Here is a 72,089-nt window from a genome sequence, read left to right as displayed (position 1 = left end):
TTTAGTGCGACCTTAGCCTCTGACCTCTTCTTTTTCCGCCTACGGCTTTTCTTTCCTACAGAGGCAGCGTCGAGGTTGCTAGGTCCTGGCAGAGAGACACCGGCCTGCTTCGTTTGTGCTCAGGTCATCACTCATAGGGGGATAGGTGTGGCCTCCCCATCGGGGTTTTCAACACCAAACAGTCCCAGCGGGACGGACGGCAAATTAGCCGTCCCAGAAGGCGGCTCCCGCTTTGGGCAATCTATGAAAAGATGAGTGATTCCGCACTCTGCACACCTTTGGTCGGCTTTGTCCCTATTTTGCTGCTCTCTTTCTGGGCACCGTGATGAAACGTGACCGGGATGTCCACATGTCCAACAAGTGACTGGATCCGGTGGTGGCTACCCTCCCAGGCCTCTACCCCGTCCTCGTCCTAGTGCCATCACCCGTACTGGTCGATAATCCATGAGGATTGCATTGCCCTCGTTGTCATGCGAGACGTACGGGTATATGTAGGTTTCTTCATCACTGGGCTCCTCTACGTAATGCACAGGAGCATCGCTCGGTGGGTGGGGCACATAGGGACTAGGCGGCCTAGGGATACCGGTAGGGTTTATGTCCAGCCTAGGGACCGCTGGCTTCGTATCATTAGGTGCTGGTAGGGCAAGAGGAGCTCCCCTTCCGTAGAATGGCTGTGGCCTGTTAGCCGAATAGAGCTGGCCGTAGGGCTGCGTGTACGGTAGTCTTCGTGGTAGTCTACAGTGTGCGGCATCATGGCCGAACCTTCCGCAGTTGGTGCAGGGTCTTGACCTAGGGTCCTGACATTCTGCTGGCAGGTGGTTTCCTCCGCAGTACACACACTGGGTGTGCTGACGCGTAGGTCGCCTTAACATGTCCTATATTTTGGCCAATTCTGTCTTGACCTCGGCCAAGCCATGGTCTGCCTCGGCGGCCTTCCCCTTATCGTGGGATGACGTGTTGGATCGCTCGCTAGAGGTTGGCGTTCGTTCTAAACTCCGTGGGTTGATTTCTTCCGGGTTTGAGCTCCGCTCCCTCAACTAGTCATCGACCCTAATGGCCTCCTCAAAAACCCTAGCCACCACGTCCCTTTGCAAGCTCGAGTTGCCCGCTAGTGCTTTGTACAATTCTTCATCCCGAATCCCGCTGATGAACATGGTTGACACTGCCCTGTCGGTCAGTCTTTCGCCCAAGGGGATTCTCTTAAGGAGACTTCTAACGTGGGTCACGTAGTCGTGGATGCCCTCCTTCTCCTTCTGCTTGACGTTCATCAGATGCACTAGCAGGTTGTCAGAGTATCCGGGTTCGGCAAATCTCTTGACGAAGAGATCCTTGAGGTTATTGAAGTTGGCTCGTTCTACATTATCTAGACTTGTATACCACATCCTACCCTTATTGCTTAAGCAAAGTCCGAATGCTTGCGAACGCTGGGTTTGGTCGTTGAGGCCATTGGCTTCGCAGACCTGCTCGAACTGCTCGACAAAGCTGTACGGGTCGTCCGGTGGTTGGTACTTGTCGACTTGCTTAGCGACAATAGGTATTTTGGCTTGGCTCTTTGAACCCTGGGTTGCCCCTAGTCCTGCAAGTAGCGAGGTTGCTAGTGCAGCGGCGTTTTGTTCCGTCGCGGTATTATCGAGCAGCCGTTTCATGAGGAGCTCGCCCAGCGTCAGGTCTCCCTCGAGTGCTCTTTCCTGATCTATTCCATTTCGGCCAGCCAAGTTCAGCACTCGCTGCACCTCATGCAGCGCCATGCTTTGCCTTAGGCTCCTGGCTTGTTGGTCCCTATTATAGTCTGCTATGCCCTGCAACGCCTTGCGGGCTAGCCTCCTCTTCTCCTCTAGGTCTGCAATAATTGCCTCCGCTGTCCTGTCATGGTGTTCGTATCGGGCGTGCGCATCGTAACTGCTCACCATTTGCTGTATGGCTTCCGGAAACGTGCTAACATCTAGCTCCCCCGCAAACCGATGATCTGAAACTCCCTCTGTCATGGTGAAATCCTCACGCCTGGTTGTCAGTCAAATCCTTGTCGTTGTTGCTCCTTGCTTGATCCTGCCCTGCGCTCTATGCGTCTGTCACGCTTGGGTTTTCTCCTAGTGATGGGTTTTTTTGGCAATTTATCTGAGTGATTTTTTTTTAATTTTTGAATGCAGTGCTCAACTTAGGGCCACTCGTAATTGTGTTATCCTCGTGCACTCATGCTCAAACAGGCTTTCGACTTTCCTAAGTGTTCTTCAAGTGCGGAAATTCAATCAAAGTACTGTGAGTGCTTTCCTTGTGTCTTGCTCACTCTTGTTCGTTTTGGGCCTAACAGGCTTTGCTACTCTATTCCTGGCCGCCTTATGGGTCACAAGGCCCTATGCTGCTTCCTGTTACGCACGTGGGGAGTGGGCCACTGGGGGAGTGCCCCAGTGTGCTCCTAGATGGGTCAGGTTTTGTTCTGGTTTGACTCTGGGAATCGGACGTCCGATTTACCAGTGGTCCGATTTACCAGTGGTCTGATTGTGGGGATCGGACCAGGTATGTCAGGGCGAAGCGGGGGTCTTAGGGCCCGCGTGTCCGATTCTCAAGAATCGGACGGGCGAGTGTGCGAGGAATCGGTCCGATTCTAGGAGGTCCGATCGGACATGGTCCGACTGGTGATGTGTATTACTCCATCCGATCGGACCGGGTGGGTCCGAGTCAGGGCGTCCGAGTGGTCCGAGTGGTTGAGTCGGGCGAGTTGGTCCGAGCGTCCGATTTTAACAAAAGGGACTGGTCGGTCCGAGTGCCACATGGCACGTCCGATCGGACCAGTTAGTCAGAGTTTAGTGATTGAACGGGTGGTTCCGATCGGACGATTGTCTGAGTGTCCGATTCTGGGAATCGGACACTGGGCCAGCCGTCCAATTCCGCAGGTCCGATGGGTCGCGCACACCGATTTGCTCGATTTTCACTAGGTGTATTATCCTATTGGTCGTGCGATTACCCCGCGACAGAGTTGGAGTGGGGCGGACGAGATCGATTACCTGAAGTCGCCGAATGCGATGTTCTCCTAGCTCCAGTCGATCGGACAGCTACCCAGCTCGCTCACTCTCTCACTCTCTGTCTCTTTTGCTCTCTGTTGGTTGGAAATGGGGTCCTCCTGTCCCCCCCCCCAGAGTTTTATACTCTGCTAGTTCTGCCCTACATCCTCCAGGTTCCTTCCCTGGTGTTTCTTATGTCGTTACCTTGCATCTACTCCATTTTTTCCCTTTGTTCCTGTGATTTCTCCCTTGTTTCACAGGAGCAGCCCTCTGCCTTTTCGTATGTGATTTCCTACTGTAATCTATCCTAAACACATCCTGAATCGAAAACAAAACACTGAACCAATTTCTCCATGTTTTCCAGTCATTAATAACCAGATTGTTCCAAAACACTTACCTGTTCTGAAGATCAAAAACACCAGACTTCCTACCTATCTCAAGCTCCGTTTCAGGGTGAATGCCCTACTTCGATGCTCGATACGGGGCGCACGAGTGCTCGAGTTTGAATCCGTCGGTCCCCGCAACGGAACCAAAATGTGGGATCTTTCGCTCAACCGCCAAGACCCACGGACCGCTTATTGTTCAAGCGTTCCAAGCGAGCTCTCATGGCTATCTCTCACCTAGCCGACGCGCCGTTGATCCTACGAATGCAGTGAACTTACCTTGATGCTTGATCGAGTGCCCTCCTCTCTCTCACACTTCGGTAGCTCCATGATTCTTGATGCTAGCTCAAGCATCCTCAAGCCTCCTCCATCTCCAAGCCTCATCCTCCATAGCCGCGCGCGCAAGAGAAGAGAAGAAAGGAGAAGAGGAGAAGGGGGGAGGAGATGGTGGAGAGCTTCACCCTCTTGATTCCTCACTCTCTCACGTGCTCACTCCCTCACACTCTTCCACTCCCTCTCTCAAGACCACACGCAAGCAAGAAGAAGGAGAGAAGAAGAGAGGAAGAAGAAGACTAGTTTTGCCACACCAAAGAATGAGCTCTTCATTCACTTTTCAACTTTATATACAAAACCCTACTTCCCTTTTGGGCAGTCATTCCCTTTTTCCCTTTTTTACATGGCCGGTCATAGCCCAGGCCCTGTTTTCCATTGTTCTTTTCTCTTCCTTGCTTTCTTTTCACTACCCTTCTATCTTTACAAATAGCACGGGTGAGAGCCCGGCACTCTTTTACAAGATTTTAGGGTGCGCTTTTTATGCGCCTTTCCATTTTTGTGGTTGCCTTGGTCTTTAACAGTTGTCCTTGCGCTTTTGGGCTTTTCTCCTTCTTTTCCTTCCGTCGGGCTACCTTCTTTTCGCCTTTGCCCTACGTCTTTTCTGGTTTCTTTCGCTCTCGTCGTGTTGGGGTTAACAAAAACATTTGAGTGGATGACTTATTCAAAGAGGGAGGCAAAGGAAGAGCTCAACCATAGAATGCAATCATGGTGAGTAATAAGAAGGGTGAGCAGAACAAAGTTGAGCTCCTATAAGAGGTTCTATGAGAGGTGGAAATTTCAGGACGAGTACTTTCAAGAGTCAATGACAACCTAAGGCCTAGACCTCATAGAAAACAATGTCCAATGCATCCATTATGATGGCAATCACTTGCCATTGAAACATACCGACTTTATCCATAGAGTATGTTCCAATTGTGGATGGTATGGTCATGATGCAACCATCTATCACACACCAAGAAGTTTTCGATTCCCTAGTTCTTACCCCAATAGTCCTTACTGAGCTACTAAAGAAATTCTCAATAGAAGAGTAGTGCCTTTTATCCCATTAGCTCCTCTAGAGCCTAGAGCCTAGAGCCATTACTCCTCGAGCCAAGATAAACCCATAAAAATTTTCACTATTACAACAATCTCAATTGTAATCCATCTAGCTAATAATGTGGCAAGAAACTACATCAAACAACCATTGAACAATGACACATATACACACCCTTATGTCACTTATGAAAATGAGGGCAACACATTTCTTATGGAGTGATCAGCGAACTCGAATGATGGTTTGGGAAAGAGATTGAAAATGAGGCATGAAACAATAGAGATAATCAATGTCTTGTCAGCATTGTGCGGCACAACCAAGTTGCTTGGCAATATAATGTCCAGGAAGGCAAAACTGAAATATAGAATACAAGGGAGAGTAAACATGCCTTAAATGCAACATTACTCATCTTTCTATAAATATCCCTAAGCAAAAGGCATCAAATAGCAAGGCAACCATACACTTTGTTCCCTTAAAACTTTTTGGAGTCAAGTGCTACATGGATAAAGATGATATTTTAATCCTAGTTGATGTGGTGACCAAAGCTCAAACAAAGAGTAGTGTGTAGCCTTTCAAGACCATCTACAATAAATGGATCCCAAGTAGAAAAGAAATGCTAAACGGAAGACAAACTATAGATAAACTAAATTGAACTTCAAAGTGAAATATTAAACACTTCAAAGCTTGTATAGATGGACAAGAAGTAGTGGTAATTGAGGAATTAAAAAAATATACAATGCTAGCATCACAATCCAAACCTACCATTGAGTTTCACCCCTGAAGTCTTAACAGTCGCAACCTTTAGGGAAGGAGCCAATAAACATGTTGTGTGCTAGCGATCACCCTACATGACATTCCAAGAAGAGGGATCGTTGGCACAAGCATTTTTAATCTCACAATACTTGGGGCTTGGCAACACAACTTGCACATTTCAATATAAGCCAACAACCAAGTTAAACCCTTGTGAGTCTTAAAGGCTTGGCCAATTAAAATTGTTGGGGTGAGGTTCTAAGTCACTTTTAGTGTCATGAAATGCGACAGAGGAGATATCCGCAGATCAAAAGAGAGTTGTGGGGAGTAGTCACTGCACTGAAGTGTGACAAAGGGTATTTTATTGGAGCTTCAGTTATTGTGGAAACAGATTGTTTGCCTTTGCTTGGCATGATTACTAGTTGCTCGACTCCAGATATAGCGATGCTTCGGTGGATTGCCTATATCAAATCATTGAATCCAGAATTTTGACACATAGCAGGGAAAGATAATCCAGTTGCTGACATGCTATCTAGAGCGAGATATGAGGATGAGGAGTCAATGGTTGCAGAAGATGATGAGACAGAGTTTGCTGCTTCTGTCCTTGTTCATGATTGTCATGTATCTACTGTTGAAGCCTTTATTGAAGAACTTTATGTTGACGAGTGGCTGCAAATTGGACAGTATCTAAGTTCATTGACTCGAAGAGCTGATTGGACAGATGATGAATTCAAGAAAATCAGAAGGAAGGCTTATGGGTATTTCTTGAAAGATGGTTTTCTTTGGAAGCATCCAAAGAAGAGAGGAGGCTTGCCCTCGAGAGTAGTTTGTGATGTAGCGATGCAGATACAGATTATGCGAGAGTTTCATGAGAGCTTATGGGCTGGACATAGAGGTGTGTGGGCTACCTATGAGAAAATCAAAGAAAGATACTGGTGGAAAGGGATGTATAAAGATATTTCTCATTTTGTGGAGACTTGCAGGGACTGCCAGCTTTACTCTTTAGTGCGACATCGTGATGAGTTGCATCCGACTTATCCACTATGTATGCATTATAAGTGGGTGGTAGACTTGGTTACTTTGCCAGTGGGACTTTGGCAGATGAGATATCTTGTCTTAGCTAGGGAGGATCTTACAAACTATGTTGAAGGCAAATCTTTGCGGACAAAGACCACCTCTACAGTATGTAAATTCTTGTTGGAAGAAATATTTTGCAGGTATGGATGTATAGGCAAGATTACAGCTGATCGTGGAGAGCTAGATGCAGATGAAGCTAGAGAATTCTTCTCACGGCTTGGGATTAAATTGGCTCTTACTACTGCCTATAATCCAGAGGGAAATGGCAAGAGTGAAAGAGGACATCCGCCGATAGTTAAAGCATTGGCAAAAGCTTGTAGAGGTCAGCTTGGGGATTGGCCGAGATTACTACCTTTTGCGTTGTGGGCTGATCACTCTACACATAGTGTGACTACTGGATACATGCCTGCAGAGTTGATGTATGGGTAAAAACCTGTCATGCCTACAAAAATTTGTGCTCTCACTTGGAGTGTTCTTCCGTGGCATGACAATTTATCAAGGGAAGAGCTTTTAGCTCTTCGGATTCCTCAACTAGAGAGAAGGACAGAAGATGTACAGCTAGCAGTTGATCGTTTGAAGGCAGCCCATCTCAGAAATAAGGACAGGTTTGATTTGAGGCATCGCTTGAGGCCTAGAGCCATAAAAGAAGGAGATTGGGTTCTAGTCTACGACAGTAGTCTAGAAAATCAGTATAGTAGCATGAGAAAAATGGTTCAAAGATGGTTTGAACCGTATGAGGTGAAACAGGTTTTTGACAATGGTACCTATGAGTTAGCTGAATTAGATGGAACAGTATTGAGGGTGCCCATTGCTGGAAAACGAGTTAAGATTTTCAAGAGAAGAGAAGATGAGGAATATGCACTTGAAGCGTTGACAGAAGAAGAGCAGGTAGAAGAAAGACAAGCAGAAGAAACAGAGAACATAGATGATGAAGCTGATGGAGAAACAGGTCTACTAGAAACAGATGATGGACTCGACCTGTTTGTGGACTTGAATGATCCTGGATAGTTGGCACATCCGGAGGATGCGCAGGTTTAGAGGGGGTGGATGTCGTGCTGCTGCGCATCCGAGTCGTATACACCTCCATTTCTTTTGTTGTGCATTTGTGTTATTTTCTGTGTGTGATGCATTACGATAATCCACATCCAATGTATATATTCCCTTAGTGCATGTGTATGATTTTGTTTGGATGCATGATGTGTGTGCTTTAGAAAAATATGAATAACTGATGCCAAAGGACATTATCAAGTTGATAATTTTAATGATGAACTCCAAGAAAAGTGCAGGCACCGATGGAATACTTTGCCATCCAATCTTCAAGGCCGAAGTTGCAGTTGTGCGTAGATCACCCATCACAAAGCTGTATTTTAATGGGGCAATTGATGATTCCAAAGATACCCTAAAAGAAAGGCTCAAAGGTGGATGGTGCTGTGGAAAAAGTAGTAAAAGGGGTCTTGAAGGTTAGCCTACAAAAAGAAATGAAAGAGATCGTAAAGAAAAGTGGCAATGCAACAGCAAGAAGTTGTTGACTCATGAAACTGGTGCTGGATCTTCAGATCTAAAACCATGCATTGATTCCCATTTGGATTTCTCAACGAGCAAACTGGCAGAATGGAAGATTATTGAAAAAGCTAAAGGTGTAAAAGGTTATTCAAGGAGGAAGAGGGAAAATCTATATTTGGGTTTTAAACTGCTTTTGGAGGGAGAAAAGCAGGTTGTTTTGGGAATGGCCAGAATTAACGGGTTAAGTGTTGAGATATCGAGCTCCACTCGTGATACAGAATCATCCCTGTTGCCTGTTGATACAAAATCGTCACTAGGAAGTGATTGTCTGGTCAAATATCACTTTCGCCAGTTTTGCAGATTTGCCTTTGTGAGGCTAAAGCTGTGTTCTTTGCAATGACAGAATTTTTTGTAGTGTTCTGTAATGGTGTCTGATTCTCTCTCACAGATTGTCACTGAAAAGCTTGACAAGAACAACTTACAAGCATGGAAGTTTAGAATGACAAATTTCCTTATGGGAAAAGGATATTAGGAATTTGTTGCAGGAAATGAAGAAGAACCAGTTCTTCCTGATGTTCCCAATCAACAGCAAATGCAGGCATTTAAAGCATGGCATGAGAGAGCCAGGAAAGTTATGTGCTGGCTATCTATCAGCATTTCAGACTCTATGATTGTGCATATTCAAGATGCAAGTACGCCAAAGGAGGCATGGGATACTTTGTCAAAAATGTATAGCACGAATACACAAGCCAGGAAAATGCAGCTCAAGCAAGAGTTGCACAATGTGCAAAGAGAAAGTATGAGCATCAATGACTACCACATGAAGGTGAAGAAGATTGCAGATGCACTTGCTTCCATTGGGTCGCCAGTGGAAGATGATGATCTAGTCTCAGTGACCTTGAATGGTCTAGGAAAGGACTATGCACAGTTCCGAACATCCATTTCCGTCCGTGAAAGATTTCCTGATTTTGAGGAGTTGATTGCTCTTCTAATTTCTGAGGAGCAGAGAAATGGTGGTGCATCTTCTTCAGGAGGGACTTCAAAAGAAGCTGTCTTCTACTCAAATGCTGGAAAAGGTAGAGGCAGAGGTAGAGGAGGCCGATTTGGAGGCCATGGTAGAAATCAGAATATGCAGCAAACTCAAGAAAACCAGTCCTATGGAGGAGGACGTGGTAACTCTAGAGGCAGGGGGAGCCAAAGAGGTCGTGGTGGATGGCAAAGAGGCCAAAATGCAAACAGTAATGTTGAATGCTACTATTGTGGCAAAATGGGTCATATGGCTAAAGACTGCTATAAAAAGCAGAATGACATCATGAATGGAAAACTGCGACAAGGAAATTATGCATCCTCTAGTAGACAGGGTGATGACAGAAATGAGCATCTGTTTATGGTGCAGCACATGAACAATTCTGTGACAAGTGCAGAAGAAAGCAACAATGTATGGTATGTTGACTCAGGTGCGTCAAACCACATGACAGGTCATGCAGAATGGATGGAGGATGCAAGGAAAATGGAAAAACCAGGATTTGTGGAGACTGGTGATGATACTGCACATCCTATTGTGCAGATTGGAAAATTTCCTTTGTCTATGCAGGATGGGAAAAAGAAATACCTGTCCGATGTATTTCATGTCCCGAATATCACCAAGAATCTGGTTTCTGTTGGTCAAATGGTTGAGCAGGGCTTGCAGGTCAGATTTAATCCTCATGGATGCTTTGTTGAGGATATGAAAAATAAAGGTCGCTTGATAGCAAAAGGAAAGAAGAAGGGCAGAATGTTTACATTGGATGCAGACATGTCTGAATTGAGTGCAGCAATGTTTGCACATGGGACCGGTGTAGTTGCAGATATTGATATCTGGCATAAACGCATTGGTCATGTTAATGTACAGCGACTTAAATCAATGCAGGCCCAAAATATTGTTGCAAGATTGCCCAAATTCAAGGTTGCAAAAATGCATAAGGTATGTGAAGCCTGTCAGTTTGGAAAACAGGCAAGGAAACCATTTCCTAGACATGTTCAAGAGAGTGAGAAGCCATTGGAATTAATCCACTCTGATGTGTGGACTACTAAAGCTGCATCTCTTGGAGGCTGTCACTATTTTGTCACTTTTATTGATGACTATAGCAGAAAAGTTTGGGTGTATTTTATGAAAAAGAAAAGTGAAGTTTTTGGGCATTTCAAAACTCTTAAAGCTATGGTTGAAAAAGAAACAGGCCTGCAGATAAAATGCCTAAGGTCAAATGGAGGGGGAGAGTACCTCTCAAATGAGTTTGCAAGGTTCCTGCAGGAGCATGGCATAAAGTAGCAATATTCATGCAGTTATACCCCACAACAAAATGGAATTGCAGAAAGGAAAAACAGGCATATTGGAGAGGTATCTCGTGCCATGCTCAATGAAAAAGACTTGCCAGATTTTTATTGGGCTGAAGCAGTTGCTACAGCAGTCTACATAATGAATAGGACTCCCACTGCAGCAATACATGGAATGACTCCAGAGGAGAGGTATACTGGTAGGAAACCAGATATTTCTCATTTGAAAATTTTTGGTTGCATTGCCTATGTACATGTGCCAGATGAGTTGAGATCCAAGTTGGATCCAAAAGCTGAGAAGTGCATCTTTATTGGTTACTCTCTACAGCAAAAAGGATATAGATGCTATAACCCTTCTACTCGTAAGTTTACAGTGAGCAGAGATGTTGTTTTTGATGAGATGAGTAGCTGGTATAAACCAGTAAATGTGATTGATGATGTAGATGCACAAAATGGTAATGCTGCACAGAATTCACAGCAGCAGTCACAAAATATTAGTGGACCTGGAGCGTCCTCTAACAGTGGTTCACATTCTTCGCCATGGACAGGCAGATTGAGATCAGGAGAATCTTCTCAAAGCAATGCAGATAGTGGTATGCAGGTATCACGAAAAGGAAAAGAGAAGGTTGATCAGCCCATGTTTGATGTGAATGCAGGTCACTCTTATGTGGATGGTGAATCCAGTGGCTCAGAACAGAGCATTGATGATGAGTTGGGTATTCCTTCTATTGTTACACCTGGAGTAAGGAAGACCAGGGATCTTTTGAGAGCACCTGGGAGTGAACCTACTTTGCACAGGTCTACGAGAGCTAGGTATCCTGTGGATAGGCTGAAATATGATGGATTTATAGCCATTCACTATGCATATATGGTCAAAGTGATACAGGAACCAGAACCCACTTCTTTTGAGCAAGCCATGGGAAAAGAAAAATGGGAGAAAGCCATGGATGAAGAAATGGATGCCTTGGAAGCAAATGCTACATGGGAATTGGTACCTTTGCCTAAAGGTAAAAATGCAATTGGCTGTAAGTGGGTTTATAAGGTGAAGCACAATGTAGATGGTTCTGTGAACAGATACAAGGCAAGATTAGTAGTCAAGGGGTATGCACAAACATATGGCATTGACTATGAAGAAACATTCAGCCCGGTTGCAAGGATGGCAACCGTAAGAGCAGTCATTGCTATGGCTGCATCAAAGAGATGGTCTTTACATCAGATGGATGTAAAGAATGCCTTCTTGCATGGTGATTTGCAAGAAGAGGTCTATATGGAGCAGCCACCAGGTTATGTGCATGCTGTTCATCCTGAGTTTGTTTGCAGGTTGAAGAAAGCCTTGTATGGCTTGAAGCAAGCACCTAGAGCATGGTCTGACAAGATAGGACAGTATCTTGTCACTATTGGCTTTCAGATTTCCAAGGCAGATTTCTCACTTTGTGTGAGAAAAACAGAGAAAGGTATTATGCTACTTGTCATTTATGTTGATGATTTGATTATGACAGGTGACAGTGATGAAGATATCCTTCATGTGAAAATGCTATTGAAGCAGAAGTTTGAGATGAAGGATTTGGGAGAGCTGCGTTATTTCTTGGGCATTGAGGTGATTAGATCACCAAGTGGGATACAGCTCTTACAGATGCAGTATGGATTGGACATGCTGTCCAAATATGGGATGACAGGCTGTAAGCCTATTTCAGTTCCTTTGGAGAAGAATGTGAAGCTGAGCACAGATGCAGGTGAGCTTCTAGAAGACCCTGCTATGTACAGATGCATAGTAGGAAGCTTGATTTATATGACTATTACCAGGCCAGACTTGAGCTATGCTGTTGGATTGGTAAGTCAGTTTATGCAGGCTCCAAGGAAACCACATTTGGATGCGGCTAGACGCATACTCAGGTATGTGAAGTCCACATTGCAGTATGGACTATTTTATGAGACTGGGGTTCAGATACAGTTGCATGGATACACTGATGCTGATTGGGCTGGTAGTATTTCTGATAGACGATCTACCAGTGGATATGTGTTCTCTTTTGGGAGTGCAACAGTCACTTGGAGCAATAAGAAACAGCCTACAGTTGCCTTGTCGAGCACAGAGGCTGAGTACAAGGGTGCAGCAATGGCTGCATGTGAGGTAGCTTGGTTGCATAAGCTACTTTACGATATGCATCAGTCTACAGATGGGCCAATTGTCATTTATTGTGACAACATGAGTAGTATACACTTGGCAAATAACCCAGTCTATCATGCTAGAACAAAGCACATTGAGGTGCATTATCACTATGTGCGGGAGAGGGTTTTACTAGGTCTTATTGATCTAGTTTATGTCAGCACAGAGGATCAGGTAGCTGACATATTCACGAAGGCATTGGGCGCAGAGAAGCTGCGCAAGTTCAGAGACCTGCTTGGTGTGCAAGAATTGGGATTGAGCTCGAGGGGGAGTGTTGAGATATCGAGCTCCACTCGTGATACGCCAGGGTGACCGTTGTGTATTTATGTCACCGACTTGTCAATTGCAGATGCGGTTGGTACACCGCCCATGAATAATAGCTACATGATAGCTATCCTTATCTACTCTAGTTTGTGGCTCAGTTAGTATGCCGCCTTAGTTAGTTGAGTTTGGTTTGAGACCCATATATAGGGTTCTTCTATTTCTTTGTATGAGAGTTCTTTTGGCTTACACAACTAAGAAGAGGAAAACTGTTTTCAGCCTCCACCCTTGTGTGTATTCCCCCATTGTGCAAGCAAGAAAGCTACAAGTGAGACTCCTTCCTTCTCTCCCACAATCTTGACATTAAGGGGCAGCAGGCGCAAGGAAAACATCAGCAAGATTAGTGGGAGCATCATCCACAACACCATAGGCGTTTTCACATTCAAAATGAGTTGGAAGATCATAAACATCAGTCACACATCCAGGGTCTTCAGTACGGTGTCGAAGGGTTTTCGAAAGCAAAGTCGCAACCACAGAGGATCTTGACAAATTTTAGGATAGAAGTTCAATCACGAGAAAATGATACCAAGTAATAATTATATTACTGCTATGAAGTTGGCAAAACACAAGATGACTTCAAATCTGATCAGTCCACTGATTTTAGGTCTCCCAATTTAATTCTGCTGCATTTGTAGATCCTTGACCTCAAACACTGTGTGCAGAAATCTTGAATTCAAAGATACAACACTATCGTGATCTTCTTAGATTCAGGCTGTTTAGTAAGACCATAAAAAAACTTCTTGTGGAGGAAGTAAAAAAAATTGTTATGATGGAGGTACAACATAGAAAATCTTAGTTCTATAAATATCCAGCTGAGTTCATTCAAGACAAGAAGTCGTGAAACTTTGCTCTCCGCCTCCTAGGAAAAGCTTCAAAGGACAAAATTGTACATCTACTTCTTGCATATCTGGAACTTTCTCGGTACGTAGCTCTTGACATGGAACTGCCTATGCAACGATTGCCAAAGGCATTTTTGCAATGGTGGCTTGACAATAAGAATCCAGCTATGTGGTGACAGCGGCAGGAATCGTCGGATGCCTGATAACCATGTCTTCTTATTAGATGTGACGACGCCTTCGAATACCTTCCTTGTAGTAGCTGCAGGTGAATGGTATGACATGAGTTCCAACCTCGAGGAGCCACTTATGTGGGACAAAGAGTGCAAGGGGTGCGTCACGGCAAGCTCTGTGTGGAGGAAGTTGTAGAACACATCCATGACGAGTCAGTTGAAGATGGAGGAGCCCGGGGCCGCGTGGATGTTGTCATGGCCCAGCATGAACGTCACTCCCGCGTGGACGTTGTCATGGGTGTATGAAGTCGATTAGATTGACGCTCGCGATGGATATCGACTGAGCATGGGTCCCTAATTCACACAGAGATAGCCTCCAGTTCTTTCCGGCCTCCTTCTATTCGCTGTCCTTCTATGTCGAAGAGCTCCTCAGCTACTTCTCTTCGTTCGTCTTCCTGTCCGTTTTTGATACTGCAGGTCCCAGTACTCCCCATTGCTCTATTCTTTTTGCTTTTTCTCTCCTTTTTCCCCTTCCACAATAGCTTCCTCTTTTCCCCAAAACAGGATTCTATTGCTCTCTTTTGGTCAAGCGACTGCTGCTAAATCAATCGACTTCCCTTCTTTTTTTTTATTCAGAAACAAATCCATCTCTTTCCGTTGAATGCGCGTCTGTTTTTCCTTCTTCCCCTTTGGCTACTTCCGTTCAGATAGAGAAGCTCCCTGTGGCCCCCAAGTATACATTCACTATATATATCTTGTCCTTGTATGGTGTTCGTTTGAAGGCGCTATTCTGCTCTCTTCCCTTTCCAGCCTTTAAACTAGGTATTTCCCAATCATCTGCGTCCCAATCCTCTTCAACAGGTTCCGCGACAGACATATCCCTCCCTTTTTTATTCAAAACAAAGCTCTTTCCTTGCAAAGCCTACACGTGTTTTTCCATAATCAAAAACCGTGTGATAAGCGCCCATGAAAACATCTCCAAGAATCCTTAGAGGCCTTGAAGAAACATCTAGACCCATAAACCCACTAACACATTACATTTCATTACCCTCTCCAACTTTCAAGATATACTATTCAAGCGTAAGATCAAAATGTTTCCCTCCTATCGTAAAGGTCACTGTGAGCATGGAAGAAACTTGATCACACTCCACAACACTCTCTCCATTCAGATTCGGAAGACATTCGCACATCTTGCTACTGCCATTTCACATAGAACATCCAGTTGTAGATGTTAGAAACATCCTCACGAAGCCCATAATCGACATATCTTGAAATAAGTGTAGCCATGAGATTGCATCTCGAGTTACCAGTCTACCAAAACTCCTTGTTCTTCTTCGTCTTCAGCATAGAATAAAAGAGCAAACATAACAACTAAGTATGTACAAAGTATCAAATCACACAACATGACTTTTGGGTGGTTTACACACCTCGAATGCGCAGCAATACGACAACGGACACACGTGGTGGCAACATCTTCATCCACAACATGATTCACCGTAAGTAAAGGAGCCATAGCATGTTTGTAACAGACGGCATGAGTACCATTTTGGGCACTAGAGGCGTCAAACTCATCATAAGCAAGAACAAGATTTGCAATATATTCATGGGAGTCCCCAAGCAGCATGGTCCTCGGCATGACGGACTGCAGAAATGTCATGACGATCCTCGCTAGCATGACAGGGTGCAGCATGCTTGATCCCCAGTATCTCTGAAAAGAACAAGGTAGAAGGTAGAGTTGCATGGGCAGAATCTCCTTGGCTGCTTGAAGAGGGCCGTCACGTTATGACGGAGAGAAGAGGCCAACAGAGGCGAAAAGTGTTCGACTTATTGGAAAAGCTATATTCAACTATCCAAATCGCTGGCACTATATCCAATTCAGCAAACAGAGTCATGCTAAGTTTTGATGGTTTGATGCTGAACCTCCAAGATATGCAGATTGAAGATTTGGGCCCTAAAGCTCTCGTGAAAAAGTGACTCCTTGGTTCAAATTCCTGAGGGAAACCTACTGAATTGTACTCGAAATACTTCGAATCAATTCCATAGCCCTGCACCTCTGCGGATATGATATGTCTCCAACTGCAGAATTACAAGATGAAAGTAAAAAGCAGTGCGACAAGCTGAAGAGGAGCGACCTGGAGCTGTGCATATTGAACTTCTTGAAGATAAAGCAGGCATAATGAAAGAAGCTAAAATTTTGCATGTTCATCTTGACTGCTAGGCTTATGGCAACAACACTGGGCGTCTAATTGGCAATGATGGAGTTTACCTATCCACCTTTGGCCTGGGTGCAACTAATTTTGCAACTGTTGAGTTTCCTATGATGATGAACTTCATAACAGGACATTTAATCAATACAAAAGAGCAAGCAGGGACTTTTCAAATAGTTGTCATTATTGAGAATATGAGGCCTGTAAACAAGGTGTTTAACTCTTAGAAACACGAATCATATACAATGAAACAGTTTACAAAGCAGATTGCTAATGATGAACACATACCATCTTTGATTAGAGAGGTCGTGCTGGTTCCAATACATAGATCCTTTCAGATCTCTGAATCTTCTGAAATCTTTGCTGGTCTGGTTACAGAATGTACATGCTGATGTGATCCGAATTTGATAGAAACCTCTGAGAGCATCTGAAATCAGATGTGTTGTACAACAGAAGGATCTCTGCACTAAAGGACATGCTTGACTGGATTATTAGCTAATGCCCATTATTCTGTTCAATGTAAATGTCATCATACATCTGAATGTAAATAGTTTATGAGATACTTCAGATTTTTCTGAACATGAACTTCATGTAACTCACTTGACCAGGAATTTAGTGAACTTTGGCATCAAATATTTAAGTTCTTCTTGTTAGCCTCATTTCTTGCTGTATCTTGAACCCCGTGTTCTGCAGCCCTTGCGTGAACTTTATGACACCGTGGTATACACCTAGATGCTCCTGCCATTTCTAGACATATTATTGAACTGCTGTTTCAACTGGATCTTCCGTGCATGTGTCATGGTTCCATAATTTCTCATCAGTATATCCCAAGCATCCTTCGGAGACTCACAGCCAGTGATTTGAATAGCCATAGCATCAGATATACATAGTGAAAACCAATGCAGTACCTTACATGCTCTTTCAGTCCATAACATGTGAGCTCTCTTTTGTTCATTTGTTGCATTTGCTTCAGGCAATTCAGGAGCTGCTTCATCTCCTGTGCATAGTCCCAATATCCTCTGCCAACCAGAAAATTTTTCATTCTGAATTTCCATAATGCAAAGTTTTTGTTGTCTAGATTTTCTCCAACTATTTGCGTGATATTATCAGTCCCATGTGCATTAGCCATGATGCAACAGACTGTATGTCAAATGCCTGACTCCCTGCAAGTCAATAAGTCCGACCGACTAAGTTCAGTCCACTACAATTAATGACAATTTTCTGCAATTAAGTGCAGTAAAAAACCAGTAAATTTTAGCCCAGTATCAGCCCAAAATAGTCCACAATCAAGTTGTCCAGCTCGTAGAAATAACTGTCAATACATATGCCGTGTACTTGCTTCAGATTGAACTCCTGCAAATCCACTGTCAGGGTCCAAAAACATGCCGTCTAGACTTGTAAACTGTGATTAACAGCAACACTTTCAATGCCAAAAACAACATGCATACATATCATATATGTCCCAAGTCTTCTCAGATGACTGCAAGTACATATGTCACTCCAGACATGAGCATAGAAGCACGAAATAGTGCATAATCAGCAAGTACAAGTGTCAACAGTTTTGTTTGCAGGTTGCAATCAACCAAAAACCAGCATAACCAGCTTCAAACCACTTCAAAGCATCTTCAAACCAAACCATGCATTTGCTCCAGTATGACAAGGTCAATGCATGACTATGTAGTGACCATAGACTGTCTGTCTCTAATGAGCAAAGTCATACATTACTTCTGCAATTTGTATTCAGCCAAAGAGACGAGATTGCATTTGCTTCAACTCCAAAAATTTTAGCATTCAGTGGCACTTAATGCTTTTCTCAACTCATGAACATTCTAACATACATATGTCAGTACATACATCTCATAGATGTCACCAAATGTCACACTATGCTTCAGTAAAGAACAAATGCTTGCTATCCATGTTAAATGACATTTTTCAGCCTGTCTAAAATGCTCCACATTTGAGTATTTCAGTTACCAAAATTCAGTTACCAAAATTAGCTTGCATTGGATCACAATAGGTACATATGACCTCCAGCATATACCTATGCTCCAAGAGTGCTTCTGGGCTTGTCAAAGAGCTTCCAAAGCTCTTCAATGTGTTGCATATACCATGTATACTGTGTATACAACAGTGCTGCCCTTTTTTTCAAATCTTCCCACTCTGATCTCAGCTCATGTGAGAGCTCAAGGTCAAGCACTTGCCTCTTGCCATCTCAAAGCACTTCATACATGACATAACCAAGCATTTGATGACCAAATACACTAGCATTTGATGAAGTGCAGCCAAACAACTGATGGCAGCAAACAGGTGTAGTTCACACTGCCTGCAAACCTGAATTTCAACATACTTCTGGAGATGATGATGATTGTAGTGAGTGATACACACTCTGATGTGGTCTTCTTGGCCTCCTCAAGGCTCCCAACAAGGCACAAGCACTGATATTCACCCTGAAGTATGCAATGAACAAATGCTCACCTACATCCCACAATGGCAGCTTGTTTTATGCAGGGAAAAGACTAAGTCAGGTCCTCTTCACTTCCTCCAGCTTCACGGAGTCCACCAAGTCCCGCTTTGATACCATGTTGAAAGAGGGGAGAGAGAGATAGGGATAGAGCTAACAGAGAACCATCAGGTTCTTCTTCTTCTCGTTCATTTTATTCAACACTAGAGTCATACTCACACTACAAAGAGTAACCTAGTGTAAGTGTAACTAGACTGACTAACTCACTGACTAACTCTAGTCAGGTCACCGACTAGCTAAACTAACTTATTCAATGTAGTCACATGCAGACAGCTACACACTAGCTATCACAGATGTCGGTCATACATAAAGACGGACAGACGGGAGAGCTTGACTTCTAACAAAGGAGAGGAAAATTTTGGGACCAGGAGTCAACCATGAAGGCTCATAGTTCTCATCGGAGCTTCTCCCATCTATCCAACCACTCTGCTTCATAGTTATGATGGAGTTCTTCAAGGATCTCCAAGGAGACAGGGGTCAAGCCATCCAAGTGCTCTGCTCCAACTATAGAGGCTTGGAGGAAAACATTCTCCTCCTCTAGCCAATAGGCTATGCTCTTGACATCATCAATAAAGACCAACTACGTGTGGTATGATGCCTCTAGCCTTTGGCAATGCTCTCAAAGAGCATCAATCTTTTGTTGCACTTGCCTGGAGAGAAAGGTATTGGCCTTCTTGAAGTGATCCACTTGGGCCACAAGGTTGTGCTGATGATATTGCTACTTGATCAAGAACCCATTGATGAAGTTCAATGATCCTTGGGTCATCTCCAAGCTAAACTCAGGTGGAATTAGAATGAGTTGCTAGGGCAAGTTGGCAGGGAGGCGCATGGCTAGAGAGGAGGAGCCATCGACACTAGTGAGGGTAGAAGTGAGAGTGGGGTGCTTGATGTTGTTGATGGTTTCCTCCTCCCATTGTCTCTTTTAGCCCTTCAGCTTGAGGAGGGAGAGTTTGGCGGAGAGGCTAGTGACATAGATGGATTTCTTGGGGGTTTGGGGAGGTTGGGCTTCTTGCCGTGGTGGGTCATATTGGGTATCTGTAGGTCAGTAGTGCTGGCAAGGGGATCCTCCTTTTTAAGGACTTGGTCTTTGATGCTCTCCATGGTGTCCTTGACGGAATTAGAGGTGAGCTCTAGCACGATTTTTGTCTCGGTTGAGATCCGGGAATGTTTTCTGCCGATGAGGAAAGTTGGTAGGGAGGGTCGACAAGGGCGAGTGGGGAAAAGAGCATGGTAAAGTGCTATTCACACATCATCTTGATGGTTCTGATATGGAGGACAACTTGTGGGATAGGCACTTCATCTTGACAAATAAGTGGTCTAGAAGTACATGGACCTAAGCGAATCATAAGGAGAGAAGAAGAGAAATACTATCTTCTTGGACACATTAAATGCCTTAGCCTACAAGTAAAGCACCTTGAGAAACAACCTAAGGGTGTCGAGTTTCCATTTCTTGCGATTATCGACAAGGTTGCTCAATCGCTACTTCTTGTTTAGGATAGGGTCAAAGATTTCTTCAATGGCGGTGGTGGGGAGTGTTGGCAAGTCGACTTCACCATGGGTAGGCAAGCACAACTTCTCCTACACTCTCTTTGCAGAGAGCTTATATTTGTGGACCTAGATATAAATGGTGGAGCTTGAGAGGAGAATGGTTTGGGTGTTGGCACTCACTCTCTCACTCCCGTACACTCCCTCTCTCAAGCATAAGCTCAAGCAAGCAAGAACAAGAAGAAGAAGAAGAAGAAGAGGAAGAGGAGAGCTAGTTTTGGCCACACACAAAAATGAGCTTCTTTATTCACTTTTTTCCTTTTATATAAAACCCTAATCCCTTTGGGCGCTCATCCCTTTTTTACATGACCGGCCATTTTACCCTAGGTTCTCTTTTCCTATTCTCTTCCTATTTGCATTGTGCCTTCACCTATGCCCGTCTACATTTACAAATTGCACAAGACGGAACCTGGCGCTCGTTTACAAAGATTTAGGTCCTCTTTTATATTTAAAATTTGCCTTTCCTCTTTTTTTCTTGCCCTGAACTTTTAAGGTTGTCCTTGCGCTTTTGGCATTTTTTCCTCCTTTTTCTTTAGTTGGGCTACCTTTTTTCACTTTTTCATGCCTCTTTTTAAATTTCTTTTTGCATTCTTTGCACTGGGGTTAACATGCAGCCATGTGCCCCTCCACTTTATATTGCCTAAACCCTTTGACACTTACTTTCTCCTCTACTTTTTTAGCACTGATCACCTCAGGTAGAGAAGTTCATTGAAACACCCAGTGCTATTGAGAAACATGGATCTAGAGCTAGCTAGGTATGGTGGACACAAGTCACAAACACACGATACATTATCAAAAAAAGAGATTGTAACTCAAGAGAATTAGATTCCAAGATAGATTAGCTTGGACTCATAAAGACAATCTTGAGTGACTCAAAGTGATAGTACCATTGCTTTGAAATGTGTGTGAAGTACATGCTTATATAACTTTTTGGATAGTACCACTCTTCCTCACTGTGCTTGTGAGATTTTTGACATCTCTTCCTAGAGCCTCTTATCTTCCATACAAAGCAACTTATGGGCCAAGCTCTTTTGGGTATGCATCCAACCTCTATGGGCATACATTCAATCTCTATGGGCATATATCATTTGATTTCTCAACACCCCCCCTCAAATGATGAGTCTCTACCCTTGCTGTCTTTTGTCCCCCCTGCATGTAAAAATGGACTAGGAGACCAGCTCTTTGGCAGCCTAGTCAAGTTAAGGCTTGAAACTTTACATCTTGGTACGGGTTTTGACATCCACTATGGGAATAAGGATCCACTAAGGGAAGACAATATCCACTATGGAAAAAACATTTTGTTTGGTTGTAGACAGAAAGTATTTTCTTCATGCTCCTTTTTCTTCTTTGGTGATGTCCTCAATCTTCTTGGTCTTCTTAGACTTCTTTATCTTCACACTCCTTGGCTTTTGTCATGCTTTTTGTCCCTTTTGTTGATGCATGGTACATGCTTTCATTGATGGGTACATGGCCTTTTCTTGACAAGCTCTCTTTGACATACATGATCTTTGGATACATACATTTTACAATTTTCTTAGTAGTACAATGGCTTGTGCATAAAGATGGATATATATCTCTTTGGATAGCATTGGGGTTTGGAGTACATTCACATTGGACACTTTAGAGTGATGTAGGAAAACCATTTCAAGTGTGGGAAGGTCTTATCAATTAGCTTTCAGCTCAATGGCAGTGTCTATAGAGCATTTGCATATAACGACTCTTTTGTGAATGAGTGTGAACTTCCTTAGTAAATAGGGTTTTAATTAAAATGAAAAAGATAATGCAGTCATGAACCAGGCAGATTCAGGTGTTGTTTTTCCATCTCCTCCTCTCAGTCTAATTTGCAGGCATCTACGATGGTAAGCGCATCCTCATGAGCAGACGACATATTTTTGGATTTTGGAGCTTTGGGTACCCTTTGAATCTTCCTTTCTATTCTATGTCTCTATCTGAGACAACAGCAAATCCCTTCCTTGTAGATCATGGTTTGTAGGTTGTGTGTGAGTATTGGCGTCATTTGTTGACCTCGTGCTACTAACAGGGACCTATTGCAGATCTACACGTAGCTTGATAGTGAGAAGAAGATGACTACTAACTTCAATGGAGGCTCTCTTTAAATTAGCGATACATGGAGGAGTGTCATCATAGTCAATAGATCTATGAAATAGAAGATTGAGAGAGAAGCAGAGTTCAAAGCTCCAGCAAAGCTTAGAAGGGAGCTAAGTGTAGAGAGAAGGAGAAGGAGAACATAGTATGGGAGAGAGCTGCCATATTAAGCATAGAGAAAAAAACAACAGTACCCAATGCCTTGTAGAGCACAACTTGATGCTGCCCAACCAATTCTTCTAAACCAGCATCACTCTTTCTTCTCTATCCAGTTGCTTCTTCCTTTATGGCTCTTACTTGTTCTTGAATAGTAGCTAGCCTTCAATGGTTGTAGTCTTTCTCTCTTTTCTCCCAAATGACAACTTAAGGATAGATTATCAAAAAGAGAGATTGTAACTCAAGAGAATTAGATTCCAAGATAGATTAGCTTGGAGTCATAAAGACAATCTTGAGTGACTCAAATTGATAGTACCATTGCTTTGAAATGTGTGTGAAGTAATATGCTTATATAGCTTTTTGGATAGTACCACTCTTCCTCACTATGCTTATGGGATTTTTGACATCTCTTCCTAGAGCCTCTTATCTTCCATACAAAGCCACTTATGGGCCAGCCTCTTTTGGGCATACATCTAGCCTCTATGGGCATACATTCAACCTCTACGGGCATACATCATTTGATTTCTCAACAAGTGCAACATATCAAAATCATTCATGTCAACCCAAAATGCTCCCAACCAAAAAATATCTTGCTCTGATTGTATGTTGAAGTACACTAAGCCCTCCATGCCTTCATCACCCTCGCTACCTAGGTGAGATCCCTATTCATCATGGTGATAGAAACTCTCTCCATGGTCTTGCCCTTTACAATATTTGTTTCATCTAGCTTGATAATAAAAATAACAACCCCATTGGCCATTATATGATCTAATATGTAATTATAGCTCTTTGCAAAGTCCTCAGGTCAAAGAATATTTTATTACAACTATCGTACTTTAGTACTCCCTTCTTTCCAGGATAACTATCTATGATGTGAAAGGGCTCACTAAGTACTTCCAAGACTTGATGTTGCATCTTGTTTGTTGAACTAAGGATGGCTTTGGAAGTAGATATCACTTTGCCCTTTTATTCTTTAATGTCTCTTACATGACTTTGAAGAGTTGTGTATCTTTGTCTACTAATCCCCACATTGTCTAGGGTGCTTTGGATGTCCTCTTTGTCCAAGCCAAACCTTTGTAAGAACCTTTCAATGCATTTTTCATTGGTTTCCCTAAACTTGTAGCTACCAAGAGGTGATCCAAACTTGCAATGAGAGTGGTTTATAGTTTCACATAACAAAAATTTGAAAATCAAGAGAGAACATTTGAGAGAGCTTAGTTTCTAAGGGGCAATGACATAGTGAAGGTGATAAGTGTATGCAAGACATTCGAGGTTCATCATAGATAATGAAAGTACCAAGGTACAAAAGGGAAAACATTCCCATAGATTGCAAATTTTTATTCCAATAATATTTTTGTAAATATTTTTCAATAATGTTTTTCATAAATTGGATCACACTTTCTCTCTCAATTTTTCATAGGGCAAAAAAGTAACCTCAAATATCTACGAATGCATAATACTTCGAAAGTGTGAGTGCAAACTTGGGACTATCATTCATCTATAAGAGGGGGCAAATGTTGACCTAATTTGGGTATTACAAAAAATAGTAGCTAGTAAAAATTATAGTTTTGTAAAAATTTAAGAAGTGTGAAGAAAGAGGCCAAGGGCATTAGGACATATTTAGAAGCATCAATTTTGCAAGCTATCATAAATAACAACATCCAAAATAGTTCTTGCTAAAAATAGTAAGTGACGATCAATATCTTGAAGTAGCAAGAAGAGATATAGGTGGGGCTTAATGGAGTAATTTCTTTGAGATATTGTAAAAATTTTAGAAGTGAAAAGGAAGAGGCCAAGGGTATTAAGACATATTATAAGCATCAATTTTGCAAGCTATCATAAATAACAACATCCAAAAAAGTACTTGCTAAAAATAGTAAGTGACGATCAATAGCTTGAAGTAGCAAGAAGAGATATAGGTGGGGCTTAATGGAGTAGTTTCTTTGAGATATTTTAGGCCTTGAAGTTTCCTAAATTTGTATCACCTATTCATTTTTCATGTAAGAACTCTTAAAAGAATAAGAGTTTTTGTCAATGTCCCATTATTAAACAAAACCAAGGCAATGTAGCTATGCATGGATTATTTGCAGTTTGTGAAATCTCCACAAGTGGGCATGATACAAATTGATCCTTACTAATCAACTACAATGCAATGCTGCCTATTGCATGCTTATTTTTGAGATAGGAAAGGGAGTATATAAAATGTGTACTACCATCTATCTAACATGGGTCTAACAAGAATATCCTCATCTACATTTAGAAAGAATGTTTTCCTACTTCACGAATAGCCTTGATGAAGGAGGACATCTCCTGGTTTAATGCTACATTCAAGAGCAAGGATACATTGGTGCAATTTAAGTTTATGGTAAATGCATGCATCTGATTAGGGTTGGGTTGAGAATAGTACACGATTGGATCCTCACTTCGGTGTTGGATACATATACAACTCCTTTTTCCTTTATGGGTCCTAGAGCATGAAACTTCTAGTGTGTGATTGGATCCTCACTTTGATGGATATATATGTAACTCATTTTCCCTTGATGGGTTCTACATCATGAAAGTTCTACTTGGATATTGTTTATAGACTTTCCAATATGGCTAGATGGAGAAATGAATAAGTAAGCTATCTAGGCCCTTGGAAAAGTTATGCACATCTCTACTATCTTGTCTCCCTTGGAAAATCTCAATCATGATTAAAAAGCATGCATCTTTAAAGATAGGAGTAATGAGCCATTAAGGACTCAAATGGATTTGAGCTCATTTTGGAAGTTTGCTTCTCACATTTCATGCCTAGTAATCATTGTTGGGAAAGATGTAATTTTGCAAAAATTTTCCCAAAGAAATCTAAAAATCCAAGAAAAGTAAAAATCTGAAAAGAAATAACACAACAAGGTGGAAAAGAAAGATACGCAATAGCAAGCCAAAGAGTCAAAGGAGGAGCTCCTTGAGAAAGGGAAGTAGTACCAAAATGGCATAAGTAAATCCTAGACAAGTGAGTGCAATTCCAATAGAGTAGAAATGTGATTAACATAAAGGGCAATAAGAATCATGTTTTGAAGTTACCATGCATAAAGAGAATCTTGATCAAGCCCAAAAGTAGCAAAATAAAATCTCTCAAAAAAGCTGACTAGAACTTTGTTTGTTGACCACAACTTTTACGCTACTCTTCATGGGGAGGTGGAGTGTCTCAATGAAGTGAATGGATGGTATTAGCAAATTTAAAGGATCCCCCAAAATCAATATAGTGGCCTGGAATGCTAGGGGGATTGGGACAAAGATGAGGAAGCAAGCTTGTTATGGGATTATTGCAAGGCATTTTAAGATATCAAACTCGATGAACATGCTATCTAGGAAATATCATATGAAGTGAATATTGTTGTCATGCATACATGCTAGAGAGGTAAGAGAGACTCCTTGCTTCTGGTCAAGGTACATTTCAACCTTGTCTTGGGTTGAAAGCTACTAGGAGATGGTAGTTGTGTTGCAATCAATGTTACCACATGCAACAAAGCTTTCACTTTTATCTCTATCTATGGATCCAACATGTACATAACTAGAGATGATTAATGGGATATAATTATGGGTTTGATATTGGCTTAATGTACACTTTTAATTGGTGATTAGAACATGAACCATGTGGATGGTGCTCATTCACATGGGGATGCCTACATGATGCTTGATGAATGAAGTCTTTGGGATGATTTGGTCCACATGCATAACTTATGGGATTTAGCCTTGATGGGACTCGTGATGGGACAAGACTATGCTAGGGTCTTTTATGCCTAGCAGAATGTAGATACTACTTGGAGAGCTAGCCGGATCAAATAGAAGCTATGCCAACCAAAGTGCATGGTGACTAAGTGATGGAGCATAAATGTGGGTATTGGTGGATATCATGGCCTTAGACTAGTTACCTCACTAGTGTACCTTTGGGATGATTGTCTTAGAAAAAACTATGAATGGCATGCCATCATTTAGGCTAAATGTTTCGTTCTTGCAAGACTAGAAGTTTGTTTGTACCCATAGAATGGTGTGTTCTTGCATGTCTATTGTCATCAAACTTTCTAGGAATCATGCAAGGGTTCAAGTTGTTGCTTGAAGGAGAGACAATTATATTATTAAAATTTCTAGGAATCATGGGGTGGAAGGATTTGGGCTATTGCTCAAAGGAGGGACTATATTGGTAGCCACTGAGAGTCATTATGACTTTTCCTAGCAATCCTTACTTGCACAGATTGCTTTAGGAGATTGAAATACACCTTTATCATTAAGAATAACTTTATCCTCAAGTTCCAAGGTCCAATTGAGAGGTGAGTGTGAGATTCTTTGGGATGACCTATCGATTTCTTCTTCAATGTGCTCAAGGCAAAGCACTGTGGCATTTCTTAAAGATGAGACATGGAATAATCTTAGTCTTAAAAGAAAATCTAGCTTCTATAGTTGGGATTTCCCCCCCATTTACAACCTCATATGAAGAGAATCTTAGACACTTTGAGAATATTGCTATTGTAATTCCTTGTAAGAAGAATCTATTCTATAGAAGATCTTCTCAATTGAATATGCTTGTGCCTAGGACTTGGTAGGTATGCTCATTTGAATAAGGAAGAATGGCTATAAGGTGGATGACTTCAATAAAGGCCTCATTTAATTAGGGCCTAAAACAACTACTAGGTGTAGGCTAGCCTAGTGGAGACCTCTAACTATTTGGGGGTTCTATTAGAAGGACTTGTCCAAGGCTTTAGCCTTGAGAGTGAAGCACATGTGAGGCACATGCTAGCCAAAACTATCCATCCTTACCAATATGGTTTTTTCTGGTCGCAAAACTCATGCTATTATACTTACTTTTTTCTATGGACCATGCTCTAAGTTTATAGATAGACATTGTTTTGGTCAACATAGACCTAGACAAGGCCGATGATAGGATAATTTGGGCCTTTATACTACTCGCCATCCTCAGGTCTTTGGATTTGGATCTTTGTATATGCATATGGTGGGGAAATGCTTTAGCCATACCTGTGCTTGTGTCTACATCAACCGTTGATCTTAGCTCCCTTTCCTCTCAAAAGGTCAATGAGGTAAGGGAAGAAGGTTGAGAAGAGAATATAGGAAGGAGCCATTAAAGGTCTCTTGATGTTAGAGGGTAGTCCCTTTGCTACCCAATTTTTCATAGATGATAATGCTAGTTTGGCGGTTGCATAAAACAAATTAGTTGATGGGCTCCTTCAAGTGTATGAAGATTTTGATACTCTTTAAATTTCTAAAGTTAATTCATGCAAATTAGGATTAGTCCTTAATTGGGGGGATCCTTAGCCCTAGTTTCTCAATTATGGTTCCGAAGTTGTCAAGATGGGGAGGTCTTCAAATACCTCACCTTGACCTTGGCTATCCATTGGCCATTGGGATCTCAATGAGACAATGCTTTAACTAGCCCTACATTAAACTAGAAGTGAGCCTAGTAGCAATAGGTCCCTCTCCCACTTAGGGACAAGGCAACTATGCTAGAGTCTATTTTAGGGTGGGTTCAGATGAGCGGCAGCAAAGATATATCAAAGGGGCATGCTTTTGATGTGGCATCCCCCAAATGGTTGAGACTTTCCTCTTCTTTCCGCTAGACCCACCCTCTTTCTACCAACCGCTCCCCCTCGGAAGAGCCTTGGCACTAAGAAAAAACCTCTCTTTATCTTCTTGTAGCACACTATGCCTCCAGCCTCACTATTCACACAAGGAGGCAGAAGGTTAATCATGTTTTGCAGTGCTGCCACCTCAATTTGAACCTAGCCTTAATGACAACAATGACCTTTTTGGGCTTGGTCTTGATCTTTAGTAAGAACTAAGTTGGACAAAGTAGAAAAGTTGTTTCTCGAAGTTTCTTTCATCACATAAAGATAAGAAGTCATTACACTTGATTAGTTGGGATATCTTGATAGTAGATAGAGAGCTTGGAGGTATGGGGCTTGAACTTCTGAAGGAGAAGTCTAATAAAGTTGGATTTAGAGTTGTCATAAAGGATGGGGGATTCTGAACCTTGGGCAAAGTTGCTTTGGCATTTTATTGTCAAAGCTCTCACTAGGGAAGGTAAATGGCTAAGACATGGCTTGAAATTAGATGACATTTAATCTTGGTAATGCCTATTTTGTGCGGTCAAAGCATTTCAAGGTTGTCCATGTACTGGTCAAAGCTTGAGCAACCATTCTAGGTGGCATAGAATGGGTTGGATTGCGAGATAGGAAGGGTGACCCCTCCATCATATTCAATACATGTCTATCTCTACATGCATATGATCCTTGATTGCCCCTATCCAGGAGAACCCCAAGACCTCTAAAATCATCCATATAAAAGGCTTCAAATAAGGGATCAATGTATGGAATTTGGATTTATATTTATTCAAGGTTTGGGCTAGATTGTGTTGTGAGAGATGTGCACAATGTGAAAATGTTGAGGCCCCTAAAGGGTAAAAGATTATGGTGTTGCAAGCAAAGTAGAGTGTGGAAGGGCCCCTCACCTAGAGTGTTTCTACAAACTTTAACTTCTTGGAGAAAGCATTTCTCTCTTCATGGAAATTGATAGTGCCAAACTGCCCCTTAGAAGTTCTCTGTATAAGATACTTCATATCCCCCCATTTTGCCCTTTATGCAAGAGGGAGAAGGAGATTAATTGTGGTATACTTGTGTGTGGGGGGGAAGTCAAGAATTAATTGACGACTGCCAACCTGCAAGCCTTTTGGTATGAAGATAGCCCTCTTCGGGGATAAGGGTGGACCACCGGATGACCAAAACATGTAGCTAGTTTATTGTTTGAAAGCTCTTGCACTTAAATTTATTTGGAAAGCTTGTACTTCTGTTGCCTTTTGGTAGGCTTGTTAAAGCTGTCTACTAGTCTAGGCTTTGCTTTGATGCATTGCCATGAACAATGCTCTACTTAAAAAAGAAACAGGCATCTACAATAGTATGTTACCATCGCATTTTAAAACAAATCGTGGCTAATTACGCAATACATAAAGCACTAAAAAACGGATTCAGGCTCAAATTGTGGCTAATCAAGCAATACATAAAGTACTAAAAAATAGATTCAGGCTCAAATCTTCAAGATAGTATGTTACCATCGCATTTTAAAACAAATCGTGGCTAATTACGTAATACATAAAGTTTAAAAAAAACAAATTCAGGCTCAAATCTTCAAGATAGAGGAATAAATTTGCTATTTTAAGGAGAATGAAAAAGCACGTAAGAGTATGAGGCCGATCGGATTGTGGATTACGGATCTGGTTTTGGGTAGTTTTTGGAAATGTTTTGGTGTTTAATGTGATTAGCAGCATCAGTGCAGCAGAGAAAATGACTACATGGATGGTGGGCTACACGCGGATCTTATTTTGATATGTATAGGTGGCTATCCAAGATATTGTAACTCCACGATGTAGCGGACTTCACTGGAGAAGTAAGTGGGGATGGTGTCCTAGGGGTTGGGCAAGCTGTCGTCTATGACGTAGACCCACGCGGTAATCTGCTTGTAGGCGTGGTCGATGATGTTGCCGTAGTCGAAGTCTGACACGTCGGCATCGGTGACGTTGTAGAAGAGGCCGCAGAAGTTGCTGCGGTCGTACTGGGCGGTCCAGGGGGCCTGCGACCACTAGAGGGCGCCGACGCCGGACTCGAAGGTGCAGATGACATCGGCGACGCGGGATCCATTGACGATGAGGTAGGACTCAAGGGTTTTGGTCCCCGGATTTTTCACCACCAGTGCGCCCTCCTTCTTGGCCTTGACGTGGCCGTAGAGTGCGTGTTAGTAGGCCTGATTACCATCATCCGTGTTGTCCGCCTCTCATCAAAGAATATTCTGTCGATATTGCCTGGGTAGAACACGTACCAGCTGGTGTCCACTTCAACCTCCACGTCGGCGAGTGACAGGGCCCCGCCGCGCTCGTGTGGACGTAGCCGATGGCGCGGTCGGTGTTGTTGCGGAGGGCGGCAATGGCGCTCGCGTAGGTGGACTGCGCCGCCGCCCTGGCCGTTGGCCACAGCCACGACCCGGTGGGGCACAACATTCCGCAGCCGGCACAGCCAGCCCTATCAGCAGCACCAGATGGCCGATCACCAGGAACATCAGCAGGCCGGCATTGACCATTCTCCCTGGTGGGTGAGTCATCATGCAGATCTTCGTGATCAGCAGAAGAGAATTAGCAACAAAGGCGATATCCAAAGCTTCTGCGAGATGACAGCAAGACGATATTCCTTGAGGGCCAACTAGGCTTAATTATATATCACAAGAGGCTCATCTATTACAATCGGGTCTCCGGATTAACGTCTGTGATTTCTCTACGCCAACAACGTTGACCAAATGGAGTCGCGGCGTTGAAAATTCCGAACGCTTCGGCAACGCAGTTGACAAAATGGATAGCGGCTGCTAGCATTTAAGATTTCAAACTACCGACCATTGCACGTGCATATCCGTAGCGCCGACCAGTGTCGACCCGCCTAGGTCAGGGGGCCAGCGACAGTCATCCCCTTATCTCCTTTTTTACATAGCTGGTCGTGACTTAGACCCTTTTTCCCATTGTCTTATTTTCCTTGCTTCCTTCTTTCCGCCCATCTACCTTTACAAATTACATGGGTAAGAGCTCGACAGTCTTAAAATAAATCATGGTGCACCCTGCATTTTTATACAAAAGCATTGACTTGAGCTTTTTCTCGTACGCCTTTCTCCTTGATTTAAGACTTTTTTACTAGTGCGCAGATCGGTCGCTGTATGCTCACGTAGTGAATCCCGGAAGGTCCCCAAGAACAATAAACTCTATCTTTTTGTACAAATTACAATGTAAAAAGCATGAACGACAAGAGCAAGAGACCAATTGGGTTCAATCTCCCCCCATGCCTTGTGTGAGAGCTTCACAAAGTATGTATTTTATGTATATTTCCATCTTCATGCTCAATAATAGCCCAATTTACAAAAATATGACAAGCTTTTAGCTTTTGAGTTTGCTTTTACAAAAATAGGAGATAAAGCTAATGGACGGTGCCCATAGAGTCTGGCACGCCCAACACAATGTCCAAATAGAAATAACATATCCGTGCGCATAGGCGCATACAAAATAATAATAAATAATCGATGCCTCAATAGACATGACAAAATATAGGCGTGGCGCCTATCAAAATATAATCCATAGGTCGAATACTCGCTAGACTCCAATGCTTTCCTCCGCCACTGCTGCTATCTCTACACATCAACTGAAGCATTCACAATCGTTAGTAAAATAATACAATTAAACCGACAAAAGTGAATACCTAGCAGTCTTCAGCTACATAAATAAATCAACTGGTTAGAAATAAATCCTAACCTTAATTTATTACGAGTGCGCACTCTAAACTCATAAACGTTTATTAATTTAATATGTATTTTGCGGAATCACCCGCTATGGAATCACCCATGTACACACTAAATTAATGAAACGCCCAAAAAGAACAGGCGTCCCCATCAACTTCTCGCACAAAGAATCCACTTTGTGTATGAGCCTCGGTCATCAAAGTTTACAGAATTCACCGTAAAACCTCACGGAATCCACCATGGCATGGAATCCACCGTGGAATATGCCTCCTGGCATCATACCCCTGCGGTGGGATAGTAATTGACCTCAATTGCTATTAGCTCAATGTGGAGCTAACAGAGTGGGAAAAGCATTTAAGTCTCTAGCGTGCATCCATTGTGCTTCCTCTACAAGATGGTTCTTAAATTTAACTAGATATCTAGAATACTTTCGGCCAGTTCTAGTGGTCATAAAGTCAATGTCTATGATAGCTTCTGGTTCAAGTATTTCAGTCTCTTCCTCTAATAAAGGTGGGTTTTCATAAACAGGGTGGACAGGTAATTGGCCTCTAAATGGTCTCAATAAACTAATGTGAAATGTGTTTTGAATTTTCCAATGAGATGGTAATTCTAACTTGAATGCATTATCATTAATTTTATGAATGATTCTAAATGGTCCATAGAATCTAGGAGCTAGTTTGACAACTGGATGTCTATCTACACTTTGCAGTCTACGTTTTTCTATTCTCAACCAAACATAATCATCAACTTTGAAATTCATGGCTTGTCTTTTCTTATTAGCTTGTTTGGTACATGATTGCTGGGCTTTAGCAATCATATCTTTAACTTCATCAAATATACTGTTATGCATATTAGCAATATCATCGGCACTCTGAATTCTATTAGACAAAGATGCAACAGGTGTAGATAATCTATATCCATAAATGACTTCAAACGGTGCTTTCTTGGTAGATGTGTGCGGTGTATTATTATATGCAAACTGTAATAAATGCAAATGAGTGTCCCATGTCTGAGGTTTAGAGATAGTATATGCACATAAAAGATCTAAAATGGTGCTGTTTGTGGCTTCTGTTTATCCATTAGTTTCTGGATGAAATGCAGATGAGAAATCAATCTTTGTGCCTAGATTAGCAAACAGGGTAATCCAAAAATTGTTACAAAATCTAGAATCACGATCTGAAATGATAACTTTTGGCAATCCATGGTTAGTAAAAACAGTTTTCAAAAATAACTGTGCTGCTTGTGATGCTGTTAAAGTTTTCTTACATGGAATGAAATATGCTTGTTTACTAAATCTATCTACAACTGTCCAAATCATATCATGGTTAGATTTAGTATTTGGTAAACCAGTAATGAAATCCATAGAAATTTGTTCCCAAGGTTTAGATGGAATAGACAAAGGCATAAGTAATCCATACTGTTTACCATGATGTCTCTTAACTCTTTAACAAATCAAACATTCAGAAACAAAGTTAGATACATCTGCATCCATATGCGGCCAATAAAAATCTTCAGTTAACATACGTAATGTAGATATGATACCTCTATGACCTTGATATGGGAGACAATGAATTTCATTTAAAACAAAAGATCGAAATGGAATAGTAACACACAATCTCTTTTCATAAAACATAAATCCATCATTATATGACAATGAATCAACACGAATGAAATTATTTTGAACTAATTTATTCCAATCAGAATGAAAAGTAATATCCTGGTGATATGTATCTTTCATACCAATCAAAGAATCAAAAGATATGACAGAAATATTATGAATGGCAGGTCTTCTACTCAATGCATCAGCCACTACATTTTCTTTTCCAGGTTGGTATTGAATGATAGGATGAAAACTTTGAATGAAGGAAGCCCATTTGATATGGCAGTCAGAGATTTGAGGTTGGCTAAGTAAATGTCTAATACTTTGCTGATCGGTCTTTATCATAAATTCTGAACCCATTAAGTAGTGTTTCCACTGTCTTAATGCTTGTATAACTGCTAATAGTTCTTTGTCATATGTGGAATATTTCAGCTCAAAAGGTTTCAGCTTACAACTAGAATATGCTATAGGATGATTGTCTTGCATAAGTACGGCTCCTATTCCTGATCCACTAGCATCGGTCACTACTAGAAAGAATGGTCTATTAAAGTCAGGCAACTGTAGAACAGGGGCATTGGTTAATGCATGTTTTAGTAAGTCAAAGGATTTCTGTTGATTTTTGGTCCATTTATAAACAATTCCTTTCTTCAGAAGTTTGGTTAATGGTAAAGCAAGTAATGAAAAATTACGTACAAACTTCCTATAGAAACTAGCAAGACCAAGGAATGAGCGTAACTCATGCACGTTTTTAGGAACAGGCCAATTCAATATTGCATCAATTTTCTTAGGATCAACTTTAATTCCATCAGATGATACAATATGACCTAAATACTCAATTTCTATCTTAAAGAATTCACTCTTTTCAGGATTTGCATACAGTTGATTTTCTTTCAATAACTGAAAAACTAATGACAAATGCTCATAATGTTCTTTCTCATTTTGACTAAACACCAAAATATCATCAAAGAAAACAATTACACAATACTAATATTTCAAAAAGATACGGTTCATCATTCTACTAAAGGTAGCAGGTGCATTAGTCAATCCGAATGGCATGACTAAAAATTTGTAATGACCAAACTGTGTTCTGAATGCAGTCTTAAATATGTCAGACTTATCTAGCCTCACCTGATGATAACCAGACTTAAGGTCAATTTTACTAAATATAGAATATCCTTGCTGTTTGTCCATAAGGTCATCAACTCTAGGAATAGGATACCTATTCTTTACAGTGATCTTATTTAAAGCTCGGTAGTCAATACACATACGATAGGTATTATTCTTTTTCTTGACTAACAATACAGGTGCACTGAATGGAGAACTGCTAGGTCGAATCAAACCTCTATTTAGTAATTCCTCAACTTGACTCTGGATTTCTTTTTGCTCTATCTGGTTGTGCCTATATGGTGCTTTGCAAGGTGGTTGTGTGCCAGGGATCAAATCTATCTTATGGTCTTCTGGACGTGAAGGAGGTAAACCTGGTGGTAGGTCTTCTGCAAAACAGTCCTTAAAATATGCAAAAAATTCCTTATGCCTAAGGTGCATATGATTTTCCTTTACTTGCTATTCATTCACCCAAATGAGATATGATTTACTAGTATTGCGTAATGCACGTTTAGCTTGAGTATGCGAAAGCAGTGGAAAAACATTAGATGCATGCATACCATATAATATAATAGATTTTTCTTAAAAATTAATATTCATTGTGTGTGTGGAATAATCTATATCTGGGTTATGCTAATGTCGCCAAGGCATTCCTAAAATAATGTCACTCGACTGTAATGGAACAACTAAGAAATTTCTTCTTTCAGTGTATGAACCAATTTGAATCTCTAAGTCTTACACTTCTTGTGTACCATTATACCTAGTGCCCAAAAATGCAGCTTTTATGCGATAATGCGTAGGTACAGTCTGTAATTTCAATTCCTTTACCAATTTTGCTGAAATAAAATCATGAGTACTACCGTCATCATGCAAAATAGTCTTTTCCTTTCCATGCACCAAACATTTCATAGTCAATAATGAATGTGGAGTAGGCATACCTGGTAAAGTATCCGAAGGTGTAGTACTAGTGTCATCCTCATCTTCAGTGAAATCAGGCATATCTTCATGTTCGTCTTCGTCCATGGCTCCAAGATAGTTGATATGAACTGATGGCTTCTTTGAATGACAATTTGCTGCGAGATGTCCACGCTGGTGGCATTTATAGCATACTATTGGCTTGGCTTTGGTTACATTATTTGCAATGGCGGGAAGTCTAGGTACATTTGGATTTGGCTGTGGAATAGGCTTAGGATGTGGATTGACATTGGATGGTAATGCAGGTGGTTTAGCCCAATTCTTGCGGAAAGATGATGAAGAGAAACGACCTGGATTAAATCTTCTAAAATTGAAATTGAATTGTTTAGATCCATAATTACCATTGGCTTGGAGTTGCTGTGATCGTATGTCTCTACCTTGTAGCTTATCTTCAGTGTCGTGAGCTAAGGAAATGACGTCTTCAAGGGTAGCAGGCTTGAACATGTTCACTTCAGCGTAGTAATGTCCAAGAAGTCCAGACATATACTTTCGCTTATGTGTCGTCTCTGGTACGTCTTCAAGCATGCGTAGCTATAGGAGTGCATTCCAAAAACGCTATGTATACTGAGGAATAGGCTCACGATCCCATTGCTGGAGTAGATCCCATTGCTTGATAGCCTTCTCATGAAATTGCGGTGGAAGGAAATTCTACATGAACTTCTTCTTGAAATCTTCCCAAGTAGCAGGACATTCTATGCTCTTGCGTACTACAGTCCACCAAAGTGATGCTCAGTCTACCAAATGATTAGTAACACACTTGATTTTATCTTTTTCTGGATAGGTTTCCTCATGGAAATAGTCATCAAACTGGCTAATGAATGATAAAACAGTCTTTCCTTCTCGTATGCCATTGAAAGTACGAAATTTGAAACTTCGTTTACTTATCTTTGATTCCTTGCGAATGGTTTGAGCTTCAAGAGTGGCGTCGATGGTACGTCAAATCAAATCTTCAGCTTGAGGTTCTTCTTTGTCGGTAGACGCTCTTTGTAATTTTGCCAATTGCGCTTGCAATGCTTGCCTAGCCTTTCGTTCTTCTTCCAATTGCATTATGATTAAGTCCAGCTTTTGCTCCATCGTAGGCTCAGGTAGGTCGTCTTCAGCCATAGGATCATCCATATGTGGTTCCGTCATCCTGTAAAACTCAAAAGACCTTTCTCACTCAAAATCAGGTTAGCGGGATGAGCGTAGCTCAAATTCGGGGTTACAAGGCTTATGTATTTTTGGGTATTTCTTTCTCAATCTTCAGAAAATCTGCGATTTTTCCTTCTTCGTATGCTGAAAATACTTCAGCAAACCTGCGTATGGGTAGAATACCTTCCAACGAACAACTTTGCAGTTCGGAGTTTTTGCACAGGAATAGCCCTTCTAGGAGTTTTGAGCACAAGTCAGTTCTGACTCCAGTTGACTAGTCTAACTTGCAGAGTTGCAGACTTAGGTGACTTACAGAGTTGCAGACTTGCAAAGCTTAGTCGACTTAGTGAACTTACAGAACTTGATCACAGTTGACTTGCAGAATTTGATCTCTGAGGCGCGGGACCTGGAGTTTGATGACTTGCAGGAGATGACTTGTCTTGTCTGACTTGAGTAGTTTAGCTTGGCTTAATGGATTAAGCTTGAAAAAGCTTAATCGTCTAATTTCGTGGAGGGGCCGTTTTTCTCAGGCGGCGAAAAACGCGGGCAGATCCTGATATACCACGATGATAAATTGAAGCTTTGAAGCTTCTTTAAAGCTTAACTAAACTTCTCAAGCTTTAATGGTTGAAGATTTGAAATATTAAATTTTGGTATTTATCACTTATCTCTCTCTGTTTGACGACTTGATGATGGAGATGAGAGAGTGGTCCTCCGCCTGTATTGCCTGGTCCTTCGCGATCTGATAACAGAAACAGGGCTTCTTGATCGCCAGAAGTCTGCCTGTATCGACGGTTCGCTACAAGATTGACCGTAGAGCCCGATCGTTCCAGGAGCTCCGCCTTCGCACGAGATGGGTAGCGATTGGAGGCTCTTGATCTCAACTCCGCTCTGATACCGCTGGTGTGCAGATCGGTCGTTATATGCTCACGTAGTGAATCTCGGAAGGCCCCCAAGAACAATGAACTCTATCTTTTTGCACAAATTACAATGTAAAAAGCATGAACGACAAGAGCAAGAGACCAATTGGGTTCAATCTCCCCCCATGCCTTGTGTGAGAGCTTCACAAAGCATGTATTTTATGTATATTTCCATCTTCATGCTCAATAATAGCCCAATTTACAAAAATATGACAAGCTTTTAGCTTTTGAGTTTGCTTTTACAAGAATAGGAGATAAAGCTAATGGACGGTGTCCATAGAGTCTGGCACGCCCAACACAATGTCCAAATAGAAATAACATATCCGTGCGCATAGGCGCATACAAAATAATAATAAATAATCGATGCCTCAATAGACATGACAAAATATAGGCGTGGCGTCTATCAAAATATAATCCATAGGTCGAATACTCGCTAGACTCCAATGCTTTCCTCCACCACTGCTGCTATCTCTACACATCAACTGAAGTATTCATAATCGTTAGTAAAATAATACAATTAAACCGACAAAAGTGAATACCTAGCAGTCTTCAGCTACATAAATAAATCAACTGGTTAGAAATAAATCCTAACCTTAATTTATTACGAGTGCGCACTCTAAACTCATAAACGTTTATTAATTTAATATGTATTTTGCGGAATCACCCGCTATGGAATCACCCATGTACACACTAAATTAATGAAACGCCCGAAAATGACAGGCGTCCCAATCAACTTCTCGCACAAAGAATCCACTTTGTGTATGAGCCTCGGTCATCAAAGTTTACGGAATCCACCATAAAACCTCACGGAATCTACCATGGCATGGAATCCACCGTGGAATATGCCTCCTGGCATCATCTACACTTCTTGTGTTTCCAAATTCTTCTTGGCACGCCTTTGTCTTCTATTTCACTTTTGCCTTGGCCTTGTCTTCTGCTTTAGACTTTTTGGCTTTTCCATCTTGTTCGTTTGTGGGTTAACATTACCCCCTCTTAGATAAGTGCCAATCCCATGGCACTCACCGTCCTAGGTAGCAAACTTTGGCATGCACGGAAGACGTGGGTGGCAAGGATATCTTTGGTTGCCTTGGAGGAGTTCTTGTGGTGGGGCGGATGAAGGTCGTTGGGGCTACGTTATTGACATGGGTGGCTAGTGGTCGGGTTGTTGGAGTTGGGGGTAGGGCTGTTTGTTGTTGAGAATTGTGCTGGGGACTGGCACAGGTGATGGTTTGTGGGGATTCTACATAGGATGACTCTTTGGTGGGTTTGCATGATGGGAATGATCAAGAGGTTAGAATTGACTAATAATGAAGAGCTGATGATGCATTTGATGGAGTCTCCAGTACCTGTGATTAAAAACCTCACATATGTGGTCTCTCCTTGGGGATATTGCTAGTCTTTTCATCGTGCACAAGATATAGTTTGATTAGTTTGCGAGACAAGTGGAACTCTAAGTAAGCTGAGAGTATTGTCTTGCACTTGAGGACCCAAACTGTGTATATATTGTGGCGCAAATATTATGTGAGTACACGTGCATACTTAGATATTATGTAGTTAGAAGACCACTGGTTCAGTTCCTCATAGCAATGTGTGGATGAAGCAAGGGTTGAGTTTGGTGGACAAAGTTATGATTGTTGAGGAATAGTACACATGAAGGCATTGAGACTTTATTTGTATTGTGACAGTACAATGGAGCGTAATTGAGCCCATCGACACCTTGCTTTTGGTAGCTGGTCACTACTTATACTGCTTGACGAGTGCAGGGTACTTTCCATGGCTGTTTGTGCATTGCTTACCACGAGCGATTGCAATGGTGCTGAGGTGGAGTGCAAACAAGGAATCGTACAAATGGGTCAGGGTGACAAGTCTAACCATAGGCGAGACAAGCTCCCTAGGTAGTATGTCCTGCCCTTGATGTGCCCTAAACGATTGTGGGGGGATGTGTAAAGGGCTAGGGGACTAGGGATGGAGCCAGCCGACCAAGGTCACTGGACGCACCTAATTTGAGGACCCTACCCTTAGGTGTTGTGATGTGATTATGAGTGTTTTTTCTTTCTTTTCTCTTCTTTTCTTTTGTTTTTCTTTTCCTTCTCCTTCTTCTCTTTTTTTTTTTGAATTATAACAAGAATACAACCATTGCAATATATTGAGGCTATCCGCCTTTCCTTTTTTGGATTAAGAAATGTTGATATTCAAGGTTGTGAAGATGTATACTACACCCATGATTGTGTTACTAGCCTCGTTGCGAGGGGAACATTTGTTGAGATGAGGAGATACACATGAGATTTTCTATGACCTCTTTATCATTGAATGTCGGTACAATTGAGGTTTTAACTACCGTGAGCCAGGTGTAGAGTTTAGAATTTAGAATCACATTTAATTGGGCCCAAGTGGTCCTTTTATCCTCAAACATGTATTATTCATTTTGTCTCTTATGCAAAAAATATTGCTGTGTAGTGTGTTGTTATATTGATCCTTTGTATTTGTGTTTCCTCAAGATGAGTTAGTCTTTCGTTGTTCACAAATAAAATACCATGGTGTAATAATAAAAGATCACTAAAAGTATGCATGGATTGCTTTTTGCTCAGGTGATTGCCTTTTGTGATTCTTTACTATTGTGAGAGGCAAGTTCCCACCAATGCACTTATCTTTTTTTAGTGTCTAACTATTTAGATATCTAAATATCTAGTTGATTAGCTACGATTAGGTGTGTATTCAAGTATTTATAAATCAGGTCTAGTCTATGCAAAGAAAACAAAAAAAAGCTTTAGCCAATGATCTCGAGAAAATTCTACATGAAGTCACTCGTAAGATTAGACAATCTCAAATAAGGTGTAGTGCTCCAAATTGATAAAGGAGGACTAAAATCCATTGATCAACATCCCAAAATCAAACTAGTTTAAGATACTATGCTAAGCTATGGAGGTACCATAAGGTGTCCGAACATAGAGGTCATACTACGTCATGAATAGTTTATTAAGACCAACAATATAACTTCCGATTAAAATGCATCATAACACAATGAAGGAAAAACCTGGGTAATTTGGCTCGATGCGACGTTGCTTGCACATGCAACCTCTTGTCCCACTCATGTTTTTCTTTGCTGTGGGGGCATCAATATCGTCCACAAACTGTACAACTTGTTGCACGTCTTGCTCCTTATGCTCTTTGACCAGTCTTGAAGTCGTGAGCCCATCGATTCTTTCTGCAAGATGCTTTGCTCGAGCTTGAAGGTAAATCTTCTCGTGAGTTATGGGAGAAGGGATGCAGGATCATATGAGTTTGGCATTGTTGGCATTGGAATGATGAGTTTGCGGTAGGGAATGAGGCTTGAGTGTATAAGTTGAGGAGCAGATGATGTGGAAGTAATCGATGATGAGCTGTGATCAGAAGCGGTGTTTGCTGAATGTGCAATGCGAGATGAAGGTAATCAGGAGCTGTTGGACGTGCTGTTGGTGGTGATCCCAACGCTTCTTCAATTCGGTTCAGGATGGCGTGGACTTCTTTGAAAGTAGATGGCGGCCCCCGTTAGCTAGATAGCTGGGGAAATTTTCATGGTTAATCATAGTTAACGTCTTTATTATACTTAGCCCTTACTCGTGTGTGTGAGTGACATTACAACATTTTGGCCAACCATGGCCATTGACGGTACTTGATGTAAAAGTTTCCTAAATAGATGAAAATTTGTACAAAACCAATATATGCTATATAGCACAATGTATGTAAACAGACCATAGAAGCCCTTAGCTATAGAAATGATCATTATTTTTTGTACCAAAGGAAAAGAACACATGCATAGCACTTGTAGTAGTGCAAATAGAGCTCGAAATGAACTTCAACAAAAAATTTGATCATCTAAGGGCTATGGCCATTCTCATAGTATTTTTATACCTTTGAATGCTCATCAAATCTCATCCCAATAGGAGAGAATTAAGTTTTTGGTTACAAGAATGTACACACACCTTGGAGAAGAAGATACTTGAGAGAACAAAATAGAAAAAGTATTGAGTTATATGAATATAGAAGCTTTACAATCCTAAGTATACCCTAGAGCACATAGGTATATATGTAAGGCCAAAGAAAAAAACCTCTTAGAGAGGGAAAAAAGCACCCGATATGTCCTGAGTGTGTTCATATACATCACTACTACCGTATTGTATAAAAGGATCCTCACTTCCACTTGGTGTAGTCTATTGCCTTCAAAAGTATCTCACTAGTTGAAATGCTTTGCAAAGTTAGAATGGAATTGCATATACATTTACTAGTTCTATTGCCTTCAAAGACATTTCATTGTTTGAAATTCTCACTTGTGATGAAAAATTAGATTCCAATTGTACGTGAATTTAGATACAATTATTTACTAACCAAAAGATAAAAGTAACACTAATATAGTATGTAGTTGCATTGATGATGAGTTTTGTTATTGAGTGACTCAATATTCGAGAGGGATCAAACCTTCCATACCATTGCATGTGAGTTGCAATAATGCAACATTGCCACACATAATGGTTACTTTGTATTTGTTGCATAGCCAAGGTATTCCTTGGTTCATCGTACAACCTAATCATTAGCTTAGACCCATCCAAACCAACCATTGACATTTGAAATACCAAACCAAGGAAGTATATACCACAAGAAAATGAGCTTCTCTCAATAAAAAGAAGTTTGAGGTCAATTCAAGAATTCAAAATTTCAACCTAGTTCAATAAGGGCATGAGCATTTTAATATCTTCTTTTTCTTAATTAGAAAATTTATCCTAGTAACAAGTACACCTAAATAAGTCCACTTTCAACATTCTCTTGGGTGGACCACTTGTTATTGGTTCTAAATGCTCTTCGAATGATTCTAGTTAAGACCTCTTGGCAAAGTCAAAAGGATCTTCAAAAGGTTAGGCATAATCTTTTCCATAATAAGATGGTACACCCTATAATGACAAGCAAAAATTGTCTCTCTCATTTGATTCCTTATATCAATATTTGGCTATGTCATCCATCTAAAAAGCCAACACTACTTCATCGTACAACCTAATCATTAGCTTAGACTCATCCAAACCAACCATTGACATTTGAAATACCAAACCAAGGAAGTATATACCACAAGAAAATGAGCTTCTCTCAATAAAAAGAAGTTTGAGGTCAATTCAAGAATTCAAAATTTCAACCTTCAATAAGGGCATGAACATTTTAATATCTTCTTTTTCTTAATTAGAAAATTTATCCTAGTAACAAGTACACCTAAATAAGTCCACTTTCGACATTCTCTTGGGTGGACCACTTGTTATTGGTTCTAAATGCTCTTCGAATGATTCTAGTTAAGACCTCTGGGCAAAGTCAAAAGGATCTTCAAAAGGTTAGGCATAATCTTTTCCATAATAGGATGATACACCCTATAATGACACGCAAAAATTGTAACTCTCTCATTTGATTCCTTATATCAATATTTGGCTATGTCATCCATCTAAAAAGCCAACATTACTTCATGTAGGGCTCAAAATAAAGAAACAATATTTCTATTATCAACATGTAAAACTTGTGGTCATGTAGTATAACTAGCTGTAGGGAGGATAATCTAAGTTCAAATGAATGAGGTCCACAAAAAACTAATAGATGAAACAATCGATCAAACTAATAGATGAAACATTGTATCCTCAAACTCATAGATGAAACAATCAATCAAAAAAGTTCACTAGTGTATGCTTTCCATATTTAATGATCCCTTGGAAGGCTAGAAGGATCCCAAGTCATGAAACCTCCTAAAAATTCTTGACGGAAAGAAAAGTGGCTCTCGCTTAACTAGTTTCTTTTTCAAGGTATGGAAATGGCCTTTACTTAGGAAGAGGGACCAATTCTATTATGGATGCCACTTTCATGTGTTTTCCCTCTCTCTTCCTCAAACTATCACTCACCTAGCTAGCTCATACCCTTATTTTGGATCAACTAGTTCTCTTCTCTCAATCCCATGAAAAGAGAGAGCTAAATGATTTAAGAATGGATGTAATGACATGACCACATTCATCTACACTTGTTGTGGATTAATATATTGCATAGTTTTTTAACAAGCTCCACAATTTGAGTGTGGATCCTCTCAATCCGCTGTTGTTCTCTCCTTTACTCCAACTATTGTTGCCACTCCAATGTCAAGAGAGGAGGAGGAGGAGGAGGAGGAGGAGGAGGAGGAGGATGGAAAATAGAGCTTCTTCCAATAAGTCTCTCACTCTCAATCTCTCTCAGTCTCTCCTTCAATCACTCACTCTCATACACTCATCTTCTTGCTATTTGCATAATAAGATGGGAAGAAGTAAAAGAAGAGGAAGAATGATGAGCAGCTTCTCTTCCTTGAGTCTCTTACTTGCTCCCTTCCCCTTTTTATCTCAAGCTATTGTGAAGCAAGCAAAAAAATAGAGAAGAAGAGACTCTCAATAGATTTTTGCGTACACAAGAAGAAGCTCTTTATTCATTGTTACATATTATATACATTAGGTTTAGTGTTTCACTTTAGAGTTTTCCAATCTCTACCCTTTTCCACTTGTGAACTGGTCCTTCTTTCTTGTCCACTTACAATGCCCAATCTTTTAGACTAGGTCTTCATGGCTTACTCACAAGATATTGAGATGCATGCACATAATTTTTATGTTTACCTAGGATATCTAGTCACAAAAAATGAAGAGAGACACAAAATTTAAGAGATGTTGAGACCTAAAATATATCCAAAAGTTATTTTGCTAGCGCTCTACACCTTGTCTCATCTCTTCTTGCTACTTTTAGCCATAGATCACATCATCTACTATTTATGAAAACACTAATTTTGATTGTTTTTTAATTAGGTTGACATTTGTTCCCTTCTAGATAAGTGTTAGTACCTTGGCACTCTTTGTTAAAGATAGTGTGTTCGCACTCTCATCATAGATGTAGAATATAGGGGCTTGAGTTGCAAGGTTGCAAAGGGTGTTACAAATGATGAGGATTGATATGGATGTGGATGAGAAATGCAATTGGCCTTACTCTTAGATGGGATTTGAATTGTTGGATTTTTGTTAAGGAAATTGAGAATTGTAGGTCCTATATTTGGTATGCATGACTGGTTATCCTTCCCTATTGGTTAGAACTTGATGTGTTACGATGGATGAACTTCAAGGTGTAGAAGGTTGAAGGCTCGTAGTAGAGCTAGAGGTGATGTCTCTAGGAACTTTTGTATTGGAAATACAAACCTCATGTGCATTCACTTCCTATTGGGAGTGCTACTGTTCTTTTCTGTGCATGAGATATATTTTATTGGATTGAGGGATGGGCCAAAATTCCATGAATCCTAGAGTGTTGTTCCACACTTCAGGACCCAACTTTTGTATAGGTAATGATGTAATTGTCATGTGAATACACATTCTTACATAGGTTTGTGTCAAGCTAGAACACAACTTCACTAGAGTTCTTGTTGTTGCTCGTAATCAATGTAGGAATGGAATTCCATTGGTTAGGGAAGAGGAAAAGTTTTTGCTCCTAAGGAAAAGGATTCTGTGAAGAAATCATAGGGAGACATATAAAGTGGAAGATATAAACTTTGAGTCTAATCTAAGTAGTTCTTGAAGGACACGGTCTCCATTAGACTGACTACTAGCTTAAATGGCTGAGTGATATCCTTTTCTACCTTGATTTCAAAAAGTTTGATCTTTTGGCATTATAATGAATGGGGTATAGAGAAAATAAGTGCAAGTGATTGAGGGTGATAGCTCTAATCATAGGTAAGTTGAGACTCCCTAGGTAAGTCCTGCCCTTAATGTTTCCTCGAGTGTCTATACAATAAGCTAGAAAGAGGGACTAAGGGGTTAGAGATGGACCCAACCAACCAAGGCTACAGTGCATCTCTAACTTGGGAAACCTTAAGTGTCAGGCTTGCGAGTGCTTATTGATTTTTCAATTTCTCTTTCCTCCCTTGTTTTGTCTTTGGGTGATGTTATACAATCATCATACATCAAGCTCTTAGCCTTGCATCTCTAATCTAATCATCTACCTACCAAAAGCACAAATCATGATTTCCTCTAATTCTTCAAATCTAATAATGTGCCTACCAAAAACACAAACATGTTAAATCCCCTATTATCTACGTAGCACAAAATGGCCCACACTACAGGTTCACAAGTGCAAAAAGTCATGACTATGCAATGAATAATAAAAAAACAATCCACAAAAAAAAACAATCCACCTATTTAAATCAACTAAATAAATTAATAACCATAAGATTATAGACACACTACAACACATTGGGCCTATAGGAAGGTCTTTACTGATGCTTATAGTCTATTAAAAAACCCCTTGTTGTTGCTATTAGTATCACCATGAAAGCATAGCTATCAATATTTCTATTAGCGTTACTATATAGCAACATTTATACTGATGATTGTAGTAAGATTAGTGATGAAATATCAAGGATTGCAAGGGGGGAAAGTTTTGGGTGGCAAGGCATTACAACCTACCCCCCTTCTAGCCTTGTTGGGCTAAGAACCATATAAAATAATTGTTGTTTGCCCTTCGTTACATGATATTGCACATTTGTATGAACACAATCTATTTTATATTAAAACATACACACAATAACATAGCTTGACATAACTAAATTTTGAATGAAAAAAACCATATTGATAAAACAATATCCTTTTTTACATTATAATTGGAAAACCATTTTACAAAAGGCCCAACTTTGGCTTATATATAATATTTGAGACTGAAAACTACTAAATCCTAATGTGCATGCCTTATGGATCCACGAGTGAGCACAATTTTTTGCTCATGCCCATGCACCTCCATCTACAAAATAAGGCAAAAAAATCAAATAAAATAATAGATATTATATTAAAGTGCTTAAGACTAGAAACCTTGAAAAAGACCAAATAAAAAACTATATGTTATGCCATATTAAATAAACAGAAATCAAATATCAATTTTGAAAACTCATGTTTATTGTTGTCCTCTTTCTTTTTCTCTCCCTTGTTGTTGCCCCTTCGTGTATCTACATATGCAAAAAATAGTGAGATAATTAAGATTTTGACAAACAACAAACTCATGTTTATTGCTATCCTCTTTCTTTTTCTCTCCCTTGTTGTTGCCCCTTCGTGTATCTATATACACAAAAAATAGTGAGATAAGTAAGATTTTGATTATAGAGGGAGCTCACGCTCAACCGCCAAGACCCACGGACCGCTTATTGTTTCAATCGTTTCAAGCGAGTTCTAATGGCTATCTCTCACCTAGCTGATGCGCCGTTCGTCGATCCTACGAGTGTAGTGGGCTTACCTTGATGCCGATATGAGTTGCCTCTTCTCTCGCACACACCGGTAGCTCCATGATCCTAGATGCTAGCTCAAGCATCCTCAAGCCTCCTCCATCTACAAGCTCCATCCACCATAGCCGCACACGCGAGAAAAGAGAAGAGAAGAAGAGAAGAGGAGATGGTGAAGAGCTTCACCCTCTTGATCCCTCACGCCCACACACTCACTCTCTCACACTCCCTCTCTCAAGAGCACACACAAGAAAAGAGAAGAAAAGAAGAGAAGAAGAAGAGAACTCTTGTTAGCCACACACCAAAGAATGAGCTTCCATTCACTTTTTGAACTTTATATACAAGCCCTAAAATCCCATGGGTACCCATCCCTTTTTTACATGATCGGCCATTGTGGCAAGGTCCTTTCTCTATTTCCTCTTCTAGCCTTATGCCTCTAGTGTACACCCGTCTAATAATTTACAATTGGCACAAGAGGGAGCCTGATGCTCTTTTACACGAGTTTTTGGAGTTTTTTTAGGTGCCTTTCATTTAAAATTACGCTTTTGGCCCGAGCTTAGCTTTAGAGGCTGTCTGCGTGTCTTTGCACTTTTTTCATTCTTTTTTTACTTTTTCATTCATTTTTCCGCCTTCTTGACTTGGGGTTAACATTACCCCTCTCCGAGATGAGTGCCAGTCCCATGGCACTTTTGGCTGTTGTTGGGGGTTAATAGGCAGTTGGCAAAGTAGTCGTGTGAGGGTAGGGCCACATGTAAACTTGGGTGTATGTGGAAGCTTGTTAATGATGTTTGTTGGAGAAGCCCAATGGATAGCAAGTGGATGATAGGGGCCTCTGAAGTCGATGGTTTGTCACCTTTGTGATGCCTAAAAGGAAAAGGTGCGGTGCTCTACCTAAGGGGGGTGTCTACCTTATTGTGTAGTGCATTGTGCTCGTGCTTGTGGAATGGGAAGTTGGGTCTAACCACAAGCTAGCCTGGGTGATGTCTCGCACTTGAGGACCCCATTCGTGCAAAGGGAGGTGCAGTGCAAGTAGCTTAGGGTGACAGGTCTAACCATAGGCAAGTGCTACCTCCCTAGGTATGTCCTGCCTTTGATGGGCCCTAAGCGTGAAGTGGGGGAGCAAAAAGGGTTAGGGGGTTAGGAGCGAAGCCAGCCGACCGAAGCCTCCAGGCACGCCTAACTTGAGGATCCCTAGGTGCAGTGATCGTGCTTTATGTGGTGCTAAGTGCTTCTGCAAGTGAGTTATTTTTTCCATTCCATGTGTAATGTTCTTCTTGCTTTTCCTTTCATGCTTTTCTTTTTATTTCTTTCTTCTCTTTTTTTTAAAAAAATAATAATAATAGTACTACACTAGTAGAATGATAGCCAGTGCCTAACTCTCATCGTCTAAATTAGGTGGAGAAGGGGGTCAGATGGATTTGCTAAAAAATTGATAGCTTTGCATGTATCCTTTCAGATTCATGCGGATGTGGATGGAGATGGTGGAGAGGAAAGGATGATTGCATCTAGTGAACTGGCTGTCGTTCATGTCTTTCAGGAGAGCTAGGAAAAAAGAGGGGAGGAGGCTAGCCCTCATCATCAGATGCACCATGGCACAGCTGTCGATGGCGTTAGGGTCAAAAAAGAGGGAAGACAAGCCACGTTCTTGTGGAGTCGGGTCCTACTTAAGTAATAATTTAAGTAACCTAAGATAATTACATGTAGTTACGAAAGCTAGATCGAGGCATGAAGAGAAATCCACGAGAAAACGCGTCATGGAGTCATCTAAGCTTTCCGAGTTGAAGAGGAGGGCATGTTCGAAGGAGACAACATTAGAGTTATGGATGATAGGAAAATCATAACGCCCATGGAGGGTGGATTCAAAATCCACACCTACCCTATGAAGGTACGCCATGAATGTGGGGTTGTTCCTCTCATAGGGCAGGGTGTTGTAAAAAGCCATCCAGGCGACCATGCTGATGTCGGACACCTGCCTCCTCCATAGAGGTTGGCAGTTATATCCCTGTATGGTATGTGGTACTTCAAACACTTTTTTTTGCCAAAACTCAGCTTCTTCATTTTCCCAAAGAGTGGGGGTCTTCTCCCTTTCCTCCAGCCACTTCTATCCTAATCAGCTATCAATCGCGATCACCTCCTCCATCACCTTGAGCGGTAAGACCCTCTGCAGGCTGTTGGGTATGAGGAAGCTAAAGGTGAATGGGTCTTTTTCTCTTTCTTGCCACTCCCAAACTACCAGCTCTGCATAGAATCCAGCAAAAATGTCATCAGGTCATGGTGGGAGGGGTGCAAACGGTTGCATGACTGGCTTGGCCCTTAGTTGCTTCCTGGTTTCTTCGACTAACTTTCTCTGTCTTTCCTTGAGTGTGGCTTGTCTCTCCGCCGATGGATCAACTTGTTGTTGCTCTTGGGAATGCATCGAGGGGGGTTGTGGGATCACCTCTTCTCTAAATCTCCCCATATTGAATTCAAGCTCAACCTCCTCCCCCTGTCGATCTCCTTGTTGTGCTCCTTCTTCAAAGCCCATTGCATCAATTTCCTGGGGGGTTAGGCCGGCCAGTAGTAGGTACTTTCGTTGCTCTTCTAGGCTCAGCCTAACCTCCGCAAGTTGGGGTGGCATCTGCAGCCCTGCGTACAGAGCTCTGCATGCGATACTGAGTTTTTTCTGTACCACCTCCAATGACTCTCCTTCTTCTGGGCAGGTGGTGTCCATTAGTGTGTTAATGAAGGCCTTTTGCTGGGCACTGAAGGCTGTCTGGGCGGCTTCATCTTTGCTCTCTGCAAGGATCTTTTCTTTCTCTACTAGAGCGAGGCACCGTGCCAGTCTCCTGCTTTCTCTCTTCTTCTTTGGCATTCAATTCCTCCATCATTTGCTCGATATTGACAGTTTTCGCCTCCAATTCCCCATGTTGCATCAGGAGGATCTTATACTCTCTCTGCATCTACATCAATTCCTAATTTTCATCCTCCAGCCGCCGCTGCTTATAGCTCTCCTCCATGTCCTCCTTGGCCTTCAATTCATGTTTGAGATGAGAGATCTCTCTTTGCTGCATGGCTATTAATGCAGGTCTTTTTAAGCTAGAATGCAGCTACCGACTCCTTTTTCGCCACCAACTTAGCCATAGCTATATTCTTTTCCTCCTTAGCCTTCTCTAGTTGGGAGAGCAGCTCGGCAACGTACTCGTCGTAATTGGCTGGTGGTGTCATTGTTGTGTGGATTGGAGTGGTCAAGGCCTCTACGTTCTGACATTTTTGGTCCTGTCTCAACTTAGCATCTGTGGTTGGTCTCTTTTGCCCCGTGCCCGTGGTCTCTCTGATTTTTCCCTGGGCCATTTCTTTAATAATAAAATACTGCATCCATGCCACAAAGTTGGAGACATCTGCGCTGGTGGGGATACTAGGAGTGAGGGTGGTTGGTTCGGTGGGAGGCACCATGAGGGTAGGGATAGGGTGGATATAAGGGCCTTGCCTTTGCCTTCAAGGACAATGAACGGTGTGATTTTTGGTACCTATGTGCTAGAACCAGGCCCTTCTTCCCTCAGGGGGCTCAAGGCTCCCAGATCATCGACCCTGCTTTGCTGCTCAATTGACTGGTGTGTAGCTCCCGCCAAGTCCTCCTCCTCCTTCCTTCTCAGTTCCTCCTCTTCCTCAACAGCTCTTCTTTGCCTTTCTTCTTCAGTTTTCCTGCACTCTTCCTCGAATTTCTCTTTTTCTTTTTTTTCTTTCCCTTTTCTCTCTCCGCCTCCTGTTTTGACACCTTTTTAGCCTTGTTGACTTCTTTTTTCGCCTTTTCTTCTTCCTGTTTCTTCTTCTTCTCTCTCTCCTCGGCCTCCTTGATGGTTTCTCTTTTTGCCCTCTCCAAATCCTCTTTCTCCTTCTTGTGGCCTTCATTCTGCTTCTTTTTCTTTTGTGTCCTCTTCTTATTGGGTTTCTTGGCCTGCATTTTGCCCGATTGTTCTTCTTTTTCCTGCCCTTCCTCATCACTCTCGGTCCTGTCACTGGACCTCTCTTGGTCCTAGTGAGGGGGTGACCTGTCAGGCATTTCTCCTTCTCCTTCTTCTGCACCTTGTGTCTCCTTCATTGCCTCCTAGATGAGCGCAATCAAAATGCTTTCATAGCCAATGAATGAGGCCTTGGACGATGCCTTCTTTCTTTGTGTGGCCTTGGAAGCTGGGGACTCCCCACCTGCTGGTGTACTTCCTAAAGCTAATGCTTAGCCGCCTGGTCAATGGTTTTGCGTACATATCCATTCCAGTTGACTTCATCCAAGGTCTGAGCTGCTACATTTTCCAGTACAGGCACGCTGATTCTATGCATTAAGAAGTTGTAGCGCTGGCTAGAGAAGAGCGCGTATACTAGCTTTTCTTGTAGTGTGGCTTCCGTATCAGGAATGTCCTGGATGATGATGTTGTCATTAGTTAGCACATCCTCCCTTTTCATTTTCAGCATGGCATACACATCCCTCTTATGCTTTTTCTCTATCTTCAACTCCAATCCCAATGCCTTCTCCACCAAGGCTGGGTTTAAGTGAACCTACACCTGTTTAGAATTTTCTCCCCTTCCCACCATCACGATGCCGCACTCTTGGTCAGGGTCGTATGTCCTGAGAAACTCTACACATTTCGTGTGGTCAAGCTCTTGTGCTAATTTCTCAAGGTACTTGGTGAGGTTGCGCCGCTCGATGACTCTCTTCGTTGCTTCCTCCTTGGCCACCACACCCTCTATGTTATGAATGGTTCGGAACTTGAGCTGGTTGTAGACGCAGTTTTCAAGGGTGATGTGGTATTGTGTTCTTTCCTCCTCCGAGAATGGAAGTCGGTGGGCGCGGTCTTGCTGCGATATCTTTTGTTTCTTTCATGATCCCCAGTTTCCATTAGTGCTTTTAAAATAATAATTTACTGGAAAAGTCATAACTTGCTGGAAAAGAAAGACTCTATATGTTTATTGAATGAAAGCATTAAAATCCAATCCAATGTAGAATCTTCCCTTCAGACTTTAACTTTTTGCCCTTTATTTCAAAGTTCTCATACCATTTTTACTACCTCACTCGTTGTTTACGTGTTTATGTGTTTTGCTTGATTTTCCTTGGTTTTAATTTGATTCACCTCACCCCCATCCCCTTCTAGCTCAAGAAGAATCCTTCCTAGGATTGAAGGTTAGGAGGTAAAGGGCATTCTGCAATGGGTCTAGGAGTTACCGGCGTAGGAACCAAGTGTAGAAATCAGGGTTGTACTCGAACTGAGCTTCACGGTCTAGATCAAAAGGTCGAATGTCCACGTATGTGATGTAAGTGAGAACATCTGTTAGAAAGTCATCGAAAGCGATGTGGCTAGAAATATGTAACTCTTCCTTAGTCAATAGGCGATTGAGGTAAGGGTGTCCTTTGATGTGCTCTTCCATGGATCGGCCATGAAGAGCGGTTAACACTCTATACGAGGTTGGCACGACGTAAGTAGGGTCGTACTCTGCTATTTTGATTCCGCGACGCTGCTTAGCGTTTGTCATGACTTGGCACCCTTTAACTTCCCATTGCAACCTAAGAGTGTACCAGTGCCTCAAGAACGGGGATTTGATATTAGCAAGTTTTGATAATTCTGCAATTCCTTGGTCAGTGATGGTAGAAGTGGTTCGCTAATCATATGACGTGATGAGGCGTTGTTTGAGGGCTTTCTCTTTGGAGATCTCGCTGTTGAGAAATTTAGCAGCAGAGTAAGCTGCTTTTGCAAAGGCAAGTTCAAATGTTTCCTAAGAACAAGGCATCCTACGAACTTTGGTTATAAAGGGTTCGGGCAATAGGCCTAAGTCCAAGCAGTCGTAGCTCAAAGCTAGCTCTCTAAAAGTTGCATCTAGTCGTCTAATACAATAAACCACATCATCCCCCGTATCTTTGGCTAGATCTGAGGCCAGTGTCAAAAATGATTTTCGCTCATAGGAGGGTTTAAGACCTATTGGTGGTTGGGGTTTGATAGCACTAGAGCCTTTGACAATGAATAGTTGTGGTTGCGGGTGTTCTTGAGATTGCGGTTAGACCTCTTGGATTAGGGTTGGGGAAGTAGCAGAAACGTCCAATGGACTGTTGCCTTTAAAATGGATCAGGATAGTCGGATTGGCTCTAGCAGGTAATGACTCATGTGACGATGTCTGTTGTTTGGGCCGATAGGCTTGTTTGACTCTCTTGGGCATGTGCGTGGATGAGCTTGATGGATGTGGGTCTGGAAAGCACTGCGGCTTATGGTTTTGAGGTTCCATGGGACTTGGGGTGATCAAGCTTGAGGGTGGCGTATGAGTGGTGCCTTTAGCCTGTGAGCAGCCCTCTGCCTTTTCGTATGTGATTTCCTACTGTAATCTATCCTAAACACATCCTGAATCGAAAACAAAACACTGAACCAATTTCTCCATGTTTTCCAGTCATTAATAACCAGATTGTTCCAAAACACTTACCTGTTCTGAAGATCAAAAACACCAGACTTCCTACCTATCTCAAGCTCCGTTTCAGGGTGAATGCCCTACTTCGATGCTCGATACGGGGCGCACGAGTGCTCGAGTTTGAATCCGTCGGTCCCCGCAACGGAACCAAAATGTGGGATCTTTCGCTCAACCGCCAAGACCCACGGACCGCTTATTGTTCAAGCGTTCCAAGCGAGCTCTCATGGCTATCTCTCACCTAGCCGACGCGCCGTTGATCCTACGAATGCAGTGAACTTACCTTGATGCTTGATCGAGTGCCCTCCTCTCTCTCACACTTCGGTAGCTCCATGATTCTTGATGCTAGCTCAAGCATCCTCAAGCCTCCTCCATCTCCAAGCCTCATCCTCCATAGCCGCGCGCGCAAGAGAAGAGAAGAAAGGAGAAGAGGAGAAGGGGGGAGGAGATGGTGGAGAGCTTCACCCTCTTGATTCCTCACTCTCTCACGTGCTCACTCCCTCACACTCTTCCACTCCCTCTCTCAAGACCACACGCAAGCAAGAAGAAGGAGAGAAGAAGAGAGGAAGAAGAAGACTAGTTTTGCCACACCAAAGAATGAGCTCTTCATTCACTTTTCAACTTTATATACAAAACCCTACTTCCCTTTTGGGCAGTCATTCCCTTTTTCCCTTTTTTACATGGCCGGTCATAGCCCAGGCCCTGTTTTCCATTGTTCTTTTCTCTTCCTTGCTTTCTTTTCACTACCCTTCTATCTTTACAAATAGCACGGGTGAGAGCCCGGCACTCTTTTACAAGATTTTAGGGTGCGCTTTTTATGCGCCTTTCCATTTTTGTGGTTGCCTTGGTCTTTAACAGTTGTCCTTGCGCTTTTGGGCTTTTCTCCTTCTTTTCCTTCCGTCGGGCTACCTTCTTTTCGCCTTTGCCCTACGTCTTTTCTGGTTTCTTTCGCTCTCGTCGTGTTGGGGTTAACAAAAACATTTGAGTGGATGACTTATTCAAAGAGGGAGGCAAAGGAAGAGCTCAACCATAGAATGCAATCATGGTGAGTAATAAGAAGGGTGAGCAGAACAAAGTTGAGCTCCTATAAGAGGTTCTATGAGAGGTGGAAATTTCAGGACGAGTACTTTCAAGAGTCAATGACAACCTAAGGCCTAGACCTCATAGAAAACAATGTCCAATGCATCCATTATGATGGCAATCACTTGCCATTGAAACATACCGACTTTATCCATAGAGTATGTTCCAATTGTGGATGGTATGGTCATGATGCAACCATCTATCACACACCAAGAAGTTTTCGATTCCCTAGTTCTTACCCCAATAGTCCTTACTGAGCTACTAAAGAAATTCTCAATAGAAGAGTAGTGCCTTTTATCCCATTAGCTCCTCTAGAGCCTAGAGCCTAGAGCCATTACTCCTCGAGCCAAGATAAACCCATAAAAATTTTCACTATTACAACAATCTCAATTGTAATCCATCTAGCTAATAATGTGGCAAGAAACTACATCAAACAACCATTGAACAATGACACATATACACACCCTTATGTCACTTATGAAAATGAGGGCAACACATTTCTTATGGAGTGATCAGCGAACTCGAATGATGGTTTGGGAAAGAGATTGAAAATGAGGCATGAAACAATAGAGATAATCAATGTCTTGTCAGCATTGTGCGGCACAACCAAGTTGCTTGGCAATATAATGTCCAGGAAGGCAAAACTGAAATATAGAATACAAGGGAGAGTAAACATGCCTTAAATGCAACATTACTCATCTTTCTATAAATATCCCTAAGCAAAAGGCATCAAATAGCAAGGCAACCATACACTTTGTTCCCTTAAAACTTTTTGGAGTCAAGTGCTACATGGATAAAGATGATATTTTAATCCTAGTTGATGTGGTGACCAAAGCTCAAACAAAGAGTAGTGTGTAGCCTTTCAAGACCATCTACAATAAATGGATCCCAAGTAGAAAAGAAATGCTAAACGGAAGACAAACTATAGATAAACTAAATTGAACTTCAAAGTGAAATATTAAACACTTCAAAGCTTGTATAGATGGACAAGAAGTAGTGGTAATTGAGGAATTAAAAAAATATACAATGCTAGCATCACAATCCAAACCTACCATTGAGTTTCACCCCTGAAGTCTTAACAGTCGCAACCTTTAGGGAAGGAGCCAATAAACATGTTGTGTGCTAGCGATCACCCTACATGACATTCCAAGAAGAGGGATCGTTGGCACAAGCATTTTTAATCTCACAATACTTGGGGCTTGGCAACACAACTTGCACATTTCAATATAAGCCAACAACCAAGTTAAACCCTTGTGAGTCTTAAAGGCTTGGCCAATTAAAATTGTTGGGGTGAGGTTCTAAGTCACTTTTAGTGTCATGAAATGCGACAGAGGAGATATCCGCAGATCAAAAGAGAGTTGTGGGGAGTAGTCACTGCACTGAAGTGTGACAAAGGGTATTTTATTGGAGCTTCAGTTATTGTGGAAACAGATTGTTTGCCTTTGCTTGGCATGATTACTAGTTGCTCGACTCCAGATATAGCGATGCTTCGGTGGATTGCCTATATCAAATCATTGAATCCAGAATTTTGACACATAGCAGGGAAAGATAATCCAGTTGCTGACATGCTATCTAGAGCGAGATATGAGGATGAGGAGTCAATGGTTGCAGAAGATGATGAGACAGAGTTTGCTGCTTCTGTCCTTGTTCATGATTGTCATGTATCTACTGTTGAAGCCTTTATTGAAGAACTTTATGTTGACGAGTGGCTGCAAATTGGACAGTATCTAAGTTCATTGACTCGAAGAGCTGATTGGACAGATGATGAATTCAAGAAAATCAGAAGGAAGGCTTATGGGTATTTCTTGAAAGATGGTTTTCTTTGGAAGCATCCAAAGAAGAGAGGAGGCTTGCCCTCGAGAGTAGTTTGTGATGTAGCGATGCAGATACAGATTATGCGAGAGTTTCATGAGAGCTTATGGGCTGGACATAGAGGTGTGTGGGCTACCTATGAGAAAATCAAAGAAAGATACTGGTGGAAAGGGATGTATAAAGATATTTCTCATTTTGTGGAGACTTGCAGGGACTGCCAGCTTTACTCTTTAGTGCGACATCGTGATGAGTTGCATCCGACTTATCCACTATGTATGCATTATAAGTGGGTGGTAGACTTGGTTACTTTGCCAGTGGGACTTTGGCAGATGAGATATCTTGTCTTAGCTAGGGAGGATCTTACAAACTATGTTGAAGGCAAATCTTTGCGGACAAAGACCACCTCTACAGTATGTAAATTCTTGTTGGAAGAAATATTTTGCAGGTATGGATGTATAGGCAAGATTACAGCTGATCGTGGAGAGCTAGATGCAGATGAAGCTAGAGAATTCTTCTCACGGCTTGGGATTAAATTGGCTCTTACTACTGCCTATAATCCAGAGGGAAATGGCAAGAGTGAAAGAGGACATCCGCCGATAGTTAAAGCATTGGCAAAAGCTTGTAGAGGTCAGCTTGGGGATTGGCCGAGATTACTACCTTTTGCGTTGTGGGCTGATCACTCTACACATAGTGTGACTACTGGATACATGCCTGCAGAGTTGATGTATGGGTAAAAACCTGTCATGCCTACAAAAATTTGTGCTCTCACTTGGAGTGTTCTTCCGTGGCATGACAATTTATCAAGGGAAGAGCTTTTAGCTCTTCGGATTCCTCAACTAGAGAGAAGGACAGAAGATGTACAGCTAGCAGTTGATCGTTTGAAGGCAGCCCATCTCAGAAATAAGGACAGGTTTGATTTGAGGCATCGCTTGAGGCCTAGAGCCATAAAAGAAGGAGATTGGGTTCTAGTCTACGACAGTAGTCTAGAAAATCAGTATAGTAGCATGAGAAAAATGGTTCAAAGATGGTTTGGACCGTATGAGGTGAAACAGGTTTTTGACAATGGTACCTATGAGTTAGCTGAATTAGATGGAACAGTATTGAGGGTGCCCATTGCTGGAAAACGAGTTAAGATTTTCAAGAGAAGAGAAGATGAGGAATATGCACTTGAAGCGTTGACAGAAGAAGAGCAGGTAGAAGAAAGACAAGCAGAAGAAACAGAGAACATAGATGATGAAGCTGATGGAGAAACAGGTCTACTAGAAACAGATGATGGACTCGACCTGTTTGTGGACTTGAATGATCCTGGATAGTTGGCACATCCGGAGGATGCGCAGGTTTAGAGGGGGTGGATGTCGTGCTGCTGCGCATCCGAGTCGTATACACCTCCATTTCTTTTGTTGTGCATTTGTGTTATTTTCTGTGTGTGATGCATTACGATAATCCACATCCAATGTATATATTCCCTTAGTGCATGTGTATGATTTTGTTTGGATGCATGATGTGTGTGCTTTAGAAAAATATGAATAACTGATGCCAAAGGACATTATCAAGTTGATAATTTTAATGATGAACTCCAAGAAAAGTGCAGGCACCGATGGAATACTTTGCCATCCAATCTTCAAGGCCGAAGTTGCAGTTGTGCGTAGATCACCCATCACAAAGCTGTATTTTAATGGGGCAATTGATGATTCCAAAGATACCCTAAAAGAAAGGCTCAAAGGTGGATGGTGCTGTGGAAAAAGTAGTAAAAGGGGTCTTGAAGGTTAGCCTACAAAAAGAAATGAAAGAGATCGTAAAGAAAAGTGGCAATGCAACAGCAAGAAGTTGTTGACTCATGAAACTGGTGCTGGATCTTCAGATCTAAAACCATGCATTGATTCCCATTTGGATTTCTCAACGAGCAAACTGGCAGAATGGAAGATTATTGAAAAAGCTAAAGGTGTAAAAGGTTATTCAAGGAGGAAGAGGGAAAATCTATATTTGGGTTTTAAACTGCTTTTGGAGGGAGAAAAGCAGGTTGTTTTGGGAATGGCCAGAATTAACGGGTTAAGTGTTGAGATATCGAGCTCCACTCGTGATACAGAATCATCCCTGTTGCCTGTTGATACAAAATCGTCACTAGGAAGTGATTGTCTGGTCAAATATCACTTTCGCCAGTTTTGCAGATTTGCCTTTGTGAGGCTAAAGCTGTGTTCTTTGCAATGACAGAATTTTTTGTAGTGTTCTGTAATGGTGTCTGATTCTCTCTCACAGATTGTCACTGAAAAGCTTGACAAGAACAACTTACAAGCATGGAAGTTTAGAATGACAAATTTCCTTATGGGAAAAGGATATTAGGAATTTGTTGCAGGAAATGAAGAAGAACCAGTTCTTCCTGATGTTCCCAATCAACAGCAAATGCAGGCATTTAAAGCATGGCATGAGAGAGCCAGGAAAGTTATGTGCTGGCTATCTATCAGCATTTCAGACTCTATGATTGTGCATATTCAAGATGCAAGTACGCCAAAGGAGGCATGGGATACTTTGTCAAAAATGTATAGCACGAATACACAAGCCAGGAAAATGCAGCTCAAGCAAGAGTTGCACAATGTGCAAAGAGAAAGTATGAGCATCAATGACTACCACATGAAGGTGAAGAAGATTGCAGATGCACTTGCTTCCATTGGGTCGCCAGTGGAAGATGATGATCTAGTCTCAGTGACCTTGAATGGTCTAGGAAAGGACTATGCACAGTTCCGAACATCCATTTCCGTCCGTGAAAGATTTCCTGATTTTGAGGAGTTGATTGCTCTTCTAATTTCTGAGGAGCAGAGAAATGGTGGTGCATCTTCTTCAGGAGGGACTTCAAAAGAAGCTGTCTTCTACTCAAATGCTGGAAAAGGTAGAGGCAGAGGTAGAGGAGGCCGATTTGGAGGCCATGGTAGAAATCAGAATATGCAGCAAACTCAAGAAAACCAGTCCTATGGAGGAGGACGTGGTAACTCTAGAGGCAGGGGGAGCCAAAGAGGTCGTGGTGGATGGCAAAGAGGCCAAAATGCAAACAGTAATGTTGAATGCTACTATTGTGGCAAAATGGGTCATATGGCTAAAGACTGCTATAAAAAGCAGAATGACATCATGAATGGAAAACTGCGACAAGGAAATTATGCATCCTCTAGTAGACAGGGTGATGACAGAAATGAGCATCTGTTTATGGTGCAGCACATGAACAATTCTGTGACAAGTGCAGAAGAAAGCAACAATGTATGGTATGTTGACTCAGGTGCGTCAAACCACATGACAGGTCATGCAGAATGGATGGAGGATGCAAGGAAAATGGAAAAACCAGGATTTGTGGAGACTGGTGATGATACTGCACATCCTATTGTGCAGATTGGAAAATTTCCTTTGTCTATGCAGGATGGGAAAAAGAAATACCTGTCCGATGTATTTCATGTCCCGAATATCACCAAGAATCTGGTTTCTGTTGGTCAAATGGTTGAGCAGGGCTTGCAGGTCAGATTTAATCCTCATGGATGCTTTGTTGAGGATATGAAAAATAAAGGTCGCTTGATAGCAAAAGGAAAGAAGAAGGGCAGAATGTTTACATTGGATGCAGACATGTCTGAATTGAGTGCAGCAATGTTTGCACATGGGACCGGTGTAGTTGCAGATATTGATATCTGGCATAAACGCATTGGTCATGTTAATGTACAGCGACTTAAATCAATGCAGGCCCAAAATATTGTTGCAAGATTGCCCAAATTCAAGGTTGCAAAAATGCATAAGGTATGTGAAGCCTGTCAGTTTGGAAAACAGGCAAGGAAACCATTTCCTAGACATGTTCAAGAGAGTGAGAAGCCATTGGAATTAATCCACTCTGATGTGTGGACTACTAAAGCTGCATCTCTTGGAGGCTGTCACTATTTTGTCACTTTTATTGATGACTATAGCAGAAAAGTTTGGGTGTATTTTATGAAAAAGAAAAGTGAAGTTTTTGGGCATTTCAAAACTCTTAAAGCTATGGTTGAAAAAGAAACAGGCCTGCAGATAAAATGCCTAAGGTCAAATGGAGGGGGAGAGTACCTCTCAAATGAGTTTGCAAGGTTCCTGCAGGAGCATGGCATAAAGTAGCAATATTCATGCAGTTATACCCCACAACAAAATGGAATTGCAGAAAGGAAAAACAGGCATATTGGAGAGGTATCTCGTGCCATGCTCAATGAAAAAGACTTGCCAGATTTTTATTGGGCTGAAGCAGTTGCTACAGCAGTCTACATAATGAATAGGACTCCCACTGCCGCAATACATGGAATGACTCCAGAGGAGAGGTATACTGGTAGGAAACCAGATATTTCTCATTTGAAAATTTTTGGTTGCATTGCCTATGTACATGTGCCAGATGAGTTGAGATCCAAGTTGGATCCAAAAGCTGAGAAGTGCATCTTTATTGGTTACTCTCTACAGCAAAAAGGATATAGATGCTATAACCCTTCTACTCGTAAGTTTACAGTGAGCAGAGATGTTGTTTTTGATGAGATGAGTAGCTGGTATAAACCAGTAAATGTGATTGATGATGTAGATGCACAAAATGGTAATGCTGCACAGAATTCACAGCAGCAGTCACAAAATATTAGTGGACCTGGAGCGTCCTCTAACAGTGGTTCACATTCTTCGCCATGGACAGGCAGATTGAGATCAGGAGAATCTTCTCAAAGCAATGCAGATAGTGGTATGCAGGTATCACGAAAAGGAAAAGAGAAGGTTGATCAGCCCATGTTTGATGTGAATGCAGGTCACTCTTATGTGGATGGTGAATCCAGTGGCTCAGAACAGAGCATTGATGATGAGTTGGGTATTCCTTCTATTGTTACACCTGGAGTAAGGAAGACCAGGGATCTTTTGAGAGCACCTGGGAGTGAACCTACTTTGCACAGGTCTACGAGAGCTAGGTATCCTGTGGATAGGCTGAAATATGATGGATTTATAGCCATTCACTATGCATATATGGTCAAAGTGATACAGGAACCAGAACCCACTTCTTTTGAGCAAGCCATGGGAAAAGAAAAATGGGAGAAAGCCATGGATGAAGAAATGGATGCCTTGGAAGCAAATGCTACATGGGAATTGGTACCTTTGCCTAAAGGTAAAAATGCAATTGGCTGTAAGTGGGTTTATAAGGTGAAGCACAATGTAGATGGTTCTGTGAACAGATACAAGGCAAGATTAGTAGTCAAGGGGTATGCACAAACATATGGCATTGACTATGAAGAAACATTCAGCCCGGTTGCAAGGATGGCAACCGTAAGAGCAGTCATTGCTATGGCTGCATCAAAGAGATGGTCTTTACATCAGATGGATGTAAAGAATGCCTTCTTGCATGGTGATTTGCAAGAAGAGGTCTATATGGAGCAGCCACCAGGTTATGTGCATGCTGTTCATCCTGAGTTTGTTTGCAGGTTGAAGAAAGCCTTGTATGGCTTGAAGCAAGCACCTAGAGCATGGTCTGACAAGATAGGACAGTATCTTGTCACTATTGGCTTTCAGATTTCCAAGGCAGATTTCTCACTTTGTGTGAGAAAAACAGAGAAAGGTATTATGCTACTTGTCATTTATGTTGATGATTTGATTATGACAGGTGACAGTGATGAAGATATCCTTCATGTGAAAATGCTATTGAAGCAGAAGTTTGAGATGAAGGATTTGGGAGAGCTGCGTTATTTCTTGGGCATTGAGGTGATTAGATCACCAAGTGGGATACAGCTCTTACAGATGCAGTATGGATTGGACATGCTGTCCAAATATGGGATGACAGGCTGTAAGCCTATTTCAGTTCCTTTGGAGAAGAATGTGAAGCTGAGCACAGATGCAGGTGAGCTTCTAGAAGACCCTGCTATGTACAGATGCATAGTAGGAAGCTTGATTTATATGACTATTACCAGGCCAGACTTGAGCTATGCTGTTGGATTGGTAAGTCAGTTTATGCAGGCTCCAAGGAAACCACATTTGGATGCGGCTAGACGCATACTCAGGTATGTGAAGTCCACATTGCAGTATGGACTATTTTATGAGACTGGGGTTCAGATACAGTTGCATGGATACACTGATGCTGATTGGGCTGGTAGTATTTCTGATAGACGATCTACCAGTGGATATGTGTTCTCTTTTGGGAGTGCAACAGTCACTTGGAGCAATAAGAAACAGCCTACAGTTGCCTTGTCGAGCACAGAGGCTGAGTACAAGGGTGCAGCAATGGCTGCATGTGAGGTAGCTTGGTTGCATAAGCTACTTTACGATATGCATCAGTCTACAGATGGGCCAATTGTCATTTATTGTGACAACATGAGTAGTATACACTTGGCAAATAACCCAGTCTATCATGCTAGAACAAAGCACATTGAGGTGCATTATCACTATGTGCGGGAGAGGGTTTTACTAGGTCTTATTGATCTAGTTTATGTCAGCACAGAGGATCAGGTAGCTGACATATTCACGAAGGCATTGGGCGCAGAGAAGCTGCGCAAGTTCAGAGACCTGCTTGGTGTGCAAGAATTGGGATTGAGCTCGAGGGGGAGTGTTGAGATATCGAGCTCCACTCGTGATACGCCAGGGTGACCGTTGTGTATTTATGTCACCGACTTGTCAATTGCAGATGCGGTTGGTACACCGCCCATGAATAATAGCTACATGATAGCTATCCTTATCTACTCTAGTTTGTGGCTCAGTTAGTATGCCGCCTTAGTTAGTTGAGTTTGGTTTGAGACCCATATATAGGGTTCTTCTATTTCTTTGTATGAGAGTTCTTTTGGCTTACACAACTAAGAAGAGGAAAACTGTTTTCAGCCTCCACCCTTGTGTGTATTCCCCCATTGTGCAAGCAAGAAAGCTACAAGTGAGACTCCTTCCTTCTCTCCCACAATCTTGACATTAAGGGGCAGCAGGCGCAAGGAAAACATCAGCAAGATTAGTGGGAGCATCATCCACAACACCATAGGCGTTTTCACGTTCAAAATGAGTTGGAAGATCATAAACATCAGTCACACATCCAGGGTCTTCAGTACGGTGTCGAAGGGTTTTCGAAAGCAAAGTCGCAACCACAGAGGATCTTGACAAATTTTAGGATAGAAGTTCAATCACGAGAAAATGATACCAAGTAATAATTATATTACTGCTATGAAGTTGGCAAAACACAAGATGACTTCAAATCTGATCAGTCCACTGATTTTAGGTCTCCCAATTTAATTCTGCTGCATTTGTAGATCCTTGACCTCAAACACTGTGTGCAGAAATCTTGAATTCAAAGATACAACACTATCGTGATCTTCTTAGATTCAGGCTGTTTAGTAAGACCATAAAAAAACTTCTTGTGGAGGAAGTAAAAAAAATTGTTATGATGGAGGTACAACATAGAAAATCTTAGTTCTATAAATATCCAGCTGAGTTCATTCAAGACAAGAAGTCGTGAAACTTTGCTCTCCGCCTCCTAGGAAAAGCTTCAAAGGACAAAATTGTACATCTACTTCTTGCATATCTGGAACTTTCTCGGTACGTAGCTCTTGACATGGAACTGCCTATGCAACGATTGCCAAAGGCATTTTTGCAATGGTGGCTTGACAATAAGAATCCAGCTATGTGGTGACAGCGGCAGGAATCGTCGGATGCCTGATAACCATGTCTTCTTATTAGATGTGACGACGCCTTCGAATACCTTCCTTGTAGTAGCTGCAGGTGAATGGTATGACATGAGTTCCAACCTCGAGGAGCCACTTATGTGGGACAAAGAGTGCAAGGGGTGCGTCACGGCAAGCTCTGTGTGGAGGAAGTTGTAGAACACATCCATGACGAGTCAGTTGAAGATGGAGGAGCCCGGGGCCGCGTGGATGTTGTCATGGCCCAGCATGAACGTCACTCCCGCGTGGACGTTGTCATGGGTGTATGAAGTCGATTAGATTGACGCTCGCGATGGATATCGACTGAGCATGGGTCCCTAATTCACACAGAGATAGCCTCCAGTTCTTTCCGGCCTCCTTCTATTCGCTGTCCTTCTATGTCGAAGAGCTCCTCAGCTACTTCTCTTCGTTCGTCTTCCTGTCCGTTTTTGATACTGCAGGTCCCAGTACTCCCCATTGCTCTATTCTTTTTGCTTTTTCTCTCCTTTTTCCCCTTCCACAATAGCTTCCTCTTTTCCCCAAAACAGGATTCTATTGCTCTCTTTTGGTCAAGCGACTGCTGCTAAATCAATCGACTTCCCTTCTTTTTTTTTATTCAGAAACAAATCCATCTCTTTCCGTTGAATGCGCGTCTGTTTTTCCTTCTTCCCCTTTGGCTACTTCCGTTCAGATAGAGAAGCTCCCTGTGGCCCCCAAGTATACATTCACTATATATATCTTGTCCTTGTATGGTGTTCGTTTGAAGGCGCTATTCTGCTCTCTTCCCTTTCCAGCCTTTAAACTAGGTATTTCCCAATCATCTGCGTCCCAATCCTCTTCAACAGGTTCCGCGACAGACATATCCCTCCCTTTTTTATTCAAAACAAAGCTCTTTCCTTGCAAAGCCTACACGTGTTTTTCCATAATCAAAAACCGTGTGATAAGCGCCCATGAAAACATCTCCAAGAATCCTTAGAGGCCTTGAAGAAACATCTAGACCCATAAACCCACTAACACATTACATTTCATTACCCTCTCCAACTTTCAAGATATACTATTCAAGCGTAAGATCAAAATGTTTCCCTCCTATCGTAAAGGTCACTGTGAGCATGGAAGAAACTTGATCACACTCCACAACACTCTCTCCATTCAGATTCGGAAGACATTCGCACATCTTGCTACTGCCATTTCACATAGAACATCCAGTTGTAGATGTTAGAAACATCCTCACGAAGCCCATAATCGACATATCTTGAAATAAGTGTAGCCATGAGATTGCATCTCGAGTTACCAGTCTACCAAAACTCCTTGTTCTTCTTCGTCTTCAGCATAGAATAAAAGAGCAAACATAACAACTAAGTATGTACAAAGTATCAAATCACACAACATGACTTTTGGGTGGTTTACACACCTCGAATGCGCAGCAATACGACAACGGACACACGTGGTGGCAACATCTTCATCCACAACATGATTCACCGTAAGTAAAGGAGCCATAGCATGTTTGTAACAGACGGCATGAGTACCATTTTGGGCACTAGAGGCGTCAAACTCATCATAAGCAAGAACAAGATTTGCAATATATTCATGGGAGTCCCCAAGCAGCATGGTCCTCGGCATGACGGACTGCAGAAATGTCATGACGATCCTCGCTAGCATGACAGGGTGCAGCATGCTTGATCCCCAGTATCTCTGAAAAGAACAAGGTAGAAGGTAGAGTTGCATGGGCAGAATCTCCTTGGCTGCTTGAAGAGGGCCGTCACGTTATGACGGAGAGAAGAGGCCAACAGAGGCGAAAAGTGTTCGACTTATTGGAAAAGCTATATTCAACTATCCAAATCGCTGGCACTATATCCAATTCAGCAAACAGAGTCATGCTAAGTTTTGATGGTTTGATGCTGAACCTCCAAGATATGCAGATTGAAGATTTGGGCCCTAAAGCTCTCGTGAAAAAGTGACTCCTTGGTTCAAATTCCTGAGGGAAACCTACTGAATTGTACTCGAAATACTTCGAATCAATTCCATAGCCCTGCACCTCTGCGGATATGATATGTCTCCAACTGCAGAATTACAAGATGAAAGTAAAAAGCAGTGCGACAAGCTGAAGAGGAGCGACCTGGAGCTGTGCATATTGAACTTCTTGAAGATAAAGCAGGCATAATGAAAGAAGCTAAAATTTTGCATGTTCATCTTGACTGCTAGGCTTATGGCAACAACACTGGGCGTCTAATTGGCAATGATGGAGTTTACCTATCCACCTTTGGCCTGGGTGCAACTAATTTTGCAACTGCTGAGTTTCCTATGATGATGAACTTCATAACAGGACATTTAATCAATACAAAAGAGCAAGCAGGGACTTTTCAAATAGTTGTCATTATTGAGAATATGAGGCCTGTAAACAAGGTGTTTAACTCTTAGAAACACGAATCATATACAATGAAACAGTTTACAAAGCAGATTGCTAATGATGAACACATACCATCTTTGATTAGAGAGGTCGTGCTGGTTCCAATACATAGATCCTTTCAGATCTCTGAATCTTCTGAAATCTTCTGCTGGTCTGGTTACAGAATGTACATGCTGATGTGATCCGAATTTGATAGAAACCTCTGAGAGCATCTGAAATCAGATGTGTTGTACAACAGAAGGATCTCTGCACTAAAGGACATGCTTGACTGGATTATTAGCTAATGCCCATTATTCTGTTCAATGTAAATGTCATCATACATCTGAATGTAAATAGTTTATGAGATACTTCAGATTTTTCTGAACATGAACTTCATGTAACTCACTTGACCAGGAATTTAGTGAACTTTGGCATCAAATATTTAAGTTCTTCTTGTTAGCCTCATTTCTTGCTGTATCTTGAACCCCGTGTTCTGCAGCCCTTGCGTGAACTTTATGACACCGTGGTATACACCTAGATGCTCCTGCCATTTCTAGACATATTATTGAACTGCTGTTTCAACTGGATCTTCCGTGCATGTGTCATGGTTCCATAATTTCTCATCAGTATATCCCAAGCATCCTTCGGAGACTCACAGCCAGTGATTTGAATAGCCATAGCATCAGATATACATAGTGAAAACCAATGCAGTACCTTACATGCTCTTTCAGTCCATAACATGTGAGCTCTCTTTTGTTCATTTGTTGCATTTGCTTCAGGCAATTCAGGAGCTGCTTCATCTCCTGTGCATAGTCCCAATATCCTCTGCCAACCAGAAAATTTTTCATTCTGAATTTCCATAATGCAAAGTTTTTGTTGTCTAGATTTTCTCCAACTATTTGCGTGATATTATCAGTCCCATGTGCATTAGCCATGATGCAACAGACTGTATGTCAAATGCCTGACTCCCTGCAAGTCAATAAGTCCGACCGACTAAGTTCAGTCCACTACAATTAATGACAATTTTCTGCAATTAAGTGCAGTAAAAAACCAGTAAATTTTAGCCCAGTATCAGCCCAAAATAGTCCACAATCAAGTTGTCCAGCTCGTAGAAATAACTGTCAATACATATGCCGTGTACTTGCTTCAGATTGAACTCCTGCAAATCCACTGTCAGGGTCCAAAAACATGCCGTCTAGACTTGTAAACTGTGATTAACAGCAACACTTTCAATGCCAAAAACAACATGCATACATATCATATATGTCCCAAGTCTTCTCAGATGACTGCAAGTACATATGTCACTCCAGACATGAGCATAGAAGCACGAAATAGTGCATAATCAGCAAGTACAAGTGTCAACAGTTTTGTTTGCAGGTTGCAATCAACCAAAAACCAGCATAACCAGCTTCAAACCACTTCAAAGCATCTTCAAACCAAACCATGCATTTGCTCCAGTATGACAAGGTCAATGCATGACTATGTAGTGACCATAGACTGTCTGTCTCTAATGAGCAAAGTCATACATTACTTCTGCAATTTGTATTCAGCCAAAGAGACGAGATTGCATTTGCTTCAACTCCAAAAATTTTAGCATTCAGTGGCACTTAATGCTTTTCTCAACTCATGAACATTCTAACATACATATGTCAGTACATACATCTCATAGATGTCACCAAATGTCACACTATGCTTCAGTAAAGAACAAATGCTTGCTATCCATGTTAAATGACATTTTTCAACCTGTCTAAAATGCTCCACATTTGAGTATTTCAGTTACCAAAATTCAGTTACCAAAATTAGCTTGCATTGGATCACAATAGGTACATATGACCTCCAGCATATACCTATGCTCCAAGAGTGCTTCTGGGCTTGTCAAAGAGCTTCCAAAGCTCTTCAATGTGTTGCATATACCATGTATACTGTGTATACAACAGTGCTGCCCTTTTTTTCAAATCTTCCCACTCTGATCTCAGCTCATGTGAGAGCTCAAGGTCAAGCACTTGCCTCTTGCCATCTCAAAGCACTTCATACATGACATAACCAAGCATTTGATGACCAAATACACTAGCATTTGATGAAGTGCAGCCAAACAACTGATGGCAGCAAACAGGTGTAGTTCACACTGCCTGCAAACCTGAATTTCAACATACTTCTGGAGATGATGATGATTGTAGTGAGTGATACACACTCTGATGTGGTCTTCTTGGCCTCCTCAAGGCTCCCAACAAGGCACAAGCACTGATATTCACCCTGAAGTATGCAATGAACAAATGCTCACCTACATCCCACAATGGCAGCTTGTTTTATGCAGGGAAAAGACTAAGTCAGGTCCTCTTCACTTCCTCCAGCTTCACGGAGTCCACCAAGTCCCGCTTTGATACCATGTTGAAAGAGGGGAGAGAGAGATAGGGATAGAGCTAACAGAGAACCATCAGGTTCTTCTTCTTCTCGTTCATTTTATTCAACACTAGAGTCATACTCACACTACAAAGAGTAACCTAGTGTAAGTGTAACTAGACTGACTAACTCACTGACTAACTCTAGTCAGGTCACCGACTAGCTAAACTAACTTATTCAATGTAGTCACATGCAGACAGCTACACACTAGCTATCACAGATGTCGGTCATACATAAAGACGGACAGACGGGAGAGCTTGACTTCTAACAAAGGAGAGGAAAATTTTGGGACCAGGAGTCAACCATGAAGGCTCATAGTTCTCATCGGAGCTTCTCCCATCTATCCAACCACTCTGCTTCATAGTTATGATGGAGTTCTTCAAGGATCTCCAAGGAGACAGGGGTCAAGCCATCCAAGTGCTCTGCTCCAACTATAGAGGCTTGGAGGAAAACATTCTCCTCCTCTAGCCAATAGGCTATGCTCTTGACATCATCAATAAAGACCAACTACGTGTGGTATGATGCCTCTAGCCTTTGGCAATGCTCTCAAAGAGCATCAATCTTTTGTTGCACTTGCCTGGAGAGAAAGGTATTGGCCTTCTTGAAGTGATCCACTTGGGCCACAAGGTTGTGCTGATGATATTGCTACTTGATCAAGAACCCATTGATGAAGTTCAATGATCCTTGGGTCATCTCCAAGCTAAACTCAGGTGGAATTAGAATGAGTTGCTAGGGCAAGTTGGCAGGGAGGCGCATGGCTAGAGAGGAGGAGCCATCGACACTAGTGAGGGTAGAAGTGAGAGTGGGGTGCTTGATGTTGTTGATGGTTTCCTCCTCCCATTGTCTCTTTTAGCCCTTCAGCTTGAGGAGGGAGAGTTTGGCGGAGAGGCTAGTGACATAGATGGATTTCTTGGGGGTTTGGGGAGGTTGGGCTTCTTGCCGTGGTGGGTCATATTGGGTATCTGTAGGTCAGTAGTGCTGGCAAGGGGATCCTCCTTTTTAAGGACTTGGTCTTTGATGCTCTCCATGGTGTCCTTGACGGAATTAGAGGTGAGCTCTAGCACGATTTTTGTCTCGGTTGAGATCCGGGAATGTTTTCTGCCGATGAGGAAAGTTGGTAGGGAGGGTCGACAAGGGCGAGTGGGGAAAAGAGCATGGTAAAGTGCTATTCACACATCATCTTGATGGTTCTGATATGGAGGACAACTTGTGGGATAGGCACTTCATCTTGACAAATAAGTGGTCTAGAAGTACATGGACCTAAGCGAATCATAAGGAGAGAAGAAGAGAAATACTATCTTCTTGGACACATTAAATGCCTTAGCCTACAAGTAAAGCACCTTGAGAAACAACCTAAGGGTGTCGAGTTTCCATTTCTTGCGATTATCGACAAGGTTGCTCAATCGCTACTTCTTGTTTAGGATAGGGTCAAAGATTTCTTCAATGGCGGTGGTGGGGAGTGTTGGCAAGTCGACTTCACCATGGGTAGGCAAGCACAACTTCTCCTACACTCTCTTTGCAGAGAGCTTATATTTGTGGACCTAGATATAAATGGTGGAGCTTGAGAGGAGAATGGTTTGGGTGTTGGCACTCACTCTCTCACTCCCGTACACTCCCTCTCTCAAGCATAAGCTCAAGCAAGCAAGAACAAGAAGAAGAAGAAGAAGAAGAGGAAGAGGAGAGCTAGTTTTGGCCACACACAAAAATGAGCTTCTTTATTCACTTTTTTCCTTTTATATAAAACCCTAATCCCTTTGGGCGCTCATCCCTTTTTTACATGACCGGCCATTTTACCCTAGGTTCTCTTTTCCTATTCTCTTCCTATTTGCATTGTGCCTTCACCTATGCCCGTCTACATTTACAAATTGCACAAGACGGAACCTGGCGCTCGTTTACAAAGATTTAGGTCCTCTTTTATATTTAAAATTTGCCTTTCCTCTTTTTTTCTTGCCCTGAACTTTTAAGGTTGTCCTTGCGCTTTTGGCATTTTTTCCTCCTTTTTCTTTAGTTGGGCTACCTTTTTTCACTTTTTCATGCCTCTTTTTAAATTTCTTTTTGCATTCTTTGCACTGGGGTTAACATGCAGCCATGTGCCCCTCCACTTTATATTGCCTAAACCCTTTGACACTTACTTTCTCCTCTACTTTTTTAGCACTGATCACCTCAGGTAGAGAAGTTCATTGAAACACCCAGTGCTATTGAGAAACATGGATCTAGAGCTAGCTAGGTATGGTGGACACAAGTCACAAACACACGATACATTATCAAAAAAAGAGATTGTAACTCAAGAGAATTAGATTCCAAGATAGATTAGCTTGGACTCATAAAGACAATCTTGAGTGACTCAAAGTGATAGTACCATTGCTTTGAAATGTGTGTGAAGTACATGCTTATATAACTTTTTGGATAGTACCACTCTTCCTCACTGTGCTTGTGAGATTTTTGACATCTCTTCCTAGAGCCTCTTATCTTCCATACAAAGCAACTTATGGGCCAAGCTCTTTTGGGTATGCATCCAACCTCTATGGGCATACATTCAATCTCTATGGGCATATATCATTTGATTTCTCAACACCCCCCCTCAAATGATGAGTCTCTACCCTTGCTGTCTTTTGTCCCCCCTGCATGTAAAAATGGACTAGGAGACCAGCTCTTTGGCAGCCTAGTCAAGTTAAGGCTTGAAACTTTACATCTTGGTACGGGTTTTGACATCCACTATGGGAATAAGGATCCACTAAGGGAAGACAATATCCACTATGGAAAAAACATTTTGTTTGGTTGTAGACAGAAAGTATTTTCTTCATGCTCCTTTTTCTTCTTTGGTGATGTCCTCAATCTTCTTGGTCTTCTTAGACTTCTTTATCTTCACACTCCTTGGCTTTTGTCATGCTTTTTGTCCCTTTTGTTGATGCATGGTACATGCTTTCATTGATGGGTACATGGCCTTTTCTTGACAAGCTCTCTTTGACATACATGATCTTTGGATACATACATTTTACAATTTTCTTAGTAGTACAATGGCTTGTGCATAAAGATGGATATATATCTCTTTGGATAGCATTGGGGTTTGGAGTACATTCACATTGGACACTTTAGAGTGATGTAGGAAAACCATTTCAAGTGTGGGAAGGTCTTATCAATTAGCTTTCAGCTCAATGGCAGTGTCTATAGAGCATTTGCATATAACGACTCTTTTGTGAATGAGTGTGAACTTCCTTAGTAAATAGGGTTTTAATTAAAATGAAAAAGATAATGCAGTCATGAACCAGGCAGATTCAGGTGTTGTTTTTCCATCTCCTCCTCTCAGTCTAATTTGCAGGCATCTACGATGGTAAGCGCATCCTCATGAGCAGACGACATATTTTTGGATTTTGGAGCTTTGGGTACCCTTTGAATCTTCCTTTCTATTCTATGTCTCTATCTGAGACAACAGCAAATCCCTTCCTTGTAGATCATGGTTTGTAGGTTGTGTGTGAGTATTGGCGTCATTTGTTGACCTCGTGCTACTAACAGGGACCTATTGCAGATCTACACGTAGCTTGATAGTGAGAAGAAGATGACTACTAACTTCAATGGAGGCTCTCTTTAAATTAGCGATACATGGAGGAGTGTCATCATAGT

At 41.7% G+C, this 72,089-nt stretch overlaps 1 pseudogene; it reads right to left on the bottom strand.

The window, feature by feature from the left end:
- Positions 1 to 29,806: 29,806 nt before the first annotated feature.
- LOC148024559 (uncharacterized) lies at positions 29,807 to 65,302 on the bottom strand (annotated as a pseudogene).
- Positions 65,303 to 72,089: the final 6,787 nt, after the last annotated feature.

Source organism: Lygodium microphyllum, chromosome 15 (assembly GCF_053477565.2).
Source record: "Lygodium microphyllum isolate KBCC chromosome 15, Lygodium_microphyllum_v1.1.10, whole genome shotgun sequence".
NCBI classification, from domain to species: Eukaryota; Viridiplantae; Streptophyta; class Polypodiopsida; order Schizaeales; family Lygodiaceae; genus Lygodium; species Lygodium microphyllum.
Note: the sequence above shows the minus strand (reverse complement) of the source record. Positions and strands in the feature narration are given on the sequence as shown.